Source organism: Giraffa tippelskirchi, chromosome 3, assembly GCF_054371585.1.
Source record: "Giraffa tippelskirchi isolate mGirTip1 chromosome 3, T2T-mGirTip1v1.2.pri, whole genome shotgun sequence".
In the NCBI taxonomy this organism is placed as follows: Eukaryota; Metazoa; Chordata; class Mammalia; order Artiodactyla; family Giraffidae; genus Giraffa; species Giraffa tippelskirchi.
Genome location: NC_137277.1, coordinates 117911421 through 117983509, shown reverse-complemented (window position 1 = coordinate 117983509; position 72089 = coordinate 117911421). Strand labels below are relative to the sequence as shown.

Genomic DNA, 72089 nt, shown 5'->3' with positions numbered 1-72089 from the left:
AATGCATCCATTATTCCTGGCTGGATAGGGTGATGTTTCACCTGTAAGGATGCCTCTCCAGGAAGCCATTGTCGCTTCACTTGTAGTCGTGCTCTTCTAATTTTTGAAAAGGTTAGCACAGTTTTACCTTTAATAGACACTTGATCATTGCAGAGATTAACAAGTCATGTTGCAGACATTAGTCAAGAAAGCCTTAGAATACATCTTGAGGTCCTTACATCCCCCCAGACTGTGCAGCAGCACATTGATGGGTGTTTTCACGCTGCTATCTCTAAATTACATGCAGGAATTGAAAGGATATGTTTATTAGATATGAGTCCACTGGTTTTTAATCAAATTTAGAGAGCTGCGAACAGAGCTCCCTCCCAATCTTCATCTTCCACTGACAATAATGAATTTATCATTCTCCCTGTGACATTACTCACAGGAAAGTCACAGCATTTTCTATTAGATCTCCTGAAGGCTCTGGGATGAACTAGGGGACCAGTGCCTTACCCAAGCAAAGGCAGAGCTCCTGAACTAATGAATGTCTGATTGCAATTTAACCTAACCTAGAATAAGGATAAGTTATATAATGGATGTTTCAGAGGTTCTCCCAGACAGCTGGTATTGCGAAAAAGAAAATTGAGTGGAAGAAATAATTACCTGTACCACTGAAATGCCCACCACACACTCCTTGAAGATTAACACCTCAGTGAAGATTTCCCAGACACTTCTCACTGCCATTGAACTTAAGCATGTTCCAATCCCCAAGGTATACCAAAATTTTGATAATTATTAATAGAACAAGGTTGGCAAAGTGCAACCTATAGAACGAATCCAGTAAGTACTTCACCAGTTGTAACCAGTTATATTGGAACACAACACGCTCACTGCTTTATTTTCTATGGCTATTTTCATCCTAAAACAAGAGAGTTGAATAGCTGCAACAGAGACCGGATGACCAGCAAATCCTAAAATATTTTGCTCTGGCCCTTCACAGAAAATCCTTGCAAAGATACTAGTACTGAGAAAGCAGTTCTTTCTAGATATGTGAATTTTGAAGGGAATTTAAGTTTAACATTTCAAATAGTTTAATGTTTTTTACAAAGTCAAAACCACCTCTAACATCTTGAAATAGTTGATAAAGATTTTTTTTTTGTAATATACATTTTTATGCCATCTTTAACACAGCATATACAAATGATTTAAATTTCATATGATGATTATATAAATCTCACTTAGTTTTCCTCTACAAAGTGAAATACTTACACTGTGTTAGAAGTATTAGGCAGAGTACAGGAGTAAATGAGCATTTATTCTAAGAATAAATAGGCACTTGCTTTCAAAAAATAAAATAAAATAAAATCCCCTGATGTTAGTTGGGGTTTTGCTCACTTGTTTTTTACATTAAAGGTAAAGTGAAGGACATAGAACTTGGTTTCAACTCTAAGGCTATATTTCTGCAAAAATGAATTTTATAATGAAAAATTGAAGTAAACTTTTCCCAGGTGATTTTCTCACCCTTCAGGAAATCATTATCATCACCACTATTTCTGTCTCTATCTTTAGATTTGTCATTGGCATCCAAAACATTGCCTGTGAGTTCTACATCACTGGAACAATGAAGATAAGGTACTTCCCTGTCAGTTTGTACCTATTTGCCAATTTTATAAGGTGGGAGGCAGCATTTCAATTGCCATTAAAAAAAAAAAATGACAGTAACAGTATATTTTGCTGAGCACTAAATCTTAGAAAGCCCTTACAATTTAATAAGCAATGTTTTATACATATAAAAAGAGTGACTTTTCATCTTATAAGAATACTACAGGCATATACATAGTAAAAATTATAATGATAAGATGCAGTGAATCTTTTGTATATTGTTCACATAATTGACAAATTCCATTTGTAATGATACTTTATATATTGAACTATACTCTGAATTTTAGGTTAAATAAATAAAGCAAAACTATCAAGGAAGAAAATTGTAAAATATAAATTCTCTCAGCCAATTAATCTTGTTTTCACAGAATGAGTTGTACAATATTCTATCTATAGGTTGTTAACTTCACCAACTCATATGGCTATAAAATAATCTTTCACTGATGGAGCTATGAGTCTGATAAAATTATTGTTCATTGTAGTTTGTTCAAATACAAAAAAGAAGATTATACACGCTTCATATGTATCTGTGAGTAAGATGTGTGTAAACCAAATGGTAGGATGACACCTGGTACATAAATAGTATTAATTAATAGTAGACATTATTATTTCTGTTGCCAGTTTATCAGAGCGCTGGTTGAAAAGAAAAGATAAATTGTCAAAAGACAAACAGAAAATCTTAAAAGCAGCAAGAGAGAAGCAACTCAGCATGTATAAGAATCTGCAATAATATTATCAGCTACTTTTCCAATATAAACCTTGGTGATCTAAAGGCACTGGGATACTATTAGCAGTGCTGAAAGAAAAAAAAACAAACAAAAAACTTGTCAACTGAGGATCCTGTGTCTGGGAGTGGCAAAACTGTTCTTTCAAATATAAGGAAGAATATAAGATATTTCTATATAAGCAAAAGTTGAGGGAGTGATTAATACTAGTTTCCCTACAAAAAATGCTAAAGGACAACTTCCAGTTTAAAATAAAAGAATCTTAGTAACTCAAAGCCATATGAGGATATAAAGATCTCTGGTTAAAAAAAAGTGAACAAATATAAAAACATTATTATTGTAACTTTCCTTTGTAACTCTACTTTTTATTTACTGTGGAGCATCAAAAAACAAATGCACTTTATATTAACGCATATTTTGTCACAATAAAAAAGACATGCATAAAAATCAATTATAATTCTAAGTTGATGGATACAAAATGTATAACAATGTGCATTATGATATCAATAACATAAAGTGGAGAAGGGCAGAGCTGTGTAAGACTAGAGTTTTTGTATGTAATTGAAGTTTGTATCAATTCAAATTAAATTATAATGCACTTTTTGCAGAAATAAAAAATCCAAGCTAAAATTCTTATGGAATTTCAACAGACCAGAAATAGACAAAACAATCTTAGAAAAGTAGAACAAAGTTTGAGGATGTATATTTCCTGGTTTTAAAAGTTACTATAATGCTACAGTAATCAAAACAATATGGTACTGGCATAAAAACAAAAAGCAGGCACAGGCACACAGACTGATGAAATAGAATAGAGAGTCCAAAAATAAATCCTTGCATACATGGTCAGATAATCTTTGAAAGGGTGCCAAGACTATTTAATTCAGTACTTATTCATATGGTGGAATATTATTCACCCATAAAAAAAAGAATGAAGTACTAATACATGTTACCAAATGGATGAATCTTGAAAACATAATGCTAAGTGAAATGTGCCTCACTCAAAAGGACAAGCATTACATGATTTCACTTATATGAGGTACCTAGAATAGTCAAATTCATACAGGCAGAAAGTAGAATATCAGTTACTAGGGGGAGGGGACAATGAGGAACTGTAGTTTATGGACATAAGAGTTTCAATTTAGGATGATGAATAGTTCTGAAAATCACTGATGTTTATGATTCTACAACAATGTGTATGCATTTAATGCTTCTCAATTGTATGCTTAAAATAATTAAAATGATAAATTTTATGACAATAAAAAACAAAAACAAAACTTCTGATTTGATGTGAAAGACAACATTACCAATGAGTTGTTATCAATTAGTTATTTGTTTGATACTGACAAAGATTTCCAGTATTCATTAAGCTTCTATCTGTTTCTTCAGCTTTAAAGAATTCAAAGCAGGAAATAACATTCAGCCAAATAGCTGTTACATGGAAGATCTCACATCTAGGTGTAGCTTCCTTTCATGTTTCTTCACTGTAGAGGAGATGCTACATTGTAACATGAATTTTAGACAAGTGAGCCCCATTTAACACAGAGCACACATTGTCTCCCTCTATATTTATTCACCTTCTATAGCCAACATGAGAACCCGCATCAGGCAACATATACCCAGTGTAACTCATCAATCAAGAGTTTCACTAAAAACTGCTGATAACATTTTCCACTATCCCGACTCACTAGTCTTGGAAACAGTATTAGAAGAATATAAATTCAGGTTCATATTTTCAAGTGTCTCTGAGTTTAGGGTATGATTTCACACCAGCTGTTTCCCTTTACCTACAGATGCTATTCCAGATGTTTGACTCCACCACAGGTTAGAGCCTCCAATTACAGCGCTAAACTTAAAGCCCATTGAATATAATTTAGCACTTGGTTTTGTAACTCATTTTTAATCGTTTTTGCCTGTCAGTAACAAAGTGAGTCAAAGCAGCCATGGCTAGGCAGCAAATAGGGGAAATCCACACATGGTGGGCAGGTGCCCTGTGAGAGAACTAGCTGCAGGCCGTGGGTGGGTTCCATACAGGTAAACTCATAAGCAGTAAGATGAGCAGACAGGGAGGTACCGCAGCAGGCAACAGACACCTGCAAAAGCAGAAAGACCTTTTGAGTCAAAAGTCTAGGTGAGTGACTGGCAGGATGACAGAATATGGCAATGAGAGATTGGCCACAGGTGGCTTGAGAAGCTTGAACACTAGTCATCAGGCGGGAGTAAGTAGTGCTCATATAAGGGGTCTGGGTTTCTGGAGAAGGTTCTGGGAAGACTAACATGTGCAAGGTACAGTCTTTGCCTCAGAGGGACACCGTATGAATGCTAGGACTCAGACTATCCACAAATAAAAAGACAAATCAGGACACCAATTCCTAAAAATGAGGCACAAATCAAGATAAAGAATATCAGTAAGTCAGTTAATGCTTAGCAGATAAGCTGATGACTTACACTCTAAATTCTCCTCAACATGATGGAAATTTGTCCTTGCATTAAGTAGGAAATTTATTCTTGTACTCTTAAAAATGAGGGCTACACATTCCAACTGTAGCAATGGATCTAGACCTTCTATTTGTGTGAAGCAACCTCTAACATTGCTAGCATGTTGTTGCTATTCATCTGTCTTTAACTTCTCCTCTATGTTAAGAGTCACTCACAGAGGTAACTGGCTGTTCAGGAGGACTCAGCTAACACTGGATGACTTCCAAGCGAACTCAAAGAGAAAGGATGTACATGCTAGCAAGAGCAAGAAAATGTATACTTTTATACACTTCTTAGCATAGAATTGCTTGATAGAATATTTTTAGAGGGCAGCTGGGCAACATCTATTGTTAACTCATTACTGACTGGGGGATTTTTGTAGAAACTAATGCCTGTGGCCTGTGATTTGTTATGTAAGTGATGTTGATACATCTCTGCTCAATAATGTGTTAAAATACCGTATAATTTAGAAATTCCACACCTAAGAATCTTTCCTGAAGATTGAGCAAATATAGAAGTGCAGGGGTATTAGCTGAAAATTTATTTGTTACAACCAAAAACTAGAGGCCCTATACATTTAGTTGTAATTATGATATTAGAATTTATAATATCTATACAGAACACAGAATAAAATCAGCATATAGTGCTTGTTGAATAAAATACATATGGCCCTACAAAGTAGAATGGCTAATATGATACTGTCTTATTTAGCTAATGGAATATATGATGCTTTTAAAAATAATAAGATATTTTATTACAGGTATGTTATTGAGTACAAAATTTATTTAGAAAACCATATATGGTGTGATTACATTTTTATAAATATATAGTACACATAAAGTATGTAATAGAATATGTAACAGACATACAAATGAAAGGTATTTTTGCTAATTATTTTAGTCAAATGTCATAACATGAGGTATTATGTTAAGAAAATTATTAATCAGTCTTGAGATAAGAACAAAGAATAAAATTCCTAGTGTTGCTTTCACTTCTCTGAAGGGCTAAGAGGAAAAGATTATGCTGCTTAGCATAAAACTCATGGGTACAGTGGTACGACATAATTCTCACTGAGCCTCAAGAGAACCAGAAACTTTGGAGCTCTAGGTGGCATTGTAACTGGAGAGAGTCTGTGAGGCTGTTGGGGATAACTATCCAAACCAAAGTATTTACCACCAACCATCTCCAAAATAAGCTAACAACAAAAGACTCAAGGTTTCTCAAGACATTCCTATTTTCTTAGCCAAAGAAAAGCACAAAACAAAGAATTTCCCAGATAAAAAGACTGGATGTTAGGGTGACACTGAAAAGCGTTTGTGAGAACACTGGAGATTGGGGAGTGCTCAGAAATTCTTTGTAATTTACTTCTTCATTAAGATTTTTTTGTTGAAGCCCCAACTCTACAAAGGAAATTTCCTTTATGTCAAGTAAAAGTCAATTTTAGAAGTTTTCCCTGAAACCTAATTTTGACTATTTTTTTTTCATCTCACATCTCTATGTCTGTTATTTCCTAACTGTGTTATGTAAAACTTAAACTGATTGTCTCATGTCTTCTTAAATAGAAAACTCCTTGAAGTAGTGACTATAAATTATATTTCACATCTTCATCATAGTTTATAAGGACAACAACTTTCATGGTATGGGTTTTCCACAAATCCTAGCTAAATGTGTAAATAAAATTCAGCTATAATGTGATTAAACAACAGTGATATAAAGGCCCAATTCTAGTGATAGGTGGCATGATCGTCATGATTTTTATTATTTTTTTACTGTAATAGTCATCAGAATTTCAATGCAATTAGAAATCTAATTATTCGTAACTGAAATGTCTGTTGTCTGTTAGCATACTCATGAATATATTTAGATTTCCCCAGTGTGTTATTTTTATTCTCACAATTTAGGCCTAGGAAAATTTTATAAGGTGCAATTAATTCTTCCACCCTAAGGTGCTAAAGTATCTTTTGTATATGAAGTTTGTATGCCTAGAAACTTCAAAGCTTTGCCACCTAATTCTGAGTCTTTAAAAAAAGTAGTACATTTAGTTTCAAACTTTCTGTTGTTTATTCCTACTAGAAAGCTATCACAGCTTCTTACAAATGGCAGAAAACTTTAACCACCACTAAATATTCAGAAAAAAGTTTTACTGCAATTAAGTAAAATTTAAGTATATCTTTTTAAAAAGTCTCAAGTATTAATAAGATAGACTTAAAATTTAGTTCCAATATTGATCAAAGTAATGCTAAGTGCTAAGAAACTGTACGTAGCTGTTAGTTGCTCAGTCATGTCCAACTCTTTGTGATCCCATGGACAGTAGCCCACCAGGCTTCTCTGCTCTTCGAATTCTCCAGGCAAGGATACTAGGGTGGTTTGCCATGTGCTTCTCCAGCTAAGAACTGTATCTATGCAAATATCTGGATTTTTGAAATGAATTAATACCATAAATGAGGAATAAACATTTTTTTTTAACTCTACTTACTCATTCGCTTTTAATAAGGTGATATAATTTGTATTATTATCTCAGCATTCAGTTCTTAATAGTAGGTATCTAGAAGCTTATACTTTCACTTCCTATGATACTTTATTACCTACTCCAATTGCTTCAATTCCATATCTTCCTCAAAAATCATTCCTCAGATGAGTCACAATGAGTCTAGGGGAATTGTATCTAATGGTTCTGCAATGGTCTGAATTATATCTCCAAAGCAATTTTGCTTTTTGATGTCACCTTTCAATAACATTTCCTTGGCTTCTAACCGTAGAGCTTTTAAAAAGTTGAATTTTTCCCACAAGATGTAATGAATTCTAAGTCCACTCACGCAACAAATATTTCTAACTTTTGTTAAACAGGTTAGAACAACACGAAAGATACTTAAGAAAAATATATCAACAGCAAAAACAAAACAAAACAAAATTGTGAAGCTCACTGTGAAAATTCTGGTTTTCATTGTGGATATAATCTTGGTAATATTTGGAAATGTTTAAATGGGAGATAAGAATGTGTTTTCAACCTTCTGAGTCCCCCTTTTGTTTTGTTCCTATTCCCCATCTCCCAGTGTTGTATTTTACCATTTGTATCCACTTGTGTTATGTGAGTCTGACCTATAACTAGTTAATCCTAAATGAATTATTACTGTGTCATCTTTGTTTTGACGCTGTTGTTAAAACATTAAAGACAGGTCAATTACCACCCAATTCTATCTTAAACCGGCCACTCTCTATTAATTTTCTAACTGAAATAAAATACAGAGATGTTGTAATTCTCATCAGGTCTTTTCACAGCTTAGTTACATGTTCACGTTGGATAATATAAGTCATTACAGTATTCTGAATTACTTTTTTTTTTTAATTCTGGGTATGATGTCTATCAACAACAAATATAGTCTCTACCATCATGTATGTTGGATACGTGTAGAAGTGGATCCAGATTTTCTGGAACCTGAAGCTTAAGTAAGTATGGGATCCTATTAAAATAAAAGAACAAAAAAGATAAAAAGAAATTAAATATAAATATGAGGGCTATATTGAGTGAATAAAGAAATATAATAACACCAAATTTACAAAAACTAATTTATTAAGCATAAAATTCAGAAAATAATTATTTGTGTCTAACATACTTCTAAGATTCATTTTTCCATACTTATTTTTTACTGTAAATCTTCGGTCACCTATGGATGGGACAATCATTATACAATATCTTTTTTCTGAAAAGACTATAATATAGTTCAGCCTTTCCTCTAGACTATTTGATTGAATATTATTATGATTACTAGTTGGGAGGTGTCAAATCCCCAGACAGATTCACTTTATGTTTATAGTAATACTGTAGATTTTGATTCACAAACTCAAGAATTGTAAGTTCTACTGTGTATGATTTCCTATCAAGAATAAAAATAATGCATTCTGCATTTAAAACTACGTATGCATTAAAATTACATATTCCTGACAGAACTTAGGCTCTTAGTTGGCCTCTTTAAGAAACTTATACTTTGATTACAATTTTACGCATTTGATGATAAGAAAAAATTTCTACATAGTAGCTTACGGTTCCATACATTTCAGATTTTATTTCATCTCCACTCCCTGCACAGTCCCAGTGTTGAATGTTATCATACTGTATAATGACTCCAAGCCCTACACGTTTGGGTCTTGACTAAGGGAAGTCCTCACAATGGAAGACAGGCATATTCCTGGGAGTCAAGCTTACTTTTAGATAGTTACAAACCACATAAATATACCTCATTCAACCCAAACTAAAAGTATTTTCAATTCAACATCCCTTACCTGAATCCAAAACACACCTATAGACACAAGTGACATTGTAGAAGTTATAGTTTTTTGGGCAGTAGACTACTGATTGGAGCAAAAATATCTTAATTTTGCAAATCTGGCAAACACATATAGCCATGCAAGCACAGGTCGATGGCACATTCTAGCATCCTGAAAGTGATATACTGTACACAAATGAGTTTTATTTTAAATTGCCTCTGAATATACAAAATATTTTTTTAAAATGTTTGGCCATTTCATGTGTGAATTTTCATTTTATTCTCTTAATCAATCCTGAAATTTTCAAAGCATTCCTATTTTACAAGGAATAAATCAAAGACTCAGTTGAAAAAAAAAAAAAGACTCAGTTAAGTTACATAAGCCCCAAGATTGTGAGGTGGTAGATAACTAAACTAGAATTTAATTCAGGTCTGTATTTACCTAAAACCCTTATTAGTCTCTATACTGCTTAGTCATAGACATTAGTGAAAAAAGTAGCTGATGTTTCATAAAAAGGCAAATTTCAGAGTTTCATTCCAAGAATCTCAAGTTATTCTGATGTAGGTGTAATGAGTATACCTCCACTCTTCTCCAGTAGCATACTGTGCACCTACTGATCTGGGGAGTTCATCTTTCAGTGTCCTATCTTTTTGCCTTTTCATACTGTTCATGAGGTTATCAAGGCAATAATACTTAAGTGGAGTGCCATTCCCTTCTCCAGAGGACCATGTTTTGTCAGAACTATCCACTATAAACAGTCAGTCTCGGGTGGCCCTACACAGCATGGCTCATAGTTTCATTGAGTTAGACAAGGCTGTGATCCATGTGATCAGTTTGATTAGCTTTCTGTGATTGTAGTTTTCATTCTGTCTGCCCTCTGATGGATAAGGATAAAAGGCTTATGGAGGCTTCCTGATGGGAGAGAATGACTAGGGGAAACTGGGTCTTGTTCCTATGGGCAGGGCCATGCTCAGTAAAACTTTAATCCAAATTTCCATTGATGGGTGGGGCTGTGTTCTGTCCTTGCTGTTTGACCTGAGACCAAACTAGGGTAGGGGTAAGGAAGATAATGGAGACCTACTTCAAAAGGTCTTGTGTACATAGCTCAAGTGGTAAAGAATTTGCCTGCAGTGCATGAAACCCGCGTTTGATTCCTGGGTCCGGAAGATCCCCTGGAAAAGGAAATGGCAACCCACTCCAATATTCTTGCCTGGAGAATCCCATGGACAGAGGAGCCTGGCAGGATATGGTCCATGGGGTCACAAGAGTCAGACACGACTTAGCGACTAAACCACCACCACCACTCACGGTTGTATGTCTATATTCCACACACACAAGAGACGACTCTACACATGGACATCGCCAGATGGTCAATACCAAAATCAGATTGATTATATTCTTTGCAGCCAAAGGTGGAGAAGCTCTATACAGCCAGCAAAAACAAGAACAGGAGCTGACTGTGGCTCAGATCAGAAATACCTTATTGCAAAATTTAGACTTAAATTGAAGAAAGTAGGGAAAACCACTAGACCATTCAGGTACGACCTAAGCCAGTTTCCTTACAATTCTACTGTGGAAGTGACAAATAGATTCACGGGGCTAGATGTGATAGACAGAGTGCCTGAAGAACTATGGATAGAGGTTCATGACATTGTACAGGAGGCAGTGATCAAGACCACCACCAAGAAAAAGAAATGCAAAAAGACAAAACAGTTGTCTAAGGAGGCCTTACAAATAGCTGGAAAAAAAAAAAAAAAAGAGAGAGAGAAGCCAAAGGCAAAGGAGAAAAGGAAAGAATGCAGAGTTCCAAAGAACAGCAAGGAGAGATAAGAAAGCCTTCCTCCGTGATCAATGCAAAGAAATAGAGGAAAACAATAGAATGGGAAAGATTAGAGATCTCTTCAAGAAAATTAGAGATAACATGGGAACATTTCATGCAGAGATGGGCACAATAAAGGACAGAAATGGTAGGGATCTAACAGAAGCAGAAGATAAGAAGAAGAGGCGGCAAGAATATACTGAAGAACTATACAAAAAAGATCTTAATAATCTGGATAACCACGATGGTGTGATCACTCACCTAGAGCCAGACATCCTAGAATGTGAAGTCAAGCGGGCCTTAGGAAGCATCACTATGAACAAAGCTATTGGAGGTGCTGGAATTCCAGTTGAATCTCAAATCCTAAAAGACGATGCTGTGAAAGTGATGTATTCAATATGCCAGCAAATCTGAAAAACTCAGCAGCAGCCGTAGGACTGGAAAAGGTCAGTTTTTATTCTAATCACAAAGAAAGGCAATGCCAAAAAATGTTCAAACTACTGCACAATTGCACTCATCTCACATGCTAGCAAAGGAATGTTCAAAACTCTCCAAGTTAGGCTTCAACAGTACGTGAACTGTGAACTTCCATACGTTCAAGATGGATTTAGAAAAGGCAGAGGCAAAGAGATGGTGAAACAATGGAAACAGTGACAGACTTTATTTCCGTGGACTCCAATATCACTGCAGATGGTGACTGCAGCCGTGAAATTAGAAGATACTTCCTCCTTGGAAGAAAAGCTATTACCAACCTAGACAGCATATCAAAAAGCGGAGACATTACTTTGCCAACAAATATCTGTCTAGTCAAAGCTATTATTTTTCCAGTAGTCAGTCATGCATGGATGTGACAGTTGGGAGTACAAAGAAAGCTGAGCACCAAAAAATTGATGCTTTTCAACTGTAGTGTTGGAGAAGAGTCTTGAAAGTCCCTTGGACTGCAAGGAGATCAAATCAGTTAATTCAAATCGTTGGAAGGACTGACTCTGAAGCTGAAGCTCCAATACTTTGGCCACCTGATGCGAAGAACTGACTCACTGGAAAAGACCCTGATGCTGGGAAAGATTGAGAGCAGGAGGAGAAGGGTGCGACAGAGGATGAGATGATTGGGTGACATCACCAACTTGATGGAAATGAGATTGAGTCAGCTCAGGGAGTTGGTGATGGACGGGGAAGAATGGCTTGCTGCAGTTGATGGTTTTGCAAGTTGGACACAACTGAGCAACTGAACTGAACTCAACTGGACAGAGGACAGCTCAATGAGAAACTCTATTTTGCATCAGAGTGCTCCGATATCTTGTAATTCATCAATGCTCATTGAAATTAATTATGAACCAGGCATTCACCTATCTAGTTAGAAAGCATCAATGGTTCAGTTCAGTTCAGTCGCTCAGTCGTGTCCGACTCTCTGCGACCCCATGAATTGCAGCACGCCAGGCCTCTCTGTCCATCACCAACTCCCGGAGTCAACCCAAACCCATGTTCATCAAGTTGGTGATGCCATCCAACCATCTCATCCTCTGTCGTCCCCTTCTTCTCCCGCCCCCAATCCTACCCAGCATTAGGGTCTTTTCCAATGAGTCAACCCTTCGCATGAGGTGGCCAAAGTATTGGAGCTTCAGCTTCAACATCATACCTTCCAATGAACACCCAGGATTGATCTCTTTTAGGATGGATTCATTGGATCTCCTTGCAGTCCAAGAAACTCTCAAGAGTCTTCTCCAACACCACAGTTCAAAAGCATCAATTCTGCGGCGCTCAGCTTTCTTCACCGTCCAACTCTCACATCCATACATGACCACTGGAAAAACCATAGTCTTGACTAGACGGACTTTTGTTGGCAAAGTAATGTCTCTGCTTTTAAACATGCTATCTAGGTTGGCCATAACCTTCCTTCCAAGGAGTAAGCATCTTTTAATTTCATGGCTGCAGTCACCATCAGCAGTGATTCTGGAGCCCAAAAAAGTAAAGTCTGACACTGTTTCCACTGTTTCCCCATCTATTTCCCATGGAGTGATGGGACCAGATGCCATGATCTTAGTTTTCTGAATGTTGGGCTTTAAGCCAACTTTTTCACTCTCCTCCTTCACCTTCATCAAGAGGCTCTTTAGTTCTTCTTCACTTTCTGCCATAAGGGTGGTGTCAACCGCATATCTGAGGTTATTGATATTTCTCCCGGCAATCTTGATTCCAGCTTGTGTTTCTTCCAGCCCAGCGTTTCTCATGATGTACTCTGCATATAAGTTAAATAAGCAGGGTGACAATATACAGCCTTTACGTACTCCTTTTCCTATTTGGAACCAGTCTGTTGTTCCATGTCCAGTTCTAACTGTTGCTTCCTTACCTGCATACAGGTTTCTCAAGAGGCAGGTCAGGTGGTCTGGTATTCCCATCTCTTTCAGAATTTTCCACAGTTTATTGTGATCCACACAGTCAAAGGCTTTGGCATAGTCAATAAAGCAGAAATAGATGTTTTTCTGGAACTCTCTTGCTTTTTCGATGATCCAGCGGATATTGGCAATTTGATCTCTGGTTCCTCTGCCTTTTCTAAAACCAGTTTGAACATCTGGAGGTTCACGGTTCACGTATTGCTGAAGCCTGGCTTGGAGAATTTTGAGCATTACTTTACTAGCATGTGAGATGAGTGCAATTGTGCGGTAGTTTGAGCATTCTTTGGCATTGCCTTTCTTTGGGATTGAAACGAAGACTGACCTCTTCCAGTCCTCTGGCCACTGCTGAGTTTTCCAAATTTGCCAGAAGCGAGGCAGCTGTGACGGCTCGGCGCAGAAACGAGGCGGCATCACTGGTAACCAAAGTTAAAAATCCTTGATCAGAAATTGATTCATCCATGGGGGGAAAAATTTCAAAGAGAAGAACAATTTTGATTCAGGCATTTTTAACATACATCTCCTTGTTTATTCATAATCTCAATGTCATTATTAGGTCTATGTACATATACATATGGAAAACATCAGTTTTCATTCCAATCCCAAAGAAGGCAAATGCCAAAGAATTTTCCAACTACTGCACAATCTCAATCATCTCACATACTAGCAAGGTAACGCTCAAAATTCTCCAAGCTAGGCTTCAACATGAACCATGAACTTCTAGATGTTTAAGCTGGATTTAGAAAAAGCAGAGGAACCAGAGATCAAATTGCCAACATCCACTGGATCATAGAAAAAGCAAGAGAGTTCCAGAAAAACATCTACTTCTGCTTCATTGACTGTGCCAAAGCCTTTGACTGTGTGGATCACAACAAACTGTGGAAAATTCTTCAAGAGATGGGAATACCAGACCAGTTGACCTGCCTCCTGAGAAATCTGTATGCAGGTCAAGAAGCAACAGTTAGAACTGGACATGGAACAACAGACTGGTTCCAAATCGGGAAAGCAGCACCTCAAGGTTGTATATTGTCACCTTGCATATTTAACTTATATGCAGAGTACATCATGTGAAATGCTGGGCTGGATGAAGCACAAGATGGAATCAAGATTGCTGAGAGAAGTATCAATAACCTCAAATATGCAGATGACACCACCCTTATGGCAGAAAGTGAAGAAGAACTAAAGAGCCTCTTGATGAAAGTGAAAGAGGAGAGTGAAAAAGTTGGCTTAAAACTCAACATTCAGAAAACTAAGATCATGGCATGCAGTCCCATCACTTCATGGATAATAGATTGGGAAACAATGGAAACAGTGAGAGACTTTATTTTCTTGGGCTCCAAAATCACTGTAGATGGTGACGGCAGCCATGAAATTTAAAGACAGTTGCTCCTTGGAAGAAAAGCTATGACCAACCTAGACAGCATATTAAAAAGCAGAGACATTACTCTGCCACCAAAGGTCCATCTAGTCAAAGCTATGTTTTTCCAGTAGTCTTGTATGGATGTGAGAGTTGGACTATAAAGAAAGCTGAGCGCTGAAGAATTGATGCTTTTGAACTGTGGTGTTGGAGAAGACTCTTGAGAGTCCTTTGGACTGCAAGGAGATCAAACCAGTCAATCCTCAAGGAAATAAGTCCTGACTGTTCATTGGAAGGACTGATGCTGAAGCTGAAACTCAAATACGTTGGCCACCTGATGTGAAAAACTGACTCCTTGGAAAAGACTCTGAAGCTGGCCAAGACTGAAGGTGGGAGGAGAAGGAGACGACAGAGGATGAGTTCGTTGGATGGCATCACTGACTCAATGAACATGAGTTTGAACAAGCTCCAGGAGTTGGTGATGGTCTGGGAAGCCTGGTATGCTGCAGTCCATGGGGTTGCAGAGTTTTACACGACTAAGTGACCGAACTGAACTTTAGCCAATGAGATTAAAGGCCTTGTAGATACATGAATGAGAAAGGCTGGGAGATGAAGACAGCTGAAATTTATACTAGGAAGCCTGGCCTTAGCATATCTTTCTTCACAGTATTTACAGCTCTGCACATGCATGCATGCATGGTAAGTCACTTCAGTCATGTCTGACTCTGTTGAACACTATGGACTGTAGCCTGCCAGGCTCCTCTGTCCAGGGGATTCTCCAGGCAAGAATACTGGAGTGGGTTGCCATGCCCTCCTTCGTGGTCTCTTCCTGAACCAGCGAATGGACCCATGTCTTTTATGTTTCCTGCATTGGCATGCAGGTTCTTTACCACTATTGCCACCTGGGAAGCCTATACTCACTTCTCTACTTTTATTTTAGTTGGGCAAGAGGCAGTCTAGGCTAGCTACAGGCATATTTGCTTCAGAGTGGAAAGCTATAGAAACACTTCTTCCCCAACTCTCCATGGTGTTTTCTGATAGAGATGACAGCAGCTTATGTGATCTGTCTAAAGAACTGGTGTAAGCTTTCCCTTTTGAAAGTATAAGCACTCCTTCACATGCATTATCTTCTTGAAACATATTTTTTATATTATAATTTTTATCATCATTATTAAAAACACTCCTTACAAATTTTTTCTATTCAAAGTAACATTTTGGCAGATGTATTTCTTGTCCTCTAGGGATATTTAACAATTGATTAAAACTATATGACCTTACAGAACAGAACAATCTCTTTTCTTCAAATATACCAATGGCCACTTTGCATATAGTGAAATATAAACTGTAAAAAACCTTATCAGAAGGCCTATATACCATCTTACTATATCTGGCGGATTTTGTCAGTAGCACTCAGTGAGTCAGGAAGTAATGAAATGTTTTCTGTAGTATATACTGTAATTCTGTACAGCTCCCCCTGAGGTTTATCTGCCTTCTCAGTCCAACACAAGGATGACCCTAGTGCAGAATATTAAAAAACACACACACACAGAAAATTTATTGGGCCATTTGGTCTCTGGAATTTTATAAAACCAGCTTATTCAACAAGATAAGATCCTAAATCTACTGGCTCAAAGTAGTTACAAACAAAGCTCCCTCACGAACATTTTCTATAGTTAATATACTGTACTGATGGCCACACAGGGTTCCATTTTCTATATCATATTGCCAGATAAAAGAGGTTTTGCAAATTCACACAGCTGGTTTTCAAACAACCCCCTGTTTTGTCAACTTTAATTTACAGAAGTAAACTCTAAGCATGGACTAGAATTGAACAACATTTTTTTTGGAACCAACTTCAGTAATAAACGTAAAGGCAAACAGCATGCACATACACATCTACAAAGGAAAGAAGCACCTGCTCTCCACCTGCAAAAGAGAGTACTTTAAACCCAGGTCAAGGATACACAATGTGATTTACAACTGATTGCATCAATTTAATGTATTTTTTCCTTCAGGAAAGAGGAGAATACAGTGCAGTTAAAATAACAGTTTTTTAGTGTTTCTAGAACTAAAACTCTAAAGGTCTCTTTAGCAATGTCTATCATACAGTTCCAAAATTAATTAGACCATCAACAAAGATGTATTAGCATTAATAAGTTTATTACTAATATTCTAATATATCAACTGAATATTCATACACTAGGCACTGAAGGGGAGAAGGGATATACCATCCCAAACTATGCCACATGGACAAAAGAATTATTTTGAGCCAAAGGTATTTGAGTTCCTAAAATCTCTTATTTTCCTAAAAACAGAACCTCCCCAAAGAATCCAGTTTTCATAAATGTCACCAGGAATTCTCTCCTTGGACATAAGAGAAGAATCAGCATGAAAGCTAAACAGATGTTGTGAAAAAACTATTATAGCACCTATCTATTTTCCTAACGGACCATTATCTTTCAAAATATTTGCTTTTATTCCTGTAAGTGCCCTTCCCCCACCCTTGTAAGTTATTTTTTCTCATGGAAGTGCCCTCTGCCTGGCCCTCTCTCTGGTTAGATGACATAAAGACTCTAAAAATTCAATGTCCTTTTGACTATTCACTCTATCTGTGATACCTCCATGCACATAAAATTAAAAATTAATAGATGTATATGCTTTTTCTTCTGTTAATCTCTCTGTTGACCATTTAATTCATAGCGTCCTTCTTCTTCCTTCAACTGCAGAGCCTAAAAGAGTAGTGAAGTTTTTTCCTTCCCTTCAGTTTGTACTATATTCAACTACTATGGTCAACTAACAGTGTCCCAGTAAAAAAATTCTTTTCTGATCCTTATATGATTCATGTTCTCAGAGCTAGTTGGGTGAATAAAAAGCAAAAGAAATTGCTATGTAATTGAGTTTAACAACTAAATACACACACACACACACATACACCCCTCAGATTTATTAACTACTGCACCGTTGTATAATTCTCTTAATAAGTTCTCGGTTTTCTCTCTATAAAGGAAGTTATCACCCAAAATCAATGCATTCTTCATGATGTCAATAGTTATTTTGTAAAATAAATAAGTAAATATAGGAGATGTATGGAGTTATAGTTAAATGTGGGAAAGAGTGGAGAAATGAAGTTGAATATATTCATTACAATATGATATTCCAGCAACTGAAATATATTAATAATATGTGTTTTGAATCTCTTAGATATGTTTAGTTTCCAAATTACTCCAAGGAACAATCCATATTGAAGAGTCTCTTTTAGCTTTTGCCAACTCCAAACTGGCACTTGCCATCTACCTGTACAAGGGATAAATCATGAGCCAAAGTAGTTGCTGACCTTCGATATCCCCTGAAAGAAGTTCAGGGCAAAGATCAGGAACAAGGCCTTCTAAGCTCTAGGAAAAACTGGTAGAAAAGGCCTTCAAATAATCAAGACATTTTCAAGGGCTGATTTTATGAGCCTAATTCCTAAATCTCCTCATATATGGAAAAGCACTAAAATCATTAATGGTGAAATCTGCCCCTTGTGACCAGCAGCAAACTTCTGCAAAAATGTGTGCTTGACTGCATATACCCCCTTTCACTAAAATCATATAGAATACTGACCTTCACCTCTACCTCTCTGGAGCAGTTTTGCAGAGCTACCTGAATGCTGTCTCCCAGGCTATAGTCTTCATTTTGTCCCAAATAAAACTTTACTCACAACTGTCACGTTGTATAACTGTTACAACTGACACTTTAAAAATGCATAATTTTATAAAATTCCAAAAGAGTAACTTAGCTTCATGGGAATTTGTTGGCTTGCTTTCTGAAAGTAATTAATCATAACTCACATCAAGGTGAATGCAAGAAAAATGGAATGACCAAGTGATGAACTGAAAATATTACCACATTCTCAGAAAATGCTACCCAATTTTGTTTATTTGAATTAAAATATAAATAAGGACTTCCCTGGTGGCTCAGTAGTAAAGAATCTGCCTACCAATGCAGGAGACATGGGTTCAGTCCCTGATCTGGGAAGATTCCACATGCCGCACAGCAACAAAGATCCAGCACAGTCAAAAATAAATAAATCAAGTCATTAAAAAATAAATAGGCTATAAATAAGATTAATTTTTAAACTAAAATGCACTACTTTACAACATTCTCTCAATGACAAAGTATTTCTTAGCTTAAACAATAATATATAAAAAAGATATAAAGTCCATTTTTTTTTTAACACAGTATAGACATCTACAATAGTTAAGACCAATGAGTGGGCTAACCTAGCCTGATTTTGCAGTAGAGAGCAAACTGTTTTCACTACATTAATCTAATAATGATCATATCACCAATGATATTCATTTTATATTGAGTTTTATCAGTTAGGTACTGTGTTAAAAGTTTTGGATGTATTATAATTTTGAAACCAAGTTCCCATAAAACTGAGTTCCCCTACCTAGTTTATGGTTAACCTCGCTATACAAAGCTTTTTTCCCTTTCTTCCACAGCCCCTGTTCCCCTCAGGATTGGACAGTGTCAAACAAAAGGGGTAACTGAAATGGAGCAGGACCCTGTGCCCCTTCTCAAGTACAAAAGGGTACATGTACCCTGTTTCTTATTTGTAAAAAATAGCTTTAGTCTCTGAGACATTTCCTGAGTTCCAAAGAGCAGATTCAAGCAGTTAGAGAACTCAAAAAATGCAGAAACAAAGGAAAAGTAGTCAAGAAAAAAAAGTAATGATAGATTAAACAATAGTCCAGCAATAAGACAGAGTCACAGAGTCCTATTCTTCCTCAGACATATTCATAACAATATGACACATATGTCTGATTTATTTCACAGAAGCTATGATGCCCACTCAGTGAAGAATATTGACTGTATGCTGACCACAGCATAGCAGACAGACCCCTGACTGGCTGGAATCAGGAGGGTGATGATTAAGATTTTTGAAACATCATCTTAACATCTCACCACCAACCAGTGAAGAATGGCCATGAGCTGATCATGTGAGTCCCTGTGAGACCACTAATGTTGCCTGAACTATTCCCTTGCCTGAAAGCCATCAGGGAGTTGGGTCTTTGGGGCATGAGCTGCCTGTTCTCCTTGCTTGGCACCCTGCAATAAACACTGTACTTTCCTTCACTACAACCAGGTGTGAGTAGATTAACTTTGCTGCACATCAGGAGAGCTGACGTGAGTTTGGTTTAAAAACAATTTTAATTATTACACATGCCCTAAGAGATAAATAAAAAAATTTATTCTAGTAAAAAAGCAAAGTTTTATAAATTTTAAGGTACAAAAAGGGAGGAAAGAAAACTCTTCCTCTACCTTTCTAATTTCAATGACTGTGACATCAAACTGATAAAAACAGATAACAAAACAGAAAAAACAGATTTAAGTATGTGCACACACATAGGAATTGACAGTAGTAGTAGTAGTGTTAGTCGCTCAGTCACATCTGACTCTTTGTGACACCACAGACTGTAGCCCGCCAGGCTCCTCTGTCCATGGGATTCTCCAGGCAAGAAGACTAGAGTAGATTGCCATTCCCTTCTCTATGGGATCCTCCCAACCCAGGTATCAAACCCAGGTCTCCTGCATTACAAGCAGATTCTTTAACATCTGAGCTACAGGGAAGATTAGGAATTCACAAGGTAATGTGCTTCAAGAACAAAGTCAGAATTTGAGGGATGTATATGTTGGAGGAAGAGAGACCCCTATCCAGGGCCCAAAATGGGCTCTTCTCTAACACTTGGAAATCAACTATCTGAGGAAATACATGTGCTGACAAAGCAAGAGACTTTACTGGAAAGGGGTGTCGGGAAGAGACCAATAGGGTAAGGGAACCCAGAACTGTTTCACCTCATGGCTTGCAGTCTCAGGTTTTATGGTGATGGGATTAGTTTCCAGATTGTCTCTGGGCCAATCATTCTGACCGGAGGTCCTTTCTGGTGGTGGTGCACATAACTCAGTCAAGATGGACTCCACAGAGATGGATTCTGAGAAGTTAGTAGGCCATATGGACTGGTGTCTCCTCTCTTCTTTTGACCTTTCCCAAATTATTACAATTGGTGGGAGCTTGTTAGTTTCACATTCCTTACCAGGACTTCCTGCTGAAAGGTAAGTCTTGCAAGTGGTTACAATCCTGCCTGGCCAGGGTGGGCAGTTTCAGTCAATGCTTTTCCTAATATATATATCATCTCAGGGCAGACAAAGAAAAAAGGGGTTTGGGTTTCTGAGAAAGGGGAGCTAAGTTATGGGAAGGAGATTGGAAAATTTATAAAAAATTGACACAGAAGTTATTTAGTAAGGTTTGTAATGCAGATTTAAACCAGTGCCATTTTTAAAGGTTGTTAAGAGTCCTCCCCAACTCTGTTAGAGGAGCCAGAGACACCTTTTACAAATGGAAAATGCCTTTATAAACATAAATTTTCTTTACAAAAGGGAATCTTATCTTTACCTGTAAGTTTTCCCTTCATCTGCTGATTCTCAATTGCCTTCAGCTCAAAATAATGCTTATACCAAAGAAGCATATTTTGGGCTGACATATTCTTATCTTCATCATTCCTTTACAAAAGTCAGATATGTAATAAGTTGTGACACAATGATTTGACATCTGATAAGCTGTTTTATAATTAAGGATAATGTACTGTAATCAAAGTCTATGCCCCAAACACTAATGCTGAAGAGGCAGAACACTCCTATGAAGACTTACAAAACCTTCTAGAACTAACACCAAAAAAAAAAAAAGATGTCCTTTTCATCATAGGGGACTGGAAAAAAAAGTAGGAAGTCAACAGATACCTGGAATAACAGGCAGTTTGTCCTTGGAGTACAAAATGAAGTGGGAAAAGGGTTAACATAGTTTTGCCAAGAGAATGCACTGGCCATAGAAAACACACTCTTCCAACAACTTAAGAGACAACTCTACACATGGACATCACCAGATGCTCAACACCGAAATCAGATTGATTATATTCTTTGTAGCCAAAGATGGAGAAGCTCTATACAGTCAGCAAAACCAAAACTGGGAGCTGACTGTGGCTCAGATAATGAACTCCTTATTGCAAAATTCAGACTTAAATTGAAGAATGTAGGGAAAACCACTAAGCCACTCAGGTATGACCTAAATCAAGTCCCTTGTAATACAGTGGAAATGAGAAATAGATTCGTGGGATTAGATTTGATAGGCAGAGTCCCTGAAGAACTATGGACGGAGGTTCATAACATTGTACGGGAGGCAGTGATCAAAACCATCCCCAAGAAAAGAGGTGATAGAATTCCAGTTGAGATATTTCAAAACCTAAAAGATGACACTGTTAAAGTGCTATACTCACATCCATGCATGACTACTGGAAAAACCATAGCCTTCACTAGACGGACCTTTGTTGGCAAAATAATGTCTCTGCTTTTTAATATGCTATCTAGGTTGGCCATAACCTTCCTTCCAAGGAGTAAGTGTCTTTTAATTTCATGGCTGCAATCACCATCAGCAGTGATTTTGGAGCCGCAAAAAATAAAGTCTGACACTGTTTCCACTGTTTCCCCATCTACTTCCCATGAAGTGATGCCATGATCTTAGTTTTCTGAATGTTGAGCTTTAAGCCAACTTTTTCACTCTCCTCTTCACTTTCATCAAGAGGCTCTTTAGTTCTTCTTCACTTTCTGCCATAAGGATAGTGTCATCCGCATATCTGAGGTTATTGATATTCCTCCCGGCAATCTTGATTCCAGCTTGTGCTTCTTCCAGCCCAGCATTTCTCATGATGTACTCTGCATATAAGTTAAATAAGCAGGGTGACAATATACAGCCTTGACGTACTCCTTTTCCTATTTGGAACCAGTCTGTTGTTCCATGTCCAGTTCTAACTGTTGCTTCCTGATCTGCATACAGGTTTCTCAAGAGACAGGTCAGATGGTCTGGTATTCCCATCTCTTGAAGAATTTTCCACAGTTATTGTGATCCACACAGTCAAAGGCTTTGGCATAGTCAATAAGGCAGAAATAGATGTTTTTCTGGATCTCGCTTGCTTTTTCGATGATCCAGTGGATATTGGCAATTTGATCTCTGGTTCCTCTGCCTTTTCTAAAAACAGCTTGAACATCTGGAAGTTCACAGTTCACATATTGCTGAAGCCTGGCTTTGAGAATTTTGAGCGTTACTTACTAGCATTTGAGATGAGTGCAATTGTTCGGTAGTTTGAACATTCTTTCGCATTGCCTTTCTTTGGGGTTGGAATGAAAACTGACCTTTTCCAGTCCTGTGGCCACTGCTGAGTTTTCCAAATTTGCTGGCATTTGAGTGCAGCACTTTCACAGCATCATCTTTCAGGATTTGAAATAGCTCAACTGGAATTCCATCACCTCCACTAGCTTTGTTTGTAGTGATACTTTCTAAGGCCCACTTGACTTCACATTCCAGGATGTCTACCAGAACAAGGCAAATTTCAGGAATAAAATAGTAATGATAAGAACTGACTAATCTGTCCTCATCTCTTCTCTGAACCTGCTTTTGAGCACTTCCATCCAACTCATCTATCGCCTACTGACTCCAAGAACGACTGGCATTGGTTAAAAAAAAAAAAAAAACAGGAGATAGATCCTGACAATACTATTTTGATGGATCACTCATAGTACAACTTGTGTACCAGAATACTGCTAAATCGTTTTTAATTTGGGGATAAACAGCAGGGTGAGAATTTTTGTTCAGCTCTATGCTAATGCTTAAATTTAATAAAAATATTGAATCCTCATATTTTATAGTTAGTGAGAAAGTACAGAAAACAAAATACCTAAATGTAAAGACAACACAATGACTTAATTTTTTAGCTGAAATTCTAAAGGAGTCAGCAATTTTTAAGTGCAAATGATGCAACAGATCTCTTGAGAAGTAGCACACTGTCAAATGAGAGATATAGTCATAAACTTAAGTACCTTGATAATTTACCCATAGATACAGTCAGTCAGTCAGTTCAGTCACTCAGTTGTGTCTGATTTTTTGTGACCTCATGGAATGCAGTTGGCCAGGCTTCCCTGTCCATCACCAACTCCCGGAGTCTACTCATACTCATGTCCATCAAGTTGGTGATGCCATCCAACCATATCATCCTCTGTTGTCCCCTTCTCCTCCTGCCCCCCATCCTTCCCAGCATTAGGGTCTTTTCCAATGGGTCAACTCTTCGCATGAGGTGGCCAACGTATTGAAGTTTCAGCTTCAACATCAGTCCTTCCAATGAACAGTCAGGACTGATCTCCTTTAGGATGGATTGGTTGGATCTCCTTGCATTCCAAGGGACTCTCAAGAGTCTTCAACAACACAGTTCAAAAGCATCAATTCTTCGGGGCTCAGCTTTCTTTACAGTTCCAACTCTCACATACATACAAGACTACTGGAAAAACCATAGCTTTGACTAGGTAGAACTTTGTTGGCAAAGTAATGTCTCTGCTTTTTAATATGCTGTCTAGGTTGGTTATAGCTTTTCTTCCAAGGAGCAAGTGTCTTTTAATTTCATGGCTGCAGTTACCATCTGCAGTGATTTTGGAGCCCAAATAAAGTCTGCCACTGTTTCCATCATTTTCCCATCTATTTGCCATGGAGTGATGGGACTGGATGCCATGATCTTCATTTTCTGAATGTTGAGTTTTAAGCCAATTTTTTCACTCTCTTCTTTCACTTTCATCAAGAGGCTCTTTAGTTCTTCTTCACTTTCTGCCATTAGGGTGGTGTCATCTGCATATCTAGGTTATTGATATTTCTCCCGGCAGTCTTGATTCCAGCTTATGCTTCATCTAGTCTGGCATTTCTCATGATGTACTCTGCATATAAGCTAAATATGCAGGGTGACAACATACAGCCTTGAGGTGCTCCTCTCCCAATTAGGAACCAGTCTGTTGTTCCATGTCCAGTTCTAACTGCTGCTTCTTGACCTGCATATTGATTTTTCAGGGGATAAATGGTCTGGCATTCCCATCTCTTGAAGAATTTTCCACAGTTTGTTGTGATCCATACAGTCAAAGGCTTTGGCACAGTCAATAAAGCAGCAGTAGATGTTTTTCTGGAACTCTCTTGCTTTTTTGATAATCCAATGGATATTGGCAATTTGATCTCTGGTTCCTCTGCCTTGTCTAAATCCCATAGATACATTTTTATTCAAACACAGAATATGTATAATATGGTGATTCTTCAGGGTATAGTGTTATTAAAACTTTTCCTGAGAGTGACATTATCACTTCTTCATTATTCCCTTAAAATTTCAAAACTAGAATCGTGACATATCTGCGGATTTATCTCCAACCCCTTGGGCTCACATCCTGATTCACAGCTTTAAATTTTGCTGAAAAGATTTCAGCTATCAGAGAAGAGTATATATAGTGTTTCTGAAATCTGGAGTGTCTAAAATTCACCTGAGAAGCTTATTAAAATGCAGGTTCCGAGGTCTGATCTTGGACACGATGAGTGATATTATTGGGTCTTGAGGGATACCTGATAACAAGCATTTTAAACAAGCATTACAGGTGAGACAGTCTAAAACATGTGAGCCACATACCACACTGTGAGAAGCAATACAGTTCTAGGGATACAGAAAGAAAATACAGAGGACAGCTTTAGCTTTTGTACTATTTGGGAAAACTACCACTGATCTTCAACCCAGACTAGATAAAGAAAAGGTGTAACACTAATGACACTAAAACTTCTGCAATGGTTCTCCTGGGTATCTGAATGCCTTTTATTTACCTCAGATAATCCAGTTATTGTCTTGAAGTGCTCTGAACTTGGAGTTTAGCTTGGATTAAGTTAAACAACCTTCTCTTCTCCCTCTAAGCACATTGCTAAATTCAGCATGTTTCATGTAACTTAAATAGCAAAGCAATTTAAAGGATAAAAGCCAACACTATTTCTGAGTGAAGGAAAAACTGTAAAGAGTTTTTTAAGGAGCTGAAATAAACAAGTAGATAAGAGGCTCTAGCAGATACAATACATTTTGAACTTTTTCAAAGGACTTTTGAACATCTAATACCAAAAGCGATGAAAATAAGGACACTTTTATAGTGCTGGACAGAACTCCTATAACACACAGAACACTGGATTAAGAGGAAACAAAAACATAGTGGTGACTGAGAAGTGTGTGGAAAGAGATGAAAACATGGATTTTACTGCTTTTTCTTTATATTATCTAGCAAAGAGAGTATATAGTGAAATGTCAAGTTGAAAAAAGAAAACACACTTTTCCCCTTTTATATCTTATCAAATAATGTTTTCCCCTTTGTAGGATAGGTAATACAGATTGGTTAGCATTTTCAAATAAATGTCTCTAGAAAAAAATGCTGCCAATAAAATACACAAAGCCAAAATGGATGTTTATAAACCCGACTATATCTTTTCATATTTATTGTTGCTCCTCAAAATAAATCCCTATATGTAATAAATATATGTTACAAATGATGAACATTCAACGATTTAGATGACTGAAAGATTTACTCAGAAGTTTAACATGTAATCAGAACCAAAGTGATCATTAATTATGTAGGAAATAATAATCATTTGCAACTATAGAAACACTAAATAGAAACAGACCATTACCATAATAACCTTTATTTCACAAAATAAATAGCATGAAAATTAGATGAACTTAATGAATATAATACTGAATTGATTTTTTTCATGTATGAAGACCTCATTGGTTCTATATAAAGTCTAAAAAATCTTAAATTATTAAGTGAGTCATGAACATTGAGAAATTACTTTCTCATGAATTATTTACACTTGATTATACTAGTAACAAATTCATTTTACTGTTGTAATTCAAACCCAACTTTAACTAAATCTATGGTGCAGAGATAGACTGCTGCAGTTCCAGATTTATTGATAGAGATTTAAGAGGTCTCTGCTGTATTCAAATGTCTTTATATCCATTTAACACATTTGCTCTAATTAAAAAGTAAGGCTTCACTTTCTTGCTGATCTCCTTGTGTGTATGCTGGGTCCATTTAGCTCAAAGAAAGATCAAGTGACAGATCAAATGAAAATGTTAAAATATAAACTATATATATATATGTGTGTGTGTGTGTGTATATATATAAGCTGTTTTCTCTGTATTTAGAAATGCAATCTCATAAAAGTTTAAATTTTAATGAATGAATCCTGATTTTCCGTGTATTCATTTCCCAAGTCACTAATACCTTACACATAGGAAATGTTGAGGACAAATTAAGAGGTACATGGGTTTTCAACTAGTTCTAATGAAAGGGAATGACCCCCCATTGTCAAGCTACTCAATTGATTGGTAGAGTCAATTTGAGACTGTGGAATGTTAGTTCACTGCTTTATTTCAAATTAATTTACTTCTGAATTTAAACCTAAAGTTTCGCAGTGTGAGAGAAGATAACACAAACTCTTCATCTCATCTTTGAAAACTCAAAGGATAGGCTTGGATTTTGACCTACTCACTTAGGATTAACACAGGATTACCTAACTAGTAGATTTCACTTTTATGATTTTTCTAGCAAATTGGTTCTGATCTACGTCAAGGGCCATGAACTTATAATTCTCTAAGTAGCTACTCAAAGGAGATTCTGTTGCCATACTGAGAGTTAAGAAACTTTAATCACATTAAATTTTATCCTAAAATCCCAACTGCTCTGGAGTATGCAATCATAACTACAGATGCTCAGCTCAATGATAACATTTAGTTAATGAGAACAAAGATCTAGTCAGTTGCCTTTATTCTATCCCACAGTCACTGATTTCACTAATTTTTTCATTAATTTATTCTTTCACTGAGGTTCCCTGATGTGCCTGGCACACTGGGATGGACTTTGGAGTCATTATCATATATAAAAGAAAAACACCTATCGGGGAGTACTAGAAAGTTTACTTCATCATTTTGCAGATGCGTCATCAATTTGAGCAGTACATTAGCATCCAAGGAAGTCTATTAAGTCAAGGATTTTAGATATATAGTTATAATGAAACTAGTCAAAAACATAAAACTCACAAACCTATGGGTGCCAGGTAGATCATGAAAATGAGTAAAGGCATCAATAAACATTGTGGTGGGCTTGGTTCAGTTTCAGCCTGCCTTGCAGAATTTCAGTCTACTGTTGCCAAATCTAATTTTTAAGAGAGGCTGGGAATTCTTTTCTTTTTTTTCCTTTGTCTTGCAATGAGAGAGAGACCAAGGTTAGATCCCTGGGTTGGGAAGATACGCAGAAGAATGAAATGGCTACCCACTCCAGTATTCTTGCCTGGAGAATTCCATGGACAAAGGAGGCTACACTCCATGGAGTCACAAAGAGTTGGATCTGACTGAGCGACTAATACCACTGTGCTTTATTTAATAACTGCTCAATTTAAAAAAGCAAACAAATCAATGTGATGGCCAAAATTTACTTGGCCTCCCGATATGAACCAATATCCACCATTTATCAAATTCTATCATAAGACCCAAACTAGCAAAATTATCTTTCTTTAGACAGTAACAGTTTGGTGAGTACTTCGAGCAGAGCAAATGTTTCTTACACAGACGAGCAAATTTCTGGTCGTGTTTCAAAAAATGGATAATTTTGTGCTTAAGATTTTTAAAAGTTCCTCTTTTACAGTTACTAGTATGTTTGAAGATTATTTTATGTTAGTATATGAAGAAGTATATTTGCTACACTAACTATGGTTTACATTCCTTTCTATGGATATATTATACATTGTTTTGCCAATTCCCCTTTCTTAAAATTGAGGTATAGTCGATCTATAATATTATATAAGTTTCAGGTGTATAACACAGTGATTCAGTTTTTAAAGATTATACTCCATATATAGTTATTATAAAATAATTATAATTCCCTGTGCCATACAGTATATCTTTGTATTTAATTTTATACAGAGTAGTTTGTATCTCTTAATTCCCTTTCTCTTTATCTAGTCCCTCCCCTCCACCTTCTCCCCACTAGTTACCATTAGTTTCTTGATATCTGTGAAACTGTTTTTTTGCTATTCACTAGCTTGTTTTTAGATTCTGAATATAAGTGATATCAAACTGTATTTGTCTTTCTCTGACTCATTTCACTAATAATACCCCCCAAGTTCATCCATGTTGCAAATGACAAAATTTCATTCTTTTTAATGACTGAGTAGTATTCCATTGTGCATGTATACCACTTCTTCATCTATTCATCTGTTGATGAACACATAGGTTGCTTCCATATCTGGGCTATTATAAATAATGCTGCTATGATACATATGCCATGGAATGCCTGTATCTTTTCAAATTAGTTTTTTTTTTTCATTTTCTTTGGATATATAAACAGAATCAGAATCGCTGGAACATGTGGTAGTTTTATTTTCAGTTTTTGTGGAAACTCCATACTATTTTCTATAGTGGCTGCACCAATTTACACTCCCATCAACACCAATTTATACTCCCATCAACAGTGAATAAGGGTTCCCTTTTCTCCACATCCTTACCAATATCGATTATTTGTGTTCTTTTTGATGACAGTCATTCTGACATGTGTGATGTGAACTCTCATTGTGGTTTTGATTTTCATTTCTCTGATGACTGGAGATTCTAAGCATTTTTCATGTGCCTATTGGTCATTTGTATGCCTTATATGGAAAAATGTCTTTTCAGGTTTTCTACCCCCATCTTATAGTCAGGTTGTGTTTTGTTTTGTTTTTTAGTTGAGTTGTATGAGCTGTTCATACACTTTGGAGATTTATCCTTTGTTGGTCATATTATTTGCAAATATTTTCTCCCATTCAGTAGGTTTCTTTTCATTTTATTGATGATTTCCTTTGCTGTGATAAAGCTTTTAAGTTTGAGTAGGCCCCATTTATTTATTTTTGTTTCCTTTGCCTTAGGAGACATATCTAATAAATTATTGCCATAATTTATGGCAGAGTGTTCTGCCTGTTTCTTCTACAAGGCTTATGGCTTCAGGTCTTACATTTAGGTCTTTAATCCATTTTGAGTTTTTTGTATATGGTATATGTACATGAGAAAATATTCCAATTTCATTCTTTTACATGTAGCTATCCAGTTTCCACAGACCACTTATTGAAGAGACTGCCGCCAATACTTTTTTAATTAATATTTCAATTACTTTCAAATATTATTACTAAAAGACATGATGCTATGAAATATCTCTGTCTGTACTTTGTTGTACAGTTGTGTGTGTACATGGGGAATGGCTGATTAAACTACTCTGCATTTTGATAAATAATAATAAATTTTCTCCCAAAATCCCATACCAATTTTCAGTCTTACTGAATGTATATGAGTACCTGTTCCCTACATTCTAGCCATTACTGAATCTTAACAAGATTACTTATTTTGCCTATCTGATGGTGACAAAATTATATCCCATAATTTTTATTACTCTGATAGAATTTGAGTATTGCATGTTTATTTCTGCTTTGAGTTTATTTTTATGTTTATTAGAAACCCATATTTCTCATCTTCTATTGATTTTTTCTCATTTCTCACTGAGAATTTATTATATACTTTGGATATTAATCCTCTTTCTGTTATGTATACTTCAAATACTTTATACCTGTATATTGGATATGGTCTTTTGTTTAAGAAAATTGTTGGATCTACAATGAGTGTTTATGATGGCATCTAGATTTTTGTTGTACTCTGGAAGACCTTATCATAATATTCTCATATTTTAACACTTAATATCTTTATCACAATTACATTTGAGATTTATTTTCATACATCATGTAAAGCAAAAATCAAAATTTAATTTTTACTTCCAAATGGATTTTACTTGCCAGTAATTCTAAGACCATTTATTGAATAACATCCTTTCTCCATCATTCTGAAGTGCTTCCTTTATCATATAATATACTATTTATTTTCTGGTCTGCTTTCCAATGCCTTGTGTTCCATTTGTCTATTTGTCAGTTCCCATGGTAACACTATTCTCTTTAAATCACAATAGCTTGATAGTATATTTTGATAATTGGCAGAGCCAGGATTAACTTTGCCCCTGGAGAGTCATGTTTTCACTGAGTATGCATTAACTTACCAACGTCAATTTTATTTTTGCCAAAGCTAGACTCATCACTGATAATTTCCGTTTCTTAGATGAGGTGGCTTACTTGGGACACCCTCCACTTAACAATGTCTCTACCTCTGCTGTTACTATTACTGGTTACATATTATTGGATGTTTACTCAACTAAGTTTCTGTGTATTTTGAATACATTTTCTTGTGAACTTTGTACAAAAACTTTTTGAATGATTGTAGCAGATATCAAGCACTCTAAATGTACCACGTTGGATTCTCTTACCACTTTCTTACACTGCCTTCCCTGTGATTATTACCAACAGTCAATCTTTGTGTCTCTTTGTGACAGAACCACCATCACGATGCCAGCCTACTTTGCGTGAACACAAGGAGAGGGAAGTTCTTGGGACATTCCCCTAGGATAGCCTTAGCTCATGACAATAGTGCCGAGTATAATTTCCCCAGTTCCCTTGTTCCCCCATCAACTCTGCAATGAAGCCTCCATTATCATCAGAGTTCCCTTGTGGGATTGAAGCAAACCCTTTTCTCTTTACTACTGATATATTGCTAACTTATGTGGGTCTGATTTCCTTCCCTTTCTCCCTTCTCCACTTCCTTGCCAGGTTTTCTTGGGACTGCTGCTGCTGTTTAGTTGCTATGTCCCTACATGTGTCTCACTCTTTAAGACCCTATGGACTGCAGCACGCCAGGCTCCTCTGACCATGGGATTTCCCAGTCAAGCATACTGGAGTGGGTTGCCATTTCCTCCTCCAGAGGATCTTCCCAAATCAGGGATCAAACACAAGTCTCCTGCATTGGCAGGCAGGCGGGTTCTTTACCACTGAGTCACCTGGGAAGCCCTTTCTTGGGACTACCTCCTAATAAATCACTTTTGCACAAACACTCACCTCAATATCTACTCCTGGGTACCCATCCCAAGACAGATAGTTTTAATAGCAAGTCCATTTTAAAAAAGAAAAAGGGAGATTCAGAGAGTTTATAGGTTAACTCAATATAACACAGAAAGTAAGTTGCAAAGCTGACTAAATCCTTTAACGAAATTATTAATAAATTCAAGATATCTAGGTGCAATTTACTTTTGTCTCTAAAAGCATTCAGGGATTCAATTCCTCCTGCTGCTCTTCCAGTCAACCCCGTGGCCCGTGAGTGTCCGCTGTTACACCCCTCCGTGAGTGGGTGTACTCTCTAATCAAAAAGCACTAGGGGCTGAGAGGGAGGTGTGCAGGATGGTGCTGTTTTAACCTCTGAAACAGAGAACCATTTCTCCTGGACCCCCTTTCCTTTGTGCTCTGGTTAACATTAAACATTAGCGGAAAGAGAAATTTGCATAAGTTTTGGAAGACAGAAGAAAGGCAGCAGTCATTATTCTTGGAAGGTCTTTTCAGTCAGATGCCATTACAGATGAATGCAAAAGTGCCCAGTGGGCTCCACCTTTTCTTGTCTTTCCCATCTGTCTTTCCCTCCCGCTGGCGGGCAGTGGCTCCAGGCTCACCCCGCGTGCTTGGCTGATGACCTGTGGAGGCTGAATACCTCATAGAGGCAGCATTCCCAAAGACCTCTGCACAAGGTTACCTTTTGTTATCCCCCTTTGGCAGCAGGGTGTGCTTGGCTCCTTGACTTTTGCTGAAAGTTCAGACTCACTCACCTGCACTGGTTTTTCACCCTTTCTCTCATTCTCTATAATTCCACCACCCACATTTTTTACTTTTCTGGCTTCTTCTATCTTATGTAATATATTTATTTCACAAGTCACATATTCATACTCAGTAGCCATGCTTACCTGACTAAACTCTTACAGACGTACATGTGTTAAATATAGATTAATGTCTAATCGAGACTGTCTCCCAAACCACTTTATCAAAAAGAGAAAATCTTTAAACAGGTAACTGATGCTCACGGTTTATTTTCATTATTCATGAGCATTTTTAGAAGCATCTCCTCTGAATATGCAAGTTTCTTTTCCCAACAAGAGAGGTGCTGTCTTCCTTTCTCTCCCTCTTCATTTTTGATAGGGCCCACACGGGGTCTCATTGATAAGATGGCTCCTTATGTCGACCTTGCAAACGAAGAATAAAATCAGAGTGATCTGTGAGACTGATCAAACTGCCCAAATAGCATCCTGTTATCTCACTGGCGCTTATCTTCTCAAAGCTGCAAGACCACCAGATTCCAGACCTCCAGCTATGTGACCATCCCTTCAGAGAATTTTTCATTGGTGGGGTATAAGAAGGACTCCGTCAGAAAGGGAGAATGATGGTTCTCCTTACGAGCTAGTCAGCCTCTCTTTTCCCTCTAATAAATTTCTTTTTTCTTGCCTGACTGCCCGGCTTGCTCTCTTTTTCTCTGCACTCATCTTACAGTTTTCTTCCCTTTCTTTCTTTCTTTTTGTATCTGTAAAAATATGTAAGAGGTTCTTTTGAAGAAAGAGCATGCTACATGCCCCTTTTCACACCTAGATTACTTAGGAAACTTGTTGTTTTAATGTTATTTAAAAATGGACAAGACCAGAAAAATAAGACTCTATGAAATCAGGTCATGGTCAGTTCATGAGCATAAAGCTTGATATTCAAACGAGGCAAATGAAAACTTTAAAAAAATGAATTTTGGATATGCTAATACATAATTTTGTTTTTATTTACGAAGATATCTCACCATTTTCATAGCCACTATGTGACTAACTTATAATATTTAACGTTTGAGTAAAATTAAAAACAATTTCAAGTTCCTAACTGAGAGGAGGCATATTTAAAGGATTTAAATAAGATGTAAATAGTGAATAATTGAAATATTTCTGTGATAATAAAAACCATCAAAATAATCCTGAAATTTTAAAAATAAGCTACTCTCCTTACAGTACTAACTGACCTAAATAAAAGTATCTAATTTTATCACAGCAAAAAAGGAACTAACATAAAACTTAAAATGTCCTGACCCTGAGAAAAATCTTAGAGACGGTCCTACTGACACCTTGATTTTAACCCAGTAAGATCCACATCAGACTTCTGAACTACAAAACTGTAAAATAAAAACTTTATTTTGTTTTAAGCCATTAAGTTTGTGTTAATTTGCTGCAGTAGCAGTGAAAGTGAAAGTTGCTCAGTCATGTGCAACTCTTTGTGACCCCATGGACTATCCATGGAATTTTCCAGGCCAGAATACTGGAGTGGGTAGCCTTTCCCTTCTCCAGGGGATCTTCCCAACCGAGGGATCGAACCCAGGTCTCCCTCATTGCATTGCAGGTGGATTCTTTACCAGCTGAGCCACAAGGGAAGCCTAAGAACAATAGAAAGCAAATATGAGAACCAAGTAATACATTAAGATTCCTCAAAGGTAATGCAACCCTTTCACTTCATCTCCCAACACAATTCTGGTGTCAAATTAAGGGAAGGGAAGTTGATAACATACACAAAATCTAAAGTGATCACAATCAAAAGTCAAAATCCAAAAGACAAATTGCAAAATCAGGAACTTTATTAGGTAAACTTCTTTAAGAAGGCTTCATTTCCTATGCATTTCACAGAATTGGTTAATTTTAGATAAAGAGAAAGACAACAACATTTCAACTGAGGAACCACTCCTAGGTAAAAACAGAAGGCTGGGAAATGAGTATTCAAATGACAGTGAAGAGAACATGCAGATCTGAGGAAGACACATGTAAAGAATGACAAGACAGATAATGTCTATGTACAATGTGTGAGTGGAGAAGGAAATGGCAACCCACTTCAGTGTTCTTGCCTGGAGAATCCCACGGACAGAGGAGCCTAGCGGGCTATAGTCCATAGGGTTACCAAAAGTCAGACACAACTGAAGTGACTTAGCATTCACTGTGTGTGAGAGACACTGTCCCTTTGTCTGTCAAATCATCACACACTGAATACCTATTAAATGCCAGGCATCATTCAAATAATGGAGATACACTGGTAAACAAGACAGACAAGGCACCTGACCACCTACTGCCTAAATTCTAGCAGAGTTGCATTTTTTAGAAAGCACTTTTGTTGATTATTAATTCATTTCATCTTATTAATTGTTACAACCATCATATAAGGTGATAAGAACAAGGACATTCTCATTTTACAGGTGAGCACAAAAGAGTTTAAGAATTTCTTCAGCTATCATCAAAAAATCTACAAAAAATAAATGCTGGAGAGGATGTGGAGAGAGGAACCTTATTTACACTTTTAGTGGGGATGCAAATTGGTATAGCCGTTAGGGAGAATAGTACAGAGGTTTCTTAAAAAACTAAAAACAGAGTTACCATATGATCTTGCAAGCCCACTCCTGGGCATATACCCAGGGAAAACTAATCAAAAATAAATAAATAAATGCACCCGAGTTTTCATTGAAGCACTATTTACAACAGCCAAGACATGGAAGCAATGTAAATGTTCATCAACAGAGAAATGGATAAAGAAGATGTGGTAAATATATATAATAGAATATTACTCAGCCATAAGAAAGAATGAAATAATGCCATTTTCAGCAACATGGATGGACATAGAGATTATGATACTAAGTGAAATTAGCCAGACAAAGACAAATATCCTATGATATCATTATATGGGGAGTCTAAAAAAATAAGATACAAATGAGCTCATTTACAAAACAGAAATAAACTCACAGATAAAGAAAACAAACTTATGGTTACCAAAGGGGAAGGGTGGAAGGAGGAGGAACAAATTAGGACACTGGGGTTAACACACATATACTACTGTATATAAAGTAGATAACCAACAAGGACCTACTGTATAGCACAGGGAGCTATATTCAATATTCTTAATAACCAGTAAGGGAAAATAATCTGCAAAAGTATGTGTGTGTATATATACACATACAGTAGTGTATATGACTGAATGACCGTCCTTTACATGTGAAACTAATATGACATTGTAAATCAACTCTACTTCGACTTAAAAAAAATTTTTTTCAAGATCACATAACAGTAGGTGGTAGAACCACGATCTGAACTCAGACCATAGAAGTCAGAGCCAACATGCTTAATCACTATGCTAACTGCTACTATGCTACCTAACAAGTGGAGAAAAATTTGGGTGGGTGAGGTGACCTCAAGAGTAGATGACTTTGATATATTAAACACTTTTTTAAAAAATACACCACGACAAATACTGACAAAAACTGCCCTCAGTGAAGTAATCTTTTGGTATTATACATTGTGCTAAGTATAAATTTTCTATTGTCCACAAGGCAATCCTACCAGATAAGTACTATACCCATTTTAAATACAGAGAAACTAAAGCTCAAAGATCATAAGTGATTGCCCAAGGCCACTCAGCAAGTAAGTGCCAGAGTTAAAATCAAAACCATATTTGTGTGTGAGGAGAAACAAAGATATTCCTGATGCAACTTCACACACTTTCTCAAAACTGAAACTGGAATAGTGAAAGATCATTTGTTTTAACTATACTATATCATCATCAGACACACATTTATGTTCCATGATAGCATAATATGATTCTCACAGACAGAAGGGCTATACTCATAGAGCCCCCAGCCTCTCCCCTTACACATGTGCATTCTTCCATCTACCCATGAGAATAAAAAGGGTTTGGAAACAGTTGAAACTTGAAGTATGGAAGAAAGAAATTAAATGAAAGATGCCTTATTGGAGCAATCTAACTTATGCAAACCTGGAAGCTGATAGCCAGACTTCCCTGCCACTAGAACTACTTCACAGATAAAAGCACTTGCTATCTTCTATCTGATGGCACAGAGGCTCGCAGCAGTTTGAGAAGAGAAAGACTCAAACACAAGCTCACTTTCATTCTTGAATTGTTTAAATTTAGAAACTGATACAGAATTGGAAACGTAATGACAAAAATATTCTTTCTATTTGAAAAAAATAAAAACATACATTTTAATGCTATATTACTTTTATCGGCAATAAGAGAAAGATGGTTCTTCCATAAAACTTTTAGCAAAAACCTTTTTCATAGTGCATTCCGTTAGCATATGATTAACTTAATTGCTATACATATGACTACACACTATACAGTCCTTATCCTCTTAGTTTCATTCTGATTGACACATGTGCCTATTACAAATGGGTTGAGAAAAACCACCATTTCACCATTTTTCAGTCCCCAGTCTCTTGCACAATTCTCTTTAGCTATGCCTAACCATCAGTTTAATTGGGAGACTCCTTTGTGAAAATACAATTTATGTATGTCTCATTCAGGTTTTGTTTTTCCCCTTTCTCTTTTCAGTAAAGTAGAATTTGGAAAAGGAAAACATTTGTATTATACTTGTCTCCAGTTTCTTATTTCAGTGATATATTTTCCTTGGGGTATATAATGTCAAACCAAGCGTACCAAAAAAAAAGAAACTGGAAGAAAATCAGTAATTTTGACTTTCGAGAATGTTAGGTTGCAAATTCAATGCATTTGTTGATAATACATTTTTTAATATCTGCTATGGTAGCCATCAAATAGATAGTTATTTCTTCAAATACAAGAGTTCAGGGATAAATGTGCCAATGGGCATAAAATTCTGTAAGGTTAATCATGGTGTTTCATTCCCCAGCATGTGTATACAGCCCTTCCTAGAAAGACACTGTATAGTTCTCATAATCCACTCCTCTGGCTCGCTCTTGCCCTAGTGACATGGGATAGACTCACACTGCTAAGTCACCTCAGTCGTGTCCGACTCTGTGCGACCCCATAGACAGCAGCCCACCAGGCTCTGCCATCCCTGGGATTCTCCAGGCAAGAATACTGGAGTGGGTTGCCATTTCCTTCTCCAATGCATGAAAGTGAAAAGTGAAAGTGAAGTCGCTCAGTTGTGTCCGACTCTTAGCGACCCCCTAGACGGCAGCCTTCCAGGCTCCTCCATCCATGGGATTTTCCAGGCAAGAGTACTGGAGTGGGGTGTCATTGCCTTCTCCGAGACTCACACTAGGAAATTCTATTCCCAGGTTCTTTCATATAAAGTTCATTGAACTCCCTCTAGCACTCATTTATTAAATTATCTCCTCAATTGGTCTCTGGCAGCCCCAGGTGTGACTGATCCTTAGGTGAGGAGCTGGTTTATCTACATCACACAGAGATAGTTTGGCCTTAGAAATTAGACTATTTTTCTTCTCCAAACATAGTATTTATTTATCAGGACATCAACACTACAGTTGTCTTTGTTTTTCCAGGTAAACTAAAATTACAAACACAAAACTACAGCCACGACGTCATCACTGATATTAACTTTTAAAACAAGTCAAAAATAAATCATTTTTTAAAACTGCAGCACTTATACAGAGGTCTCAATGGCTTCAGCTTTTATTAAGAACTTGAAGGTGTCACAACTGATAAGAAAGCAATAATTTCATTAAAAATGCCTGATTTCCAAATGGCATTTAAGGGGAGATGAAGATAAAACCAAGCAAAACTGAATAGGGGAGCCGGTTTCATGGATTATAAATGATGTACCTGTTAGCAGAGTTATAAACCAAGAAAATAAGGTAATTGAACTGACTGCAGGAAGGGAAAAGTTATGTAAATGAAGAGAGCTTTATTAAAATAATCAAGACAAAGAGATTCACTGATTTAGAAGGCAGCAGTTTTTCAACAGATGGTATAATTAATACTTTTCTTTTGCAAACTATTCTTTCAAAGGGGCAGTTCCACTTGAAACAAATTAAGGTGGATTTGTTATTAACACAGGTTGAAGTTTCAAAGCAATACTATAAGTAGCACTAGTTCTAGAAAGATAATCTAAAAAAACATGTTGGAAATTCTCAGAGAATATAAAGAAATATGACTCCTATCTTCCCCCCAACTACTAAGTTTTAGAAAGTACTCTGATGATACAAGGTTGGTAGACCTCACTACCTCTCTGTCTGGAAATGCTGCTTACAGCTAAGCCTCTTATGTATGGATTAAGATTTCATTAATTGGTTTGAGCCCCTTCTATGGAGCACTCCGTGTTCATCAGCTAGGTTCAGTGGACATTCTAGGGAACACCACTATGGTGTGGGAAGAAGTTCTAGCCTCAGGGAGTGTATATCAGTTCAGTTCAGTTCAGTTCAGTCACTCAGTCGTGTCTGACTCTTTGCGACACTATGAATCACAGCACGCCAGGCCTCCCTGTCCATCACCAACTCCCGGAGTTTACACAAACTCATGTCCATCGAGTCGGTGATGCCATCCAACCATCTCACCCTCTGTCGTCCCCTTCTCTTCCCGCCCCCAATCGTTCCCAGCATCAGGGTCTTTTCCAATGAGTCAACTTTTCGCATGAGGTGGCCAAAGTATTGGAGTTTCAGCTTCAACATCAGTCCTTCCAATAAACACCCAGGACTGATCTCCTTTAGGATGAACTGGTTGGATCTCCTTGCAGTCCAAGGAACTCTCAAGAGTCTTCAACACCACAGTTCAAAAGCATCAATTCTGCGGTGCTCAGCTTTCTTCACCATCCAACTCTCACATCCATACATGACTACTGGAAAAACCATGGCCTTGACTAGAGGGACTTTTGTTGGCAAAGTAATGTCTCTGCTTTTTAATATGCTACCTAGGTTAGTCATAACCTTCCTTCCAAGAAGTAAGTGTCTTTTAATTTCATGGCTGCAATTATCATCTGCAGTGATTTGGGAGCCCCAAAAAATAAAGTCTGACACTGTTTCCCTGTATATTTCCCATGAAGTGATGGGACCAGAGGCCATGATCTTAGTTTTCTGAACGTTGAGCTTTAAGCCAACTTTTTCACTCTCCTCTTTCACTTTCATCAAGAAGCTTTTTAGTTCTTCTTCACCTTCTGCCATAAGGGTAGTGTCATCTGTATATCTGAGGTTATTGATATCTCTCCCAGCAATCTTGATTCCAGCTTGTGCTTCTTCCAGCCAAGCGTTTCTCATGATGTACTCTGCATATAAGTTAAATAAGCAGGGTGACAATATACAGCCTTGACGTACTCCTTTTCCTATTTGGAACCAGTCTGTTGTTCCATGTCCAGTTCTAACTGTTGCTTCCTGACCTGCATACAGGTTTCTCAAGAGATAGGTCAAATGGTCTGGTATTTCCATCTCTTGAAGAATTTTGCACAGTTTATTGTGACCCACACAGTCAAAGGCTTTGGCATAGTCAATAGAGCAGAAATAGATGTTTTTCTGGAACTCTCTTGCTTTTTCGATGATCCAGCGGATGTTGGCAATTTGATCTCCGGTTCCTCTGCCTTTTCTAAAACCAGCTTGAACATCTGGAAGTTCATGGTTTACCTATTGCTGAAGCCTGGCTTGGAGAATTTTGAGCATTACTTTACTACTGTGTGAGATGAGTGCAACTGTGTGGTAGTTTCACCATTCTTTGGCATTGCCTTTCTTTGGGATTGGGATGAAAACTGACCTTTTCCAGTCCTGTGGCCACTGCTGAGTTTTCCAAATTTGCTGGCATATTGAGTGCAGCACTTTCACAGCATCATCTTTCAGGATTTGAAATAGCTCAACTGGAATTCCATCACCTCCACTAGCTTTGTTCATAGTGATGCTTTTTAAGGCTCACTTGACTTCACATTCCAGGATGTCTGGCTGTAGGTGAGTGATCACACCATCGTGATTATCTGGGTCTTGAAGATCTTTTTTGTACAGTTGTTCTGTGTACTCTTGCCATCTCTTCTTAATATCTTCTGCTTCTGTTAGGTCCATACCATCTCTGTCCTTTATTGAGCCCATCTTTGCAAGAAATGTTCCCTTGGTATCTCTAATTTTCTTGAAGAGATCTCTAGTCTTTCCCATTCTGTTGTTTTCCTCTATTTCTTTGCATTGAATGCTGAGGAAGGCTTTCTTTTCTCTTTTTGCTATTCTTTGGAACTCTGCATTCAAATGGGAATATCTTTCCTTTTCTCCTTTGCTTTTCACTTCTCTTCCTTTCACAGCTATTTGTAAGGCCTCCTCAGACAGCCATTTTGCTTTTTTGCATTTCTTTTCCATGGGGATGGTCTTGATCCCTGTCTCCTGTACAATGTCATGAACCTCTGTCCATAGTTCATCAAGCACTTTGTCTATCAGATCTAGTCCCTTAAATCTATTTCTCACTTCCACTGTATAATCATAAGGGCTTTGATTTAGGTCATACCTTAATGGTCTAGTGGTTTTCCCCACTGTCTTCAATTTAAGTCTGAATTTGGCAACATGATCTGAGCCATATAAGATTATTTAAAAACTAAGAAGTGAAAAGCAAAAGTAATTTCTCCCACTTCCATACACCTGAAAGCATATATATGTATACTGACACAACCACAGGTATTTCACATCTAATGTATGAAATTCTAGTAAAGATAATGAATTCATTTTCATTTTGACAAAATTAACTGAATTTATACATGGCATAACATGAATGTCCTCTTTCAAAGAACTTACTTTTTGTAATGATGCACTTTCCCATATATTTCTTTTTTTATATAATTTTCTTTATTTTTTATTTTTTGGCTACGCTGGGTCTTTGTTGCTGAGCAGGCTTTTCTGCAGTTGTGCTGAGCAGGGGCTACTCTCTAGTTGCTACTCTCTACTCTCTAGTGTGAGGGATGCTCACTGAGGTGGCTTCTCTTGTTGAGAACAGGCTCTAGAACTCATGGCCTTCAGTAGTTGCGGCTTCTGGGCTCTGGAGCAAAGGCTTAGTTGCTCCAAGGCATGTGGGATCTTCCCATTGCAAGGATGGAACCCATGTCTCCTGCATTGGCAGGTGAATTATCTACCACTGAGCCACCAGGGAAGCCCCATTTTTCAAGTGTATTTCAATATTCCTTCACTTATGGAACCAAAAAAAAACAAACAAACTGTCTTTGGCTTTTACTGTGACCTCATTCGTAGAGAATAAACTCATCTGCATCCATCATTTCTGCATGGGGGGTGGGATGTTGAAAGTAAAATCTCTTGAGTAGATTACTGACCTCGAGCAACTGAGGCCAAGAGATGTTACATAACTTGACTAGGCCCCCAGAGTAACTTCCTGGAGGAGCTTGACTTTGAACTCTGCTTTTTGTCACTGCAGTGTATTACTTCTCCACTAACTTTTCAAACAAGATATTTAATTTGATCTTTAGTGATCAAGGAGTTAGCTGTTTAATCACAGGTACTTTTTCATTCACTTTATCCCCACTTACTCTGCATGAACATGATTTGTGTGAAGGTACAACATGCTTTTTAATCCTGATTTTCCATGTACATACTTATTTATGTATCTTGGAAAAAAGACAATTTGGGTATTCATGCCAAATTAATGAGTTACAGCTCAGATGCTTTATTCTGTGGATATAGACTTTCTAGTTATAGCCATGACTTTAAGTACACTTCCGTTTTATTCCACTGAGTCAATTACTGTAACTGAATAAATTGGATCTCATCTAGGGAAAGTCACAATTCATGGTGCATTTTATTCCAAAGTTATTTCTTGAAGTGAGAAGAGACAAGGACAGAAAGCTGAAAGGTCCTATCTAGATTTGTTAAATTTTAAATGCAAATATTCCGTACAGTTTAGTACAACCCACAAAAATTGTGACCATGCTAAATTTATCATCTGTTAATGAAACTGAAGGGTGATAAAGAGATAGTGCAAAATATACATTTTTTTCTGTTTCTTTTTCCTCCAGTGCTATACAGTAGGATCTTGTTGTTTATCTATTTTATATATAGTAGTTTGTATCTGCTAATCTCAAACTCTTTATTTCTCTCTCACACCCTTTTCCTACTGGTAACCATAAAATTGTTTTCTATGTCTCTGATTTTGTTTCAAAAATAATTTCATTTGGGTCATATTTAAAATTCCACATATAAGTGATATTGTATAGTATTTGGCTTTCTCTTTCTTACTTACTTCACTTAGTATGATAAGCTCTAAATCCATCTACGTTGCTGTAAATGGCATTATCTCATTCTTTTTTATAGCTGAGTAGTATTTCATTGTATGGGTGTGTGTATGTGTGTGTGTAGACACACACACCACATCTTTATCTGTTCACCTGCTGATAGATATTTAGGCTGCTTCCATGTTTTGTCTATTATTTAAAGAATTGCAATAAACACTGGAGTGCTTGAATCTTTTTCAATTAGAGATTTCCATGGATATATACCCAGAAGCAGGATTTCTAGATCATATAGCAACTCTATGTTTAGTTTTCTAAGGAATCGCCATATTGTTTTACATAATGGCTGCACCAATTTACATTCCCACCAACAGTGTAGGAGGGTTCTCTTTCCTCCATGCCCTCACCAGCATTTGCTATTTGTAGACCTTTTAATGATGATCACTCTGACCAGTGTGAGGTGGTAATTCACGGTAGTTTCGATTTGCAGTTCTCTAATAATAGCAATATTGAGTATCTTTTCAAGTGCCTACTGGCCATCTGGATGTCTTCTTTGGAGAAATGTCTATTTAGGTCTTATGCTTATTTTCTTGATTGCTTTGTTTTTTCATATATTCTTTTTATCCAAATGTTAGACTGTAGAAATGCAAAGTTTACTATTTAAAACAACTAGGAACTCTTAATGAGATAAACATTAAGACTCAAATAGATAAATAGGTGAGTATGCAATTCACAGAATATAAAACTGTGAATATAATTTAAAGTATATTTGATCTTATGTGTAAGCAGAGATGCAAATTAAGGCCTCACCTCCTCTTTTTTGCATTTGCAAACTAATAGAAACTAATAGATAACACTCAATAATGGTGAATATATAATAAGATGGGAATCCTAAAGCATAGCAGGTATGTTATAAATATCTATAGTTTCTCAGAAATTAATTCAAGAGACTGACTTATATATGTTTGTGATTTTTTATTCCAGTATTTTAATTTTTAAGAAGGCATTCCAAGAGACAATCAGGAACATAATAAGCATATCTACAAATAGTTTAAACATTCTTAAAATGGCATTTTTATAAACATTTAAAAACAGAGGAAACTTAATTCCACAAAACAAGGGAATGGTTCAACGTAACAATTAATTATGTTACAGTTATGGAATAGTATATTATAAAGTCATTAACAGTCATTAAAATTATGTTTATAAAAGCTTAACATAAGAGAACATCTTTATAACATTGTTTTAAAAAGTATTAGAAAGATATAATCTCAATTCTACAAAATACATACATTATGTGGAAAATCAGGATTGCAATAGTGCAGGTAAAAGTAAATATCTCTCATTGGTGGAATCTGTAGGTTATTTTTACTACCTTCTTTATCTTTTTAAAATTTGGGAATGAATATATACTACTTTCAGAATGAAATATTTTATGTATGTCTATGCATATGTATGCATGTATATACACACATATACAAATACAAATATATATTTTTATTTCATAAACCTTCACTATTTAATCATGAAACTCCTCTTTGGTTAACTTTTTTTTTATCTTTCACACTGACATTTTTATCTAGTTTCAGTTCAAAAGAACACTGCATTAATAAATACTTCAAAGGCATACCATTGTTCTCTCAATTTCTCAGGCTACAAAGCAACTTTTGCTTATCAAATATTAATAAATGATTGGTCAATGCTTTCCTTTTAAAAAATTTATAAGTTCTTTTTAATCTATGCCTTCTTGGTCTCCCCAGATAACTTCAGTTTGAAAAATGTCATCCCTCCAATTTGAAACGTGTTTCAGTTTATAAGCATTGATTTTCTAAGACAATAACTTTATCTACTATCGAGTTCATTGACAAAACATAAGGCTCTGTCCTTAATTGTCAACAAAACTTCTGACTTTACCATAAACAACAACTTTAAATTTTCTACTCTTTATTTACATTGAAACAAGAAATTGACTTCTGCAAAAAATTAAGCATGATTCTCTGAAAGTTATGTAGTCCAACATTTCTGTAGACCAGTGATTTTTCAAATATTTTTTAGGAGAGTAAAAGCAGCTTTTAAAATTGTACACTGAATCCAATCAGTTTGTGCTTGTATTGCTTCCACTTCAATCAGCCCCACGCCTCATTTTTCTGAAGGAAGCCTCTATACAACACTTTCAAGGATCTCTTGGAATCTACAGAACATCATCTGAAAAATATTAATCTGGACCATTTAGTTTACCAAACAGCATAACTCACAGTGCAAATGGACCAAATTTCAAGCAAATTATGTTTGCTATACTGCCTATGTTATATTCACTATAAAAAAAAAATAATACCATAAAATGTCTTATTCTATCCAGAATGACCATGTTTCAAGTGAGAAACCTTAAATAGGGTTAGGTCTCTCAGGTCTAAATTTCAGGAAAAATGTACTTTCCTCTGAACAGACAGCTCACTCTAAGGACACTGTGAATCCAGGTCATAGCTTCTCTCACAGCACTGGCTATAAGAAGGCATATAGAAATGAACACTGTACTGGATGTCATGGTATAAATTCTTGTGAGTCAATATTAGCTCTGATATTGCTATATTTACATTCATCTTTCCCTTCATCCTCATTTTTTTGATACTATTTTTAAGATCAATGAAAATAAAAAACAAATTTTTTTATTTTCTAGTTTTAGTGAGATATAATTGGTGATAACACTATATTAAAGTGTATACTATAAAGATTTGATATATGTACATATTGTGTCCTTGTGGCTCAAGTGGTAAAGAATCCACCTGCAATGAGGGAGACCTGGGTTCGATTCCTGGGTTGGGAAGATCCCCTGGAGAAGGGAAAGGCTACCCACTCCAGTATTCTGGCCTGGAGAATTCCAAAGAGTCGGACACGACTGAGTGACCTTCACTTTCAATTTTTTCACATATTGTGAAATTATTACTACAGTAAGTTTAGAAAATATCCATCACCTCAAAGAAGTTACAATGTTTTTCTAGTGATTACAACTTTTACGATTTATTCTGTTAGCAATATTCAAATATAGGCATACCTCATTTTATTGTGTTTCCCTTTATTGTGCTTCACAAATCCTAGGCGTTTTGCAAATTTAAGATTTGTAGCAACCCTGTATAGTCAGATGACCATTAGCATTTTTCAGCAATAAAGTATTTTTTAATTAAGGTATATACTGTTTTTAGACCTAATGCTCTTACACACAACAGGCTACAGTATAGTGTAAATGTAATTTCTCTATGGACTGGAAAACCAAAAAATTCCTGTGACTGACTTTATTACAATACATATTTTATTTCAGTAATCTGCAACTGAACTTGCATATCTCCAAGGTATGACTGTATACAATACCATTTTGTTAACTACAGTCATTATGATCTACATTACATCTTAGAACTTATTTACCTTATAATTGGAAATTTGTACCTTTTGATCACTTTCATGCATTTCCTTCAACCCCCAGCTCCTGTCTCTGGCAAGCATAAACCTGTTCTCTGTATGAATTTGTGTGGTTTTTCATATTTCACATATAATTTTAGATTATAGAGTATTTGTCTTTGTCTGGCTTACTTTACTTAGCATAATGCCTCAAGGTCCATCCATGTTGTCACAAATGGTAGGAGTTCCTTCTTTTCTATGGCTGAAGCACATTTTCCGTCACATCACATTTTCTTTATCCATTCAACTTCAATGGATACTGAGATTGCTTCCATGTCTTGTGCTAAGTTGCCTCAGTCATGTTCAACTCTGTGTGATACTATGGACGGTAGCCTTCCAGGCTCCTCTGTATATGGGATTCTCCAGGCAAAAATACTGGAGTGGGCTGCCATGCCCTCCTCCAGGGGATGTTCCTGACCCAGGGATCAAACCTGAGTCTCCTACATCTCCTGCACTGGCAGGCAGGTTCTCTATCACTCACACTACCTGGGGAACCCTTTCATGTCTGAGCTTTCCTAACTGCAGTAAACATAGGTGTGCAGATATCTCTTTGAGATAATGATTTTGTTTCCTTCCAATATATACCAAGAAGTAGGATGGCTGGATCATATAGTAATTCTATTTTTTATTTTATGAGAAACCTTCATACTGTTTTCAAAAATGATTGTACTAAAATACATTTTCATCAACAGTATACAAGGGTTCCCTTTTCTCCACATCCTCACCAACACTCCTTTTGTCTTTTTTTTCTTTCTTTCTTTTTTTTTATTTTTTATTTTTTTTTTATTTTTTTTTTAATAAATTTATTTATTTTAGTTGGGGGCTAATTACTTTACAATATTGTAATAGTTTTTGCCATACATTGACATGAATCAGCCATGGGTTTACATGTGTTCCCCTTCCTGGACCCCCCACCCACCTCCCTCCCCATCCCATCCTTCTGGATCATCCCATTGCCCCGGCCCTGAGCCCTTGTCACATGCATCGAACATGGAATGGTGTTCTGTTTCACATAAGATAATATACATATTTCAATGCTATTCTCCTTTTGTCTTTTAAACAACAGTCATGTAAACCCATGGCTGATTCATGTCAATGTATGGCAAAAACCACTACAATATTGTAAAGTAATTAGCCCCCAACTAAAATAAATAAATTTATTAAAAAAAATAAAAAAATAAACAACAGTCATTTTAATAGGTGTGAGATGATATCTCACTGGGGTTTTGATTTGTATTTCTGTGATGATCAATGTAGTTGAGCAACTTTTCATGCACCCGTTGTTCATTTCTGTGTATTCTTTGGATTTATGTCTATTCAGGACCTTTGCCCATTTTTAAATAGGATTATTTGGGCTTGTTTGCTACTGAACTGTATGAGTTCTCTGTATATCTTAGATATTAACCTTTCATAACATATGTGTTTGAAAATATTTTCTCCCACTTGGTAGGTTGCCTTTTCTCTGTATATCTTAGATATTAACCTTTCATAACATATGTGTTTGAAAATATTTTCTCCCACTTGGTAGGTTGCCTTTTCATACTTCTGATGGTTTCCTTTGTTGTGCAGAAGCTTTTTATTTAACATAGTCTCACTATATCTGCTTTTGATGTCAAATTTAAAAAATCATTGCCAAGACCTATGTCAAGGAGCTTATCTGTTGTGATTTCTTCTATGAGTTTTATGGCTACATTCTTCTCTAATTCATTTTGAGTTTATTTTTTGTGTATACTTTAAGATACAGGTCCAGATTTGTTTGCAAGTGGTTATCCAGTTTCACTAACATGTTTATTACAGATTAATCATTTCTCCATTTTCCCTTGGCTTATTTATCGAAAATCAGTTGATCAGATATGTACAGACTTTTCTAGGCTCTCTATTCTGTTCCACTAATTTATGTGTATGTTTATATGCCAATACCATGTTATTTTGATTACTATAGCTTTGTACTATAGTTTGATAACAGGAAGTGTGATGCCTCTGGCTTTATTCTTTTTTCCCAGGATTTCTCTAGCTGTTTGGGGTCTTTTGTGTTTCCACACAAATTTTGGATTTTTTTTTCTCTATTTCTATGAAAAATGCTATTGGGATTTTGGTAAGGACTACACTGAATCTGTAGATTTGTTTTGGATAGTATGGTATGATCATCTTAACATCTATGAGTACAGAATATCTTTCAATTTTTTTCATCTTAAATTCTTTTTTCAGTTCGAAGGGTACAGATATTTCACTTTCTTGGGCAAATTTACTTCTAGGTATTTTATTATTTTAGATGTAACTCATTTCTTCAAATAAGCTTTCTGCCCCTTTCTCTCTCTCTCTTCTCCTTCTGGAACCCCTATTGTGTAAACATTAGTCTACTAGATGTTGTCTCATGAATCCCTTAAACTATCTTCACTCTTTTTCATTTTTTTTTTCTCCTTTGAGATTGGATGAACTCTACTGCTTTATCTTTGTGGATTTAAAAAATAAAATGCTGTCTGCCACTTCAGTGAACAATGATCAGTTGCCTGCCATCAAGCTATCAGCCAGTGCAGCCATCCTGATGGTGAGCCCTGAGGGAAATTCAGGATGCGGAAAAACAGAACACTGTGTCTAGATAAGATACATATCAAAGAAACAATTTCAATCATCCAAATTTCTTATCAGGAAAGCCCTTTTAGTGATTAGCAGTAATCTTTTAAAGTTCAACTACATGTTTTCTTTCCAGCAAAAAAGTGATATATGCTGGCACCTCCTTTATCTCTTTAGAACAGTTCCTTGGAATTATCTGAGAGGCTGTCTTCTGGGCTATAGTCCTCAGTAATGTCCCCAGATAAAAAGAAGGATCAACTTTTAGACTGTATGGACTGTATGTTTTGTTTTGTTTTCAGTTGACATCTTTGAGTTTGATGTTGTTTTCTTTTGCTTATTCTAGTTTTCTGGGCTTCCCTGATGGCTCAGATGGTAAAGAATCTGCCTGCAATGCAGGAGACCAAGATTCAATCCTTGGGTCAGGAAGATTCCCTGGAGAAGGGAATGGCTGCCCACTCCAATATTCTTGCCTGGAGAACTCGATGAATAGAGGAGCCTGGTGGGCTACAGTCCATGGGGTCGTAAAGAGTCGGACATGACTGAGCAATTAACACAGTTTGCTGCTAAACCCCTCTCCTGAATTTATAAGTGTAGTTATTGTATTCTTCAGCTCTGTTTTCTGTTTGCTGCTGCTGCTGCTAAGTCGCTTCAGTCGTGTCCGACTCTGTGTGACCCCAGAGACAGCTGCCCACCAGTATCCCCCGTCCCTGGGATTCTCCAGGCAAGAGTACTGGAGTGGGTTGCCATTTCCTTCTCCAAGGCATGAAAGTGAAAAGTGAAAGTGAAGTCACTCAGTCGTGTCTGACTCCTAGCGACCCCATGGACTGCAGCCTACCAGGCTCCTCCATCCATGGGATTTTCCAGGCAAGAGGACTGGAGTGGGTTGCCATTGCCTTCTCCGTGTTTTCTGTTTGGTGATTTCTAATTTTTTTCTGTGTCTGCTGAAATTCTCACTTTGTTTACGAATTGTTCTCCTGACTTCAGTGAACATTTTTATGACCATTATTTTGCACTCCTTATAAGGAAAAGCAACTATGTTCTTTTTATTTTATTAAGGTCTGTTTCTAAAGTTTTATTGTGTTCTTTTGTTTGGAACATTTTCTTCTGTTTCTTTATTTTCCTTGGCTTCCTGTTTTGGTTTCTGCACATTGATTTAACAGGCAACACTCCAATTCCTGATGGAGTAGTCTTGTGTAGGAGATGGAACTTATTGTTCAACCACACCCTAGCTCTTGGTTTTCTCTCAAACATTTTGGATTGTCCAAGTAGTCCATTCTGTTTTCAATGGCTCCCACTAGTTTTGAGGTTGTGCTAAAACCTGTCACTGTCCCAAACGGAAGGATCTCAGTCAGCATCAAGATGTAGGTTAACTGGAAGCTGATATTGACACCATCAATTTTGAAGTATTTAATAGACCTCTTGCAAAGAAAGACTAGGCAATGGGCCTTTCTATCTTTTCTCTCTGTGCTGTGCCCTGGTGGAGGGGTATATGGTTAAACACTGTTTTTGGTGTTGTTGTTAATAGTGTTATGGGACCTGCAAGTGCAAGCCCCATAAGACCTCCATTGTCGTTGTTCAGTTGCTCAGTCATTCCCACTCTTTGTGACCCTGTGGACTGCAGCACACCAGGCTTCACTGGCCTTCACCATCTCTCAGAGTTTTCTCGAGCTTACATCCATTGAGTCAGTGATACCATCCAACCATCTTGTCCTCTGTCATCCCCTTCTCCTACCATCTATCTTTCCCAGCATCAAGGTTTTTTCCAGTGAGTCAGCTCTTCACATCAGGTGGCCAAAGGATTGGAGCTTCAGCTTCAGTATCAGTCCTTCCAATGAATATTCAGGGTTGACTTCCTTTAGGATTGACTGGTTTAACCTCCCTGCAGTCCAAGGGACTCTCAAGATCTTCTCCAACATCACAGTTCAAAAGCATCAATTCTTCAGTGCTCAGCCTTCTTTACGGTCCGACTCTCACATCCATACATGACTACTGGAAAAACCACAGCTTTGACTATACAGACCTTTGTCAGCTAGAGCCAGGCAATTAATGGGTGCATCCACTGGACAACAACTGCAAAAGTTGGGAAACAGACATGTGCCCAACCTCCTTCCAGAGAAGCATGGGCTAAAGGGAGAATGTGGAGATGGCATCTGCCATCTTGTTTTGTCTCCAGGGGGACTGCAGTCAACTCTTAGATATGTGCTAAGTCAGAAGTCTGACCATAAAGTAGCAACTTTTACAATACACAAATAGGCCTTCTTCAGGTAAAAACTGTAAGAAGGATATTTCTGTTTGCCCCCTCAAGGCTAAACCCTGAGCAGAAAGCCACACAAGTCCTTACATAATTGTTCAGAACCATTTTTTGTTTGTTTGCTTACTATATCTTATGGGTTTCACAGATGCAAGCTCTATTAATTTTCAGAGCTAGGTTTTTGTGGGCTCATCCCTCGGGTGGGAGTCATAAAGGTTAGGGTGCTAGATGTCAAGTTCAAACACTTTGCACCTCAGCAAGAAGCTGAGGGTTGTAAGTTACTTCTCAATTGTATATTACTGTGCCAAGGATGGGGCTTATGATGGAAGTGTGTCTCAAGACATTCCTACCTGTTTTGATGTAGGTACTTTCTCATTCATCTATGTATACATGTTGCTCAGCTATTTTCTGGATTTCTATCAGAAGAACTGCCCTATATGTAGCTTTAAGTTTGGTGTGTCCAGTGGAAGGATAGTTCAGGAGCCTCCTCTGTCATCTCTTTGGAACTTCACAAGATTGATTTTCAGCTTTTTAAAAATGTGTGTGTATACATAAATATGTGTATTTTTTTACACTGTTCTTATAAAATTTAAAGCTACCTTTACTGCCAGTACGTCTCTGAATGTATTAGCATTCATCCATTCATTCATATATTTGTTCAGAAAACCATCAGGGAATGCCTAGACATGTCCAGCTCTTTGTGTGAGTGGGTTTACAACAGTGAACCAGACTCAGCTCTTAATCTAACAGGTTCAAGGGAGCCCATTTACTACAACTACCAAACATTACTCTACTCCTATTTTACCCATATCCCACAGCCTTTCAACAGTTCCCTTTAATAAATTTTAAGGCCCTCAATGAATTAAAATCAAAACTGAAATCTATTTAACTCAGATAAGCAAAATGAAACCAATGTAATTTTAAATCAATAAAGCTTATGTGCTTTCTCATTAGCCTTTTAAATACACTATATGATTTCATTTTCTCTAATACATTTTGTTAAAACCATTCAATGAGACATATTGCCACCAAAATTAGCCTTGAAAGAAAACTTCAGCTTCTTCTTAAAGAAAAAGATAATTCATCTTTTCCCAAGCCATATATGTGTTCATTTTATGACTGGATCAGAATATCAATAGCAATAAGCCACAGAAATAAATTTGCTTGTTCAGGAAAGTTATTAACATCTTTAAAAATAATTATAAACCATTTATTAAATGATTTCCAACCTGGTTTTAAATTAAAAGATGATTAATAAATTAAAATTTCATTTAAAAAAATATATGTAATTTTTTCCACCATCAGGTCCCCAATTTAAGCCTTCAGTACTGTTCATTGTTTGAGACTTTAAAGAGAAGAATAAAGATTCATATTTTACATAGCGATGATATGATTGCAAATGTTAAGATACAAACAAGATAAAAAATTAAATCATGTAGATTTTAAAATTAACACCCTCTTCAAATAAATTTTCCCCTTTAAAACATATTCACTCATCCTGAGACATCTTGTATTTTAACAATGATGTAAGAATGCATATTGTAATCGATCAAGGTCCTTTGTAAAATTAATTTCAACATTAATTTACATTTACTGTCCCTAGGAATCTCTATACGGAAGAAAAATTATGAACAAAAGACTTTTTTTTTTAATTTAGAAATCAGTAATATAATAAACTCTCTCTCCATTATCTTTTTCCTAAGAATGAAATTCTCCTAGCTGTAAAGTCTAAAAAGCTAGGGGAACAGTGTAAAATATAGAGATTACTGTTGCTTAATGACATTTACACTATTAAAATTAGACTCACTTAACTTCACTTCAGTTGACTCCTATAGTTTATAAATGTTTATAAAAGTGATGATACTTCTTATACTGCAAAATTGGAATGGGTTGCCCACATCATTTACCTGATCCAGAAGCTCAGATTATATCACTTTTTAACAGATTCATTTTTGAGAGTCTAAGGACTGACATGAATTACTCAAAATTTAGTAGCATGGTTTGGCACTATCTGACAGGGGGTTGAATAAGTCAAAAACTGATAAAAATATGCCCCTGCAATTTTATATGGCAGAATAAAAAAAATGCTTTGTTAACTGTGTCCTTCTACTCTAACTTGTTGAAATAAAAAACTGCTCTGTCCATAGTCAGGAATAAATGGAAATTATTGCAAATGATGAGACTATAGTGGCTGCATAAAATGACTGTTCATATGTGTTCTTATTTGCTTCTAGTAAATAAGTGTGATTTGAGCAAATAAATCTTAAAAAAATTGGCAGTCACTGAAAATATAAATTTTATTGTTAACATACTTCACAAACTAAGGATAATAAAGCTAATTTTTGTATTGTTATAAAGCCAACTCATCTGTTATATAATCATGTCAACCCAAATAAAGCTGAACTATACATGAATCAAAAGCAAATATAGCTCAAAAGAACAAAAATACTTTTGATATTGGTTGATTGTTTATACACGCACAAACTGATTATATAGAGACATATGTTGTGGATTATCCTGGGATGCTACACTCAGCCTTGTCCTTTTCAAAGGTGCATCAATCAAATAGTGATAAATGTAGCAGAACATTAATAAAATGAATGCCTGACTCAAAAATAGAAGAGAATCTATACAGATTACAGAATAAAAATCTAAAAAAAAGAGAGAGAGATGTGCTTAAGTAATGATTAAACTAACAAAATACATTTTAATAGATTGTTAATAACAGCTACCAGTCATTTATCTATTATTATATACTAAGCATTATACCTAACACTTTAAATGTGTTATACTTTTTAATTTTTACAAAACCCCTTCAGGGCTGCTCAACAACAACAAAAAAAGAGCCCAGAATTTTTTTTAACAACTTGCTCCAGTTCAGACAGATCAAAAGCCAGCATTTAAAGCTATATGGGGCCACAAAGCCGGTATTTTATTCCCTGTGGTACACTGTATCTCATCTAAGTCCTGGAGATCTCTCAGTTCAGAAAAGGATAGAAAAGACAGACATATGAAAACAGGACAGAGATTTTAAGTTTATAGTATGGTCAATATAAGTGTCATATACTTGCAGAAAATAGTTGAAGCATCCTAAGCTTCAATTATCAAGTGTTAAGAACAAAGAATGAAATAGTCCTTAATTAATGATGTCAACACACTTTGTTTGGAATTCTATACTAATTTCTAGGAGGTACATTTTCAGAAGAACACTGACAAAAAGAAGAGCTACCATAAAGCACAGATGATGAGAATATGCTAACTGTTATTATCATAGCTACCTTTCATTTAACATGTGCTATGTACCTGGTGCTGTCTTTGTACTTTATACAGTTTTCTCATTTAATCCTGGCAATATTCCTGGAAGCTGAGTGTGATTATCCTTATTTTATAAGAAAGGAAACCGGAGCTAACAAAGATTATGTAATTCACCTGTAACAATATAATGTTGAACAGATGAGGAAGCTTAATATTAAAGACAACAAATATTAGAAGAACTAAGCTTACATTATTGTACAGTCCCAAAAGTAAACTAGAAGCAACTGGAAAGCACTAAGACAGTTTCTTATAGTAAGAAATTTCTATTGACCAGGCAAGTTGGAATATGTAATTCTAAGCCACACCAAGACAATGATTTCCCAGTTGATGCTACCTTTCCCCACACTGTCTCATTTCTGACTCAAGGAGTTGTTTTTACCCAGTGTCCTCAGCCTGGAGTGCTCTCCCCTTACAAGGAGGTAGCATTTGAACTGTATCTTTGTGATAAGGGGTATTGCCTTTGATTATTCTTGGGAAAATAATCCTGATCTCATCATCACATTGGCCTTGTTTATTTATTGTTAACCTATTGATTTGTCTTCCCCACTAGAATGAATGTTCCAAGAGAACACAGTTAAGAACTGTGTGAGGCACAGAGCAAACATTTAGTGAGTATTTGTTGGGTACTAAATAAATGTTATTGAAGCTACTCATGCCTTAAATAGAGTACCATTAGATTTAGTTCTCATTCACTCAGAATCTATCATTCTCATTTTAGTCTAATAAATAATGAAGGCACCAAATGCAAAATGGTCTGTGTAAGGACTGTACCGTGTCCCCCCCAAATTGAAAAATTTTATATTAGTCACACCAAAATAACGCTTAGGAATGCACAAAAACAAATGAATATATCATCATATTGTAGAATTGATAAAGTTCTGCATGTAAGTTAGTACAGTCTTAACAAAAGTTAACTGTTAACTGAATGTAATGTAACTTTTCAAAATCCACACACCATGATCTTTATGTGACCACGTGTAGGCAACATGGCAATAAGATGACATTCTTAGTGCATATCTATGAAAAATAAAAGCATGTGTTAGGACTATGACAAATCTCAATTTCCTAATGTTTCTCATGTGTTTGGGAGAGCACAGAACGTTACATGTGTGTTGTCTCTTTTAATTCTCAAAACACACCTATGAGTTAGAACTTATAAGTAATAATTCTCCCATTAGACAAACAAGGAAAGTGAAACACACTGGAATCAAAATTACCTAGAGTTACATAGTTTACAGGGCTTCCCAGGTGGCACTAGTGGTAAAGCATCTGCCTGCTAATGGGGGAGACATAAGAGACAACAGTGTGATTCCTGAGTTATTAAGATCCTCTGGAGGAGGGCACAGCAACCCATTCCAGTATTCTTGCCTGGAGAACCCCATGGACAGAGGAGCCTGGAGGGCTACAGTCCATACATTTGCAAAGAGTCAGACATGACTGAAGTGACTTAGCACTCATGCACATACTTTGTAAGTAAGAAAGTCATATTTAGACTTTAGGTCATTCTGATCCCACAGTCTCATTACTAAATGCTAATCATTATACAATCTCATTCTTAATGTCACTAAAGTAAAAGGAAATAACATCCAAAGTCTCTCAGAGCAGAAGCATAAAACTGTACATTATTTTTTTTTCTGAATTTGAGATTTATACTTTTGAGGTCAACTTGAACTAGGTTTTTCTTTTTTAGGTTCTAAAAAATGCGTTAGGAATTATTATAAGGAAGAGAGCAAACTGTACCTCTTGGCAGTGAATGAGTGCTATATCTATTTCATTTTCCTCTTTTCAAAAGTTCTCCAATGTTTGAGAGGCTGCTCTGTTGAAAAGGAAACATCTTATGCTATGAGGTTACAGGGCAAGCAGTAGGATCAATGGACAGATGTTACAGAGAAAGAGATTTTGGCTTAATGTGTGGAAGAAATTTCTATCGGGTTAGAAAATGAGCTGCCTTGAGAGCTGTGACTGGCATATTAATGAAGAAATACTTTTAAACACAGGGACTATTATCAAAGTTATGAAAAAGATCAGTAAGGTTTTTTGAGAAGATGCGTGTGCACGTGCTAAGCTGCCTCAGTCATATCCAAATTTTGGTGACCCTATAGACTTATAGTCCACCAGGCTCCTCTGTCCATGGGATTCTCCAGGCAAGAATACTGTAGTCGGTTGCTACGCCTCCTCCAGTGGATCTTCCTGACCCAGCGATCAAACTCGTGTCTAATGTCTCCTGCATTGGCAGGAAGATTCTTTAGCACTAGCACAACCTGGGAAGCCCCCAGTGCCACCTGGATGTGTCCAAATAAAATTTTATTTACACAAACAGGCTATGGTCTGATTTGGCTTGGGGATAAAGTTTGCTAGCCCCTGTTATAGAACGTAGTCATCTGAATACGCTAACTGCTGTAACAAAAACCTTTATATTTCAGTAGCTTAACACACGGAGAAGGCAATGGCACCCTACTCCAGTACTCTTGCCTGGCAAATCCCATGGACGGAGGAGCCTGGTAGGCTGCAGTCCATGGAGTTGCTAAGAGTCGGATACAACTGAGCAACTTCACTTTCACTTTTCCCTTTCATGCACTGGGGAAGGACATGGCAGCCCACTCCAGTATTCTTGCCTGGAGAATCCCAGGGACGGCGGAGCCTGGTGGGCTGCCGTCTATGGGGTCGCATCGAGTCGGACACGACTGAAGCAACTTAGCAGCAGCAGCAGCAGTTTAATACAGGGAACTGCAAATCATGACCACAGGCCTACCTGTCCCTAAGCCTGTTTTAATATGAATACTTTTTTTTATGTTCTTGAAGATCCTTGAGAAGAAGAAAGAGAAGGAGTAAAAGAGACAGAGACTGGGTCCCACAAAGCCTAAAATACACAGTGGGCCGTTTACCAAAAAAAAAGTGCCAACCTTAACAGATGTGCTTTGTTTGATAGCTTTCCTCCAAGGAGACTCAAGGATTCAGACTCTGCACATTTGTAACGCTAAAGTCTTCCACATGGGCCAACAAACTCAGCATGGTGTGGGGAGGAAATCATGAGAAAGACACACAGCATACACATCTCTTACTGAAGAAGTGATATCTGCTTAGATATAACAGGACTGAAAAATACATGCTTGGCTGAAAAGCTTTCTCCCAGGGCTTACTTCATATTACAGAAAAAGACCGTAAATCCTCGAGTTGCTTGTACCACATAGAAGGAATATGCAGTGCAGATTGAGGCTTAAAATAGATATACAGCAATAGGCATTTCAATTATAAGATATAACCTTGTTTCTACATTCCCTAATGTTGTAGAAATATAAAATCTATGGGTTAGACAGAGACTAATTCTTCCTAACACAATCCCCCATAACTTTTCTTTGATCAGAAATGGTACGAGAGTTTCCCAAACACAGTATCTAATAAGTTTTATCTCATAAAGCTTTTCATGTACTTATGCCTATAAGGAAGACTCTCAGTACTATGCACTTGTAGGAAAAACTTACAAGTCTGGGTCTCATAATATGTCAAATTAATTAGAAATGATACAATCATATCTTTTTTGGTTTGGATTTTTAAAAAGCATTTGGTTTTAGAATATTTTAATTTAGCCTCTCATATCTATTTTTTCACCTCACTGTCCATACTCTAATTCATGCTTTAGTGATTAATTCCCAGTTATTAAGTTTCTAAAGATACCAGCAACAAAAGATAGAACCACAATTTTTCAAATTATATTTTTTATCACACTATTATTTCAGCACTCCTTCTCATAGATTCTTACAAGGAAAGAAAGCGACAGAAATGGAGAGAGAGAGAGAAATCTGAAATAAATCTTGCTTCTTGCTGTAGTAAACATCGTTAAAGGTGTGAGAGACTAATTGACAGGACTTTAAAAATGAATCTCTATTTTAAGGGAAAATGGTGTAATCACTCAAATAATTAAGTGAAAAAGAAGAGCGTGAGTAATAGAACCTGCAGACAAGTGATCAACAAAACAGCCATTAAATCAGACAAAACTAAGGGATAACAGAAAGGATCAAATGGTCTATCGAGAAAATGAAAGAAATTTAAAATTGATCTCCAGGATTTATCAAGACAACTTACGTAATAACAAGTATACTACGTGATTTAACACTACTGACTGAAGTTACTTGAAAGAAGAAGGATCAACCAGTACTTTGCTTTAAGTCACCAACACCTTCTCTGTACTGTGCAATAGCAAAGTTGTTAGATGGCAGTATCCCAGAGCAGCGTAAAAACTCTCTGAAGTGCCAAGAGGAGGCAGAGTCAGGGTAAGACATACCTTGTGACTGGAAATAGTCACAAGGAAGCTATTGCTATATTTCTTAACTGCTTTAATAAGTATAAAGTACTACAGCATTTCAGGTATTTACATTAAAGACATTCTACCATTAGGTTTATAATATATTTCAGGTGAGAATAATCCACAGGAGAACCTTTCTTTGAACTTGGGTTTCTTAGCTTTTTTTTTTTTTTTTTAATGTTTCATGTGAGAAACCTCAGAGATAATCACCAGGCAGTCAAATAGATCCTTGGAAGACTGATCATTTTGTTATAAGGCTATAAATATCGGTTTCAATGTTGAATTAGTGGGCTTATTTATTGGAATAAAGTGAACAGTCAAACAGCTGGGCACATCTAGAGTCAACAAATCAGAACCTTAGCTCCATTCAACTGAACTACAGGAAAATTATTATGTGTTTTTTTTTTTTTTTCTTAGTGGTACCTTGAAACAAAGAAGGTACTCTCTCACAAAGCTGTCACTGTTGTACTCACTGGTGCCCGATGATTGAAAAGCTGCCTCTTTCTCCATTGGGAAGAACTACCCAGGGTTTCTGGGACTCAGGCTGCTTAAGATATTCTCTTCCTCCTAAATTAGTGTGGAGTGACTACCTCTAGACTCTGCAGACGATGGATTACATCCTCTGGCTGGGAATGTGCCTTTCCTCTATTTGTTATGGTGGGAGAGAGCAATACAGTGATTTGCATTCCTTTCAATATGTTATATTAGTACAATTAAAAATGAAAGGAACTTAGGATCAGTACAAGATCCATAACCATTTTATAATCCTTGATAATCCTGTGATAACTCTGGGCCATTCCATCACCAGCACTGTCTCCTCCTTAGACAGCACAGCGCCTTCTCCAGCACATATTTATTCCTTCTCTCAGGAAGAATCCTGCCCTTCTTTACCAAGAAAAAACAAACAAAAATGTTTCAGCTTTGAGCATAAAGGTAGACACAAGAGAACCAAGTATCTGAGATAGATTGACCTTGTGTGTGTGTTAGTCGCTTAGTTGTGTCCAACTCTTGTAATGCCATGGACTGTAGCCCACCAGGCTCCTCTGCCCAAGGAATTCTCCAGGCAAGAATACTAGAGTGGGTAGCCATTCCCTTCTCCAGGATATCTTCTTGACCCTGGAACTGAACCCAGGTCTCCCACAGTGCAGGCAGATTCTTTACTGTCTGAACCACCAGCAAAGCCCTAGATGGACCTACGTCCTTCTTATTCCCTGGAGTTCCTTTCTATTTCCTAGATGGGATGCTGCTCAATTCATAAATTATTTTATATCTTCAAATTCATTCAGTTGAATTTTGTTTTATTTTGTTTATAATAGATTCGATGGCAGTGGTGGGGCCCAAAATGAGCTTCTGATGGCTGCAAGGACAATGAGAAACACAAAAGTAACCCATGAACCCTCTTGAGTTCCCTGCTTGTCTCTGTTTCCAAAGGCCATGGGTAAGTTCCTCTTGGTTCTGAGCTCCACACTTTTTGTTCAGCTCCCAACTTAATTGGCTTTCCATAGTTTTCCATTTGGTTGGAAGCCCTTGGTTCTGCCCCTACTTCCTAAGTTGGGAACTGCTGGTAGCAGCTGCAATTCCCCATTCATTTGGAATTAGTGCACAGATCTTATTCTTTGGGGTCTGCTGGTTCAGTCCTTTCCCCACTTTCCAAACACCGGGATAGAAATTGCTGGTGGTTACTGGCCAGAATCAAACTGAGTTCAACTTAAAAAAAAAAAAACAAAACAGAACGGAACTTAACAAACTGGACTGGGTCTGGAGTCTGACTAGGTCTGACTTAGGTTGAATTGGGTCCAGCGTGTTTTATGCAAATAAAGGCTACTGTTAAAGAGAATCTCAGAAGAAAAAAAAAAAAAAAGTGGAGATTGGTGAGAACATATCAAGCATTTAAAAACTGTTATAGTGTTTGCCACCCAACTCAAAGACTTCTGTACCAGGATAAGATAGTCACAGAATAGGTTAGATTAATACTAGATCATCCACCCACTTCCAGAAAATTTTTGCACAATGCAGCAGGCTGTAAGACATCATACAATTTCCAACCCAGTTGTATATTCCCTTGAGGTATTATTTTATCTCTGAGAGACCCAAAGGCTTAGTTAAATAAATAAGTAAATAAACAAAGAAATAAATAAAATGGGATATTTTATTAAAATAAATTATTTAAATTCAAAGAGTTAAGTGTGTCACCTTCCAACACATCTGCTTAAGAACTATGGTTCAAGAAGCTACAGATATTTATGATACTGGCTGGAATCTTACCAAAGACAACCTAGAATTTTGTGTCCTGAGAACTTCACTTGGTAATAATCAGAATGCATGCATGCTTAGTGGCTCAGTTGTGTCTGACCCCATACAGTTGCAAAAAAAAAAAAAAAAAATCCCTCTGTACATAGGATGTTTTCCAGGCAAGAATACTGGACTGGGTTGCCATTTCCTCCTCCAGGGGATCTTCCCAAACCAGGGACCCAATCCGAGTCTCCTGTATCTCCTGCACTGCAGGCAGATTCTTTACCTCTGAGCCACTGGGCTTCTCAGAACCATCAGATTGGGGGCCTCAAAATATGACCAGACAGAAATGTGGGCCCATCCCACTTGGGACTAAGGGGCCTACCAAACTGCTGCCAATCCTCAGGGAAATGATAATGACCGTTATGAGGAGTATTCCAATTAAATAAGATCATTTAAGAAATGTAGATAAAAGTGAGGGCTCCCTAATTAAGCAAACAGATTGAGATATCAGTTTTAATTGTCACACAGTAGACTCTAGAGTCGCTTCCCAGGTTGCACTAGTGTAAAGAATCCACCTGTCAATGCAGGTAGACATAGGAGACACAGGTTTGATCCCTAAGCTGGGAAGATGCCCTAGAGGCGGGCATGGCAACCCACTCCAGTACGCTTGCCTGGAGAATCCCATGGACAGAGGAACCTGGCGGGCTGTGGTCCATAGGGTGACAAAGAGTCGTACATAACTGAAGCGATGATGTATATGCAGCGACTCCAAAACGCTTCAAGATTCCAAAATAGCTTCACAAAAGAATTGGTTGCAAACACTAATAAAAAATGAAAGACAGAAAAGGCATCCAAAACAAAAGATAAAAAACTGACACCTCCTACTGCTCCCGTCCCTCCCACTTTACTTTTCATTTTACTAATCTCTGTCAAATTGCCTTTCCACTCTGAAGAGACTACCATAAACAAAAATCCAGCAAGTCAGTGGTGTTAAAGAAATCCCTAAATCTACTTGTGAAGGAGGCCCCATAGGGGGCCCCTACCAGAGTTGCTGAGACTCTGTGGGATTTTCTAGAAAACTGCTACATTATTTCTTCAAACTGATAAGGTGAAACAAAAATTAAAATTAATAAAAGCCTTGCTAAATTCTGACAGATACCACAGCTATACTTTAAATCCCACTTGGAACCTGTAGATGGTATCCTGGAAAAACTGACAGAAGCCAGTGAAAGGTGAGAATTCTAAGTCAGCTCTCCTAAATCTCCCTCTATAAACCTGGTAGAAAGAGGAAAATAAAACATCTTTGATGCCCTCTTTGGGGATGCATCTTAAGCCTAGCATGTTGTTTAATCATGCCAGAAATATTTACTGTTTGTGCTGGCTAAAACCTAACAAAATATTTAAACAAGTTTCATAACTTTATGATCAGAAATTTGACAGAATTAAAAGCTGATATTCAGAAACTGATAGGAAATTTTATACCTTCTCCCCTAAGCTAAAATAAAACTGTGTGGGGGGCTGAAGGGTGGGGGCTGGGGACCTTCTGAAGCCTTTGTAAAAGAATTTATGAATAGATTAACCTAGGATGTCATTTAAATTGCAACCCAGTTTCCAGGAATTAAGGGCAACTGTCTATTTTACAGATCTTCGGAAAAGTAGGTTTGTGGCTGCATAAACAATTTAAAGTCCTACCTTGTGTTCTTTTTTTACCCTGTGCATCTGAGCCACCAATATTAATAAAAAGCTTCAGCCATCTGAGCAGGTAACTTTTTTCATCTGCCAGAAAAACAACTTCGTTTTAACTTCTTTTAAAACTGGTGAGATTTGTATTATTGTACTTATTTCCTGGCAGTAATTTTAAATTGGAAGCAGTTCAAAAGCATCAATTCTTCGATGCTCAGCTTTCTTTATAGTCCAACTCTCACATCCATACATGACTACTGGAAAAACCATAGCTTTTACAAAAATGGACCTTTGATGGCAAAGTAATATCTCTGCTTTTTAATATGCTGTCTAGGTTGGTCATAACTTTTCTTCCAAAGAGCAAGTGTCTTTTAATTTCATGGCTGCAGTCACCATCTGCAGTGATTTTGGAGCCCCTGAAAATAAAGTCTCTCACCATTTCCATTGTTTTCCCATCTATTTGCCATGAAGTGATGGGACCAGATGCCATGATCTTAGTTTTTTGAATGTTGAGCTTTAAGCCAACTTTTTCACTCTGCTCTTTCACTTTCATCAAGAGGCTCTTTAGTTCTTCTTAGTTTTCTACCATAAGGGTGGTGTCATCTGCATATCTGAGGTTATTGATATTTCTCCTGGAAATCTTGATTCCAGGTTTTGCTCATCCAGTCCAGCATTTCTCATGATGTACTCTGCATATAAGTTAAATAAGCAGGGTGATAATATACAGCCTTGAGGTACACCTTTCCCAATTTGTAACCAGTCTGTTGTTCCATGTACAGTTCTAACTGTTGCTTCTTGACTTTGCTAGTGTGTGAGATGAGTGTAATTTTGCAGTAGTTTGAGCATTCTTTGGTATTGCCTTTCTTTGGTATTGGAATGGAAACTGACCTTTTCCAGTCCTGTGGCCACTGCTGAGTTTTCAATATTTGCTGGCATATTGAGTGCAGCACTTTTATAGCATCATCTTTTAGGATTTGAAATAGCTCAACTGGAATTCCACCACCTCCAATAGCTTTGTTTGTAGTGATGCTTCCAAGGCCCACTTGACTTCGCATCCCAGGATGTCTGGCTTTAGGTGAGTGATCACACCATTGTGATCATCTGGTAATGAAGATCTTTTTTGTGTAGTAGTTCTGTGTATTTTTGCCACCTCTTCTTAATATCTTCTGCTTCTGTTAGGTCCATACCCTTTCTGTCCTTTATTTTGCCCATCTTTGCATGAAATGCTCCCTTGGTATCTCTAATTTTCTTGAAGAAATCTCTAGTCTTTCCCATTCTATTGTCTTCCTCTATTTCTTTGCATTGATCACTGAGGAAGGCTTTCTAATCTCTCCTTGCTAGTCTTTGGAACTCTGCATTCAAATGGGCTTGCTCCTTGGAAGAGAACCTGTGACCAACCTAGACAGCATATTAAAAAGCAGAGACATTACTTTGCCAACAAAGGTCCGTCTAGTCAAAGCTATGGTTTTTCCAGTAGTCGTGCATGTGCAAGTTGGACTATAAAGAAAACCAAGTGCCAAAGAATTGATGCTTTTGAACTGTGGTGTTGGAGAAGACACTTGAGAGTTCCTTGAACAGTAAGGAGATCCATCCAGTCCATCCTAAAGGAACTCAGTCCTGAATATTCATTGGAAGGTCTGATGTTGAAGCTGAAACTCCAATATTTTGGCTACCTGATGCAAAGAACTGATTCATTTGAAAAGACCCTGATGCTGGGAAAGATTGAAGGCAGGAGGAGAAGGGGACGGCAGAGGATGAGATGGTTGGAGGGCATCACCGATTCAATGGACATGAGTTTGAGTAAGCTCTGGGAGTTGGCGATAGATAGGGAAGCCTGGTGTGCTGCAGTCCATGGGGTTGCAAAGAGTCAGACATGACTGAGCGACTGAACTGAACATTAAAATAATTTATTTTTTAAATGTTGATAACTGTAAGTGTTAATATCAAAAGTAAACTGGTGCAATATTAGAATTTGGTTTTCTCTGTTAGAAGAAGTTTTATTGGATTTTTGATCTGTTCTTAATAGGAAATTACAAACAAAAGTGTTTTTTGGTTTTCACCTTTTAAATGACCTGTCTAGAAAACAAAGATTCTGTGTTTTACCAAAGTAAGTTTTCTCTGTTTTTTTTTTTGTATTTATCTTTGATTCCTTAATAAAACTGAGCCTTCCCTATTAAAATAGCTAAGTTTCTTTCCTTTTTTCTTTTTACAATTTAACTTTCTGTATTTCCCCTTGAAGGTTTTAATTGTCATTATGATTAAATGGATATCTAAGTATTGTTTCACAGTAATGTGTGGTACTATTTGAACAAGTGTTTTTAAACTTTTTAATATTTTTGAGAAACTTCCCCCAAAGCAAATTCCAAATGAAGTATTTCTGACCCTGAACCAACACTGAGATTTTTTCAGAAGGTCCCTGGAACATCTCAAAAAACCTGTTTTGTTTCCTTATGAAAAGGGAATGATTAAACTAATTAGACTTATTTGATATGTTAAATTGCATAGGAAGCACTGTCAAATAAAAAATAATACTAATATTTTGCACTATATTTGCTTAGGTATGTTTCAGAAGTTCTTGGAAATCCAAAATATCCTGGTATAACATTATCAGTCATAATTTCAGTTATCTTAAAATATATATCACAGAAATAACTACAGTTCCTTATTAAATGAACTCTCATCAGAGCTTTAATAATGGGCATTTTTCTTTGTCATTTACAGAGACTCATTGCCTTATTCTTTGCAAAAGTGTTCCTATAAAACTGCTCCATCTTCAAGGAGATTCATGGAAAAGATTTTGACAAGTACAGATTTCTGATAACTACAAGACAATAAAATTGAACTATATTCAAGCAGAACAAGTGTTAATTATGTACAACTGAACAAACGTAGAGGAATGATTGCAATTATTTTATGATTTTTTTTTTTCTGTTTGAAACATTGCTGGTTCCTGGATGTTTTGCTTCTCCATATTTAAAACATCTTTTTTTTTTTTTTTTTCCTTTTCTCTTATTATGGCTTACAGCAACTTGGTAAAGTATACCTTTGGAAACAAAGATAAAATACTTATTTTTTTCTTCATACCTGACCTGTCTGGAACTCAGAAAGTCTGAGTATTTTTTTCATGGCAATATAGTCAGTTATTTGCATGAGTTCTTGCTATACTTATTAAAATAATCAGGCCAAATTTAATTCAAATAAATTGGTTTTACTATGATTATCTGTGGGAAAAAAATGTGGATAATCGTAGAAAAAAATTATGCATACACCTTTGTAAAGACTAGATTCTAATCCCACTGTCTCCAAGGTTTTATTATATATTTGTAAACTGGACTGGACTGCAAGGAGATCCAACCAATCCATCCTAAATGAGATCAGTCCTGAGTGTTCACTGGAACGACTGATGTTGAAGCTGAAGCTCCAATACTTTGGCCACCTGATGCAAAGAGCTGACTCATTTGAAAAGACCCTGATGCTGGGAAAGATTGAAGTTAGGAGGAGAAGGGGACAACAGAGGATGAGATGGTTGGATGGTATCACTGACTCAATGGACACAAGTTTGGGTAAACTCAGGGAGTTGGTGATGGACAGGGAGGCCTGGTGTGCTACAGTGCATGGGGTCTCAAAGAGTCGGACATGACTGAGCAACTGAACTGCACTGAAACTGGACTAGATCTTTAGTTTCCTTAAATATTTGATTATGACACTCCAAACAAATGCTTCCAATTTTCTCCCACTCTTATGATTCAAATCATTAAGAACAGGACTCTACTTGAATCTCCTTGGAAGGGGCTACACCAAGTCCTCCTTACTATCCAGATGGCAGCTCAGCTGCAGGGACTTGACCCTTGGACACACATCTCACAGCTGAAAAGGATCCACCTGATATCTGGTCCTGCCCAGATTCTAGAGATCTCCAACTTAAACTGACAAAGAAGAGAAGCAGCTGACACATCAATGTTCATTGCTTCCTCCCAAGGCGCCAAATTAAAACTCCATAATTTAAACCTAAAACATTTTAAACCTAAAACTTTTCTTTTCTTGACTTTGGCATTGGCCTGGAAAAATAACAATATCTCTATATCTCCCAGGCCACTGCTGAAAGTGGTAAACTTTCAAACTGCTGGATTTGTCATCAAAAACTTCAATCTGACCATGACACCAAAGTTCATTAACAGCGCTCCCTTCTGGGATGGTTATCATGCCTAGACGACTTGTAGGTAACTGGAAAATGCTTCTCAGGTATCTTACTGGGCCCCTAACTGTTCACAAACAAACTGAGACACCTCATCCGTCAGCTCCCCTTAACTTACATCGTAAATTAGAAAAGACTTACCACGAAGCATTCAGAATTCAGGATCTGCTTCCTTCGGCAGAATCCAGCTTCCCTGGCGAGAAGCAAATACAGGTCAGTGGGCAGGGCTGACACAGGAGCCGGCACAGGTCCCAGCCACAGGAATCAGCGGCAGTGGGCCGGCACTAACACACGAGCAGGAAAATGTCCACTGCCCCGGACAAGGCAGGACAGCACTTAACGTGACCCACCCAAGGCGCCTGCGCAGTGTTGCCGAGTCCCAGGATTCCATGAGCCGCCCTTAGCTCCGCCCCTAACACAGCCCTTTGGCACCTGGAGACGAGTAACGGCAGACTAGGCTTGTGCTTCTGAGTAAGGAGCCATAAGTGCTGGGCTCCTTCTCTGCTAGCTGCTCCTGCCCTATGAGCTCCTGGCCTGGCAGATTTGCAACAGGACTTCCTGCCCAATGCCAATCTTCCTGCCCAATGCCAATGCGAGAGAAGACAGGTATGATGCCTAGAGCCATTTAATCTGAAGCCTCCGGAGTAAAACTGAAGTAGTCCATCCCTGAGCTCGGCACTCTTTTCCTCATCCCCACCATCCAGGCAGACTGGAGCAGTCCCATACTATGAAAAGAATAGTTTGGGTTTCTCCCTGCCCTTCCAGGAACCCTGGCTTATTCCACTGGGCTCTTGTGCTAAGGGAGGGGCTGGGCAGACACTGCCCTGGGTCTAGGGGAGGCATGCCGCCTGGGAAAGAAAAAGCTGGCTTAACTCAGCATTCCAAAAACAAAGATCATGGCATCCAGTCCCATCACTTCATGGCAAATGCTGCTGCTGCTGCTGCTAAGTCGCTTCAGTCGTGTCCGACTCTGTGCGACCCCATAGACGGCAGCCCACCAGGCTCCGCCGTCCCTGGGATTCTGCAGGCAAGAATACTGGAGTGGGTTGCCAGTTCCTTCTCCAGTGCATGAAAGGGAAAAGTGAAAGTGAAGTCGCTCAGTCGTGTCCGACTCTTAGCGACCCCATGGACTGTAGCCTACCAGGCTTCCCTGTCCGTGGGATTTTCCAGGCAAGAGTACTGGAGTGGGGTGCCATTGCCTTCTCCGTCATGGCAAATAGATGGGGAAAAAATGAAAACAGTGACAGACTTTATTTTCCTGGGCTCCAAAATCAGATGGTGACTGCTACCATAAAATTAAAAGATACTTGCTCCTTGGAAGAAAAACTATGACCAACCTAGATAGCATATTAAAAAACAGAGACATTACTTTGCTGGCAAAGGTTCATCTTGTCAAAGCTATGGTTTTTCTAGTAATCATGTATGGCTGTGAGAGTTGGAACATAAAGAAGGCTGAGCACTGAAGAATTGATGCTTTGGAACTGTGGTGCTGGAGAACACTCTTGAGAGTCCATTGGACTGGAATGAGATCAATCGATCCTCAAGGAAATCAGTCCTGAATATTCACCGGAAGAACTGATGCTGAATCTCCAATACTTTGGCCACCTGATGCCTAGAGCTGATTCATTTGAAAAAGACTGATGCTGAGAAAGATTGAAGGCAGGAGGAGAAGGGGATGACAGAGGATGAGATAGTTGGATGGCATCACCAACTCAATGGACATGAGTTTGAACAAGCTCCAGGAGATGGTGAAGGACAGGGATGCCTGGCATGCTACAGTCCATGGAGTCGCAAATAGTTGGATACAACTGAGTGACTGAACAACTGAACACTGATGTGTCAGTGTCCTCTGCTTGCATGTCATCAATGCCTCTTCTGGAATGCATGTCACTGTGGTTCTGGGTGCTCCATGGCCCCCTCCCCTCTGCATTCCTTCTTGCCTCCCTGTGCTCAGGGCAGAGTGCCCAAGACTCATTCCACCCTTCACACTGTGGCCCTTAGCCCTCAGCTCCTTCCAGTGGGATTGTCTCTACTGCATGTGAGCTGGAAAGCAGTCTGATTAAATTAAGAGGGAAAACAAAAAGTGTAAGTGATGTTGTGATCATGAACCTCTCCTTAACTCTTGCAAATATTGCAGACTCTGTTGCTAAGGCAATGGTTGCACACAAAAATTCTTAGACTCTATGGTCAATGTTGACTTTGATTATGGGATAGCCATTGGTTATCTTTTAGCTGAGCAAGGAAGTGTTTATGCTGTGGCCAGCACCACCTGCTGCCCCGTGGTTACTTCTGAGGAAGCTGAAACTCAGATACATAAGATCATGGAGCAAGTTACTTGGCTTAAAAAGTGACTCCTTCAATAGGGTCTTTCTTTGACTTACTACTTGCTTTTGATTGTTTTGGGTCTTGGGGACCATGGCTTTGAAATGCACCTCAGACACTGGGAATTATTTTACTTATAACAATCATGGCAGTCTCCCTCGTGTGTTCTATGCTCTTAAAAACTTTAAGTGCATGTTCGCAGCCACTAATCACCATGCAAATGATCGCACTAAGACTGGAACATCAAAGAAGAAATGAAGTTAATGACTAACTAAAAAACTGTGACTCTGAAGTCATGACCTGTAAACAAAATAGTCAGCAAAAAATGTTATGACCTGTAAATAAAAAGAGGGTCAATAAAAGCTGTGAAAACTGCAGAGATATGGCTGAGAGCAGCCCTCAGGCCTTAAAATTTGATCACACCTCTCAAGCTGGGAGTCATGAGCAAAAGGGAAGAATTGTTAAAAGATAAATCAAAAAACAATAGGCCCAAAATGGAGTCACTTGTGCTAAGCCCCAAGTCAGCAAACCAAGACTTAATTATAGTTTCAGCCTATCTCAGAAATGGAATCTTTAATGAGTCAGTCTGGAATTACCTAGTCGGCACTAGTGATGTAATCTGCCTGGACAGGCCCTTTCTGTCTCTCAAAGAATGATGAAGTACTTTGTTCTTTTTTTTTGTTTCTCCCTATTTTCTGCTTATAAAAGCCTTCCATTTTGTACATCTCAGAGTTCCTTTCTGTTTGCTAAGTGGAGGCTGTCCAATTCATGAATTACTGGATAAAGCCAATTATATCTTCAAATTTACTCAGTTGGATTTTGTTTTTTTAACCATATAGAATTAAATTTGTTTTTCCCTGGTTAATCTGTCTGTGTCAATTTAACTGTTAGATCAGTCAAAGATCCTAGAAGGGTGGAAGAAAAAAGTATTTCCTGCCCTACAGCTGCAAGCAGAAGTACCATGTAAAAAAGCCTAATACATACATCACAGGGCAAAATTTCCCCAATTTGCGGGAAAATTGTGAATCTAATATGTGCAAATACTTCTACTGCCCTGGCCCATGCAGATCAGACATAGGGCACTGTTGCTTGTCATTAATAAAATGAAAGTAGCACATGAAAGTAGCACAAATTCAAAATAATTCAGGTTTCTTTATTTAACTTACAGTTCTTGAGACACCATGAAGGTGACAAATAGTCCAGAGCAATGGTTTTTAAATTTCTTTTTATTTTTCTTTGTCTTTGAGAAACTTCCTATATCCCAATATTTCCTTCATTTCTCATTTCAAAAGATTCTTCTTAAAAATCTCTACCTACAAACTCCAGCCTGCATATCTTATATTCACATATTTCTTGTCTTGATTTTGGTTTTTGGTGTTTGGAAATTGACTAAATGTCTTTTTCTAGGGCTAGAAATTTTGATCTGGATAAACTTAATGCATATGAAGATCACATGACATTTGGCACTTATTTAACACTCATACTTAGCGAAGACTATATGTGTTACCATTTAACTGCTCACCTTCATAAAATCTGAAATCTTTTTGTGGTTTCAAAGTGGAGCAAAATTAATCACCCTAAAATATGCCACCCTATATATTATCTTGAACTGATCATTTTAAGAAGAAGCAGACAAGAGAAAAGCTCTGAAAAATCAAGTCTAAGTTGTACTTTTACAAGGGAAATTTACCTTTAAAAGGGAAATCTCCATGTATAAGAGTCTCTCCCTCTCTGTATCTGAAAAAGAACCACTAAATCTCTGTGAACTCTTATCAATGGAGACAGCAAAGATTTAATTCTGCATAACCACCACAGCTTTGTTTACTATGCTTTACCTGATAACCTTCCATATCTGACACTGCCCCACGCTCACCTTCAACATCTTGTTTCTTTAGGTGAAGATGCTATTTAAAGTAGTGTCTTGGATCATTTTGAAGAGTTACTCTGTTTTCCTGGGTATGTCTCATATATACAGGAGAGGCATACATTTTATTAAACTTCTGTTTGTTTTTCTCCTGTTAATTTGTCTTTTATTAAAGAGTGATCTCAGCCAGGAACTTAGAGGGTAGAAGAAAAATTATTTTTCCTCCCCTATAATTTCCCCATAAGATTATAAATAAATAAAAATTTTCACTACTTTACCAGTGGTCCTAGATGGCAATAAGGCAACCAGTGAAAAGTGAAAGTGAAAGTTGCTCAGTCGTGTCCAACTCTTTGCGATCCCATGGACTTACTCCATGAAATTCTCCAGGCCAGAATACTGGAGTGGGTAGCTTTTCCCTTCTCCAGGAGATCTTCCCAACCCAGGGATCGAACCCAGGTCTCCCACATTGCAGGCAGATTCTTTACCAGCTGAACCACAAGGGAATAAGGCAACAAAAATATATACAAATTATTAAGTATGAAAAGGAAGAAATGTGTGTGGTTATTTACCAAAGACATGATTATATGCTTAGAAAATCTAAAAACATCTAAAGACAAACTATTAGAAAACAACTTTAATAATTATTAGATGTAATATATAAACTCAACTAAGTTTCTTTCCATGTACCAGGAACAATTAGAAATGAAATTTGAGAAATGATATAACTTTTGTATCAAGAACTCTCAAACACTTAGGAATACATGTAATGAAAGATGACCAAAACCTGTAAAATATTGTGGAGAGATGTTTTAAAATATTTCAATAAACGAGGCAATTGTATTTTCTCAGTTTGGAAGCATCAATATTTTAAAGATGTTGGTTCTTCCAAACTAAATTACAGATTCAGGGTAGTCTTAGACAAATTTTTTTCTTTCTCCCTGCCCTTACCATCCCCCCCAAATTCTAGACATTAAAAATTTGTATCTAATGTTTTTATGGGAATGAATAGGCCGAATAATAACTAAGTCTTAAAGGGAAACAAACAATACCACATAAAAAGACTTAAAAAGTACAAAATGAAGATGTAGTATTTGCATTAGGCACAAATATAAAACAATGGAACAGAAAAGAGAAAATAGAACAGACCCACACACTTGCAGTCCCTTGATTTAACACAAGGTGACATTGCAGTATGTTTGGGAAGCGGTGATCTCTGTGATAGATGGAGCTGGGTTAATTGCATATCTGTGTAGGAAAAGAAAATAGAATTTGATTGTCTGGGGCCTACCGAAGGTATTAACAGAGTAGCCAACAAACTAAACGTTTTGATTTTTATTAATTCCCCTTAATATGTGGTTTGCTTTCAAAGGTATATTAGGTAACAGTGTAATCAAATATTTTGCTACGTT

General features: G+C 37.2%; 1 long non-coding RNA gene across 1 annotated transcript; it reads right to left on the bottom strand.

The window, feature by feature from the left end:
* Positions 1–32567: 32567 nt before the first annotated feature.
* On the bottom strand, positions 32568–66852 carry LOC145540484 (uncharacterized). The gene is made up of 2 exons (XR_014078356.1): positions 66636–66852; positions 32568–32736 (listed from the first exon to the last, which is right to left on the bottom strand). It is a non-coding gene; the product is annotated as an uncharacterized LOC145540484 (long non-coding RNA).
* Positions 66853–72089: the final 5237 nt, after the last annotated feature.